General features: G+C 46.7%; 1 protein-coding gene across 2 annotated transcripts; it reads right to left on the bottom strand.

The window, feature by feature from the left end:
• Positions 1 to 20,978: 20,978 nt before the first annotated feature.
• On the bottom strand, positions 20,979 to 59,114 carry U2AF1 (U2 small nuclear RNA auxiliary factor 1). 2 transcript variants are annotated; one of them, XM_073617626.1, is made up of 9 exons: positions 58,958 to 59,114; positions 50,986 to 51,073; positions 42,992 to 43,058; positions 41,527 to 41,579; positions 40,440 to 40,538; positions 39,279 to 39,412; positions 27,261 to 27,353; positions 25,369 to 25,401; positions 20,979 to 21,255 (listed from the first exon to the last, which is right to left on the bottom strand). In XM_073617626.1, exons 1-9 carry the CDS (start codon positions 58,999 to 59,001, stop codon positions 21,132 to 21,134), a joined length of 735 nt encoding a protein of 244 aa, XP_073473727.1. In that variant the 5' UTR covers positions 59,002 to 59,114; the 3' UTR covers positions 20,979 to 21,131. The 2 variants fall into 2 exon arrangements, with proteins under 2 accessions (XP_073473727.1, XP_073473729.1); XM_073617628.1 differs by lacking the exon at positions 25,369 to 25,401.
• Positions 59,115 to 72,089: the final 12,975 nt, after the last annotated feature.

Here is a 72,089-nt window from a genome sequence, read left to right as displayed (position 1 = left end):
GAGGAGAACTTTGTAAAAAATGGTTCAATTGAACGGATAACAATGCGCAGTAAAAGGTGGCTTGGCAAGCGTAAATAACCCTACGCGTTTCGTCTGCAAAGACTTTGACTGGGGTCATTAGAATTAGCACTTGCTGAACGGTCATTAGAAGCTGCTGAATGGGAATGAGCACTTACTGCACGGGAATGAGTACTTACTGCACAGGAATGAGCACCTACTACACGAGTTCTCTGACATTGCCCCCTCCTCAAGGACAGCTTCTGGGTGCCCAATCGAGCCGTTTTCAGGGTGAGCGCGGTGAAAAGCTTGTAAAAGTCTCTGAGCATGAAGGTTTGATTCGGGCTTCCAAGAATTCTCCTGGGGGCCAAATTCTTTCCACCTAATTAGGTATTGATGAAAATAAACGATGTTGCGCCAACATTTCAGATAACAATATATTCAACAGGGCATCAGCAGCCAGCACAATATTGAAGAAAATCAATAAAAAAGTATATATAATAAAAGTGCAGCGCATTCAGGAACCATGAATCAAACCGAGACAGAAGTATAGTTAAATCACACGTGTTTAATAATAATAATAAGGTAAACAGAGTAAGCATAGTCAAAACAAGCCAGAATACCCGGATCGGGTAGTCAGCCAAGCAAATGTCAGAGAGCCAGAGATAAACGTAGTAGTACAGCAAGCAGGATCAGGAGCCAGAAGGGAGGTCAGCCGAGCGAGTCTTCAACAGGAACGCAGGAGAAAGTCTCTAAGATGTGACCAAAGGCGAAGGCAGAGATGAAGTGAGCTGGATGGCTTTAAGTAGGCAGGACTGACGAGCAGATCATCAACAGCTAAATCAATGTGGAGAGAAAGGAGCTGGCAATTAGCCGAAAGCTGAGTGGCCAGCTCAGAGAAGGAAGGGCTGAGCCTAGTCCTGACAGTACCCCCCTCCCCAACGACCCCTCCCCTTCGGAGGACCACCGGGCTTGAGGGGAACTTCTATGGAAATCACGGAGGAGGACAGGGGCATGTACGTCCGAGAATGAGACTCAAGAGCGTTCCTCTGGACCATACCCTTTCCAATGCACCAGGTACTGCATGCACCCACGGAAGCTACGGGAGTCAACAATGGATTGTACTTCATACTCCTCATGGTTCTCAACCTGTACAGGGTGAGGATGAGGCACCAGGGTGGTAAAGCGATTGCAGACCAAAGGTTTCAATAAGGAGACATGAAACACATTAGAGATGCGCATACTAGGAGGAAGGTCCAAGGCGTAAGCCACTGGGTTAATCCTGCGAAGGATACAGAAAGGCCCGATAAAACGAGGTGCGAACTTCAAAGAAGGAACACAAAGTCTGAGGTTAAAAGACAACAGCCAGACTCTGTCCCCAATCTGGTATATAGGCGCAGGCAGGTGTCTGCGGTCAGCATGGAGTCTGTACCTATCGTTAGCATGTCGCAAAGCCTCCTGAACTTGTGCCTAAGTGGAACGAAGACCACGGAGATGCTCCTCTAACACAGGAATATTCTGTGGAACAAACGAGGCAGGCAACACAGAAGGTTGGAAACCATAATTCGCCATAAACGTGGACAAATGGGAAGCTGAATTCAAGGCACTATTGTGAGCAAACTCTGCCCATGGTAATAGGTCTGACCAGTTGTTATGATGGTCAGAAATATAGCAATGTAGGAATTGTTCCAAAGACTGATTGGCTCGTTCTGCGGCCCTATTAGACTTTGGGTGATACGCAGAGGAGAAAGCAAGCTGAATTCGCAACTGTGCACAAAAGGCTCACCAGAACCGGGACACAAACTGACTACCCCTGTCTGAGACAATCACCTTGGGTAGCCCATGTAAGCGGAAGATCTCCCAAGCAAAAATAGAAGCCAGTTCCTTAGAAGTAGGCAACTTCTTGAGTGGAATACAATGCAACATTTTCAAGAACCGGTCAACCACCATAAGGATAACTCTGTTGCCCTGGGAGTTGGGTAACTCCACAATGAAATCCAAAGACAGGTGGGTCCTGGGCCTCTCTCCATTGGGTATGGGTTGTAGGAGGCCCACTGGAAGGTGTCGTGGAGTCTTACTCTGAGCACACACGGAACAGACAGCTATGAAGGCAGTTACATCAGCACGTAGACTAGGTCACCAGAATTGTGAGGAAATGGCCCAAAAGAGTTGATTCTTCCGAGGGTGGCCAGCAGCCTTGGGAGAATGGAAAGTCTGCAGCACAGCAGTGCGGAGACTCTCGGGAACAAAGCAGCGGTCACAAGGTTTCTCAGGAGGAGCATGGACCTGAGCAGCAAGAATTTTGTCACCCAAAGGAGAAGTAAGACTGGTGCGAACCGTAGCCAGAATACGATCAGGAGAAATCGCAGGAACCGGAACTGACTCCAACTTGGAAGTGGAGGAAAATTGTCGTGACAAGGCGTCAGCCCTTACATTCTTAGTACCGGGTAAGAATGAGACAATGTAATTGAAACTAGACAAGAAAGAGCCCTTCGCACCCTTCTGGGAGAGAGGCGTTTAGCCTCAGACAAGAATGTGAGATTCTTATGGTCAGTAAGAATGAGAACCGGCACAGTGGTACCTTCAAGGAGATGTCTCCATTCTTTCAGGGCTAAAATGATCGCCAACAGCTCTCTGTCACCAATCTCGTAAATGCACTCTGCCGGTGATAATTTCTTGGAAAAGTAGCCACACGGATGCATAGTGCTCTCAGAGTTAGGACGTTGAGACAGAAGGACTTCTAGAATAAAAGGCAAAGTAGGATCAGGATGTGCCAACACGAGCAGAAACAAAGGCAGCCTTGAGACTCTCAAAGGCCTTAATGGACTCCGGAGACCAACTCTGTGGGTTGCCGTCTTTCCGGGTCATATCAGTCAGGGGCTTGACCAGAGATGAGAAGTTACGAATAAACTTCCGATAATAGTTGGCAAAGCCAAGAAAACGCTGCAGAGGACATAAACCCACAGGGTCGAGGCCACTGTAGGACTGCTGAAAGTTTCTCTGGGTCCATCGAAAAACCAGCATTGGAAATGACATAGCCCAGGAATTTCACCTGTTCACAATGGAATTCGCACTTTCCCAATTTACAAATAGAGATTGTTTTCTCGCAGTCTCTGAAGCACACGACAGACATCTGTGTGGTGGCTCTCCAGGGACTTGGAAAATATGAGGATATCATCGAGATATACCACCACACATAACTGCAACAAATCTCGGAGGACATTGTTAATAAATTCCTGGAAAACTGCTGGGGCATTACAAAGGCCAAAAGGCATTACAAGATACTCATATAGACCTGATCTGGTATTAAATGCAGTTTTCCACTCGTCGTCCTCCTTAATCCTGACGAGATGTATGCCCCTCTCAAATCAAGCTTCGTGAAAACCTTTGCTCCCTTGAGGCAGTCAAATAACTCCGTAATTAACGGAATGAGATAGGCTTTCTTAATCGTGAAACGATTGACACCCCTATAATCGATACAAGGTCTCAGTTCCCCACTCTTCTTCTTCACAAAAAAAAAAAAACAGCACCCGCAGGAGACAAGGATTTGCGGATGAAACCTCGAGCAAGTGCGTCTGCAACATACTCCTCCATGGCCTTATCTTCCAAGACCGACAAAGGGTAAACCCGGCCATGAGGGGGTTTGGCACCAGGTTGAAGGTCAATTGCGCAATCTTACGACCGGTGTGTGGGGGCAAATTACCAGCTTGACCTTTGTCAAAGACATCGCTAAAATCGCGGTACTCCTCTGGCAGGGAGGAGAGTGAAGAGGTGCACAGGAACTTGACTACCTTCTGGAAGCATCTCTCACTGCACTGTGGTGACCAGGACAGAACCTCAGCACGGAGCCAATCAAAAGAAGGGTTGTGCCCCTGTAACCAAAGATAACCAATAACCAGCGGAAACTTAGGTAAGGAAATAACTTGGAATTGGATTATCTCATGGTGAAGGGCCCCTACGGCCATGGATAACAGAACCGTCTCATAAGTCACATGGGAAGGCTGTAGAGGTCTCCCGTCAAGAGCCTCAATGGCAAGTGGAGTGTCACGCAGCTGCAGCAGGATCGAGTGCTTTGATACAAAGGCAGCATCAATGAACAGGCCTGCAGCCCCAGAGTCGATTAGAGCCTGTATCTCGATAGACGACTCAGCCCAAGAAAGGGTGACCGAAACCAGGGGCTTATCCTTCTGGATAACTGAGGACGAAACAACGCACCTAAGGTCTGTCCATGACAGGACCTCAAGGTTCGGGCGTTTCCTGGACGGGTAGGACAAGACTTCAAAAAGTGACCTGCCTGGCCACACTAAAGGCACAATCTCTCCCTCATCCTAAAGGCTCTCTCATCCGCAGAGAGACGCGTGAAACCCAAGTGCAAGGGCTCATCTTCACTGACCGACTCGGTACCAGGATGCATGGGAGGTCAGGGAGGCACGGGTGGGACTGCAAAGCTTGGAGACAAACGTACAGGAGGCTTCCGCAAGTGCTCCTTAAAACAGAGTCTTTCTCTGAGTCTGTCGTCCCAGAGGAGGGGCTACATCAGAAGGAGAGACATATGATCAAAAGGTGAGATGCATTTATATCATTAGACGAAATTGTTATTATTATGAGAAACAGGAGATTTGGCTGTGTGCTCTGCGTACAACCAAATTTCCATAACAGTCTGGCGTCAATGAGGATGGCAAATGTGATCAACCTCTCCAGTTCAGTGGGTATATCTCAGGATGCTATCTCATCCTTGATGTTATCCGAGAGACCATGAGAGAAGGCAGCCACGAGGGCCTCATTGTTCCAAGCAACCTCTGCTGCCAGAGCACGGAATTGAATGGCGTAGTCGGCAAGAGTTCTCGTACTCTGATGGACACGAGGCTCTTGGCAGCAGAAGCGGAGCGTGCGGGAACGTCAAATACCCTTTTGAAGGAAGCCACAAATTCTGGGTAACTCAGGACAACAGGTTTTTGCGTCTCCCATAGAGGGTTTGCCCAGGCCAAGGCTCTCTCAGAAACCAAACATATCACGAACCCTACTTTGCTTCTGTCCGTGGGAAATGCCTGGGGCAGCATCTCAAAGTATAGCTTAACCTGGTTGAGAAACCCTCTGCATTGAATGGGATCACCCCAAATCGCTGGGGAAGCGGAGCGGAACCAGACATACCACTTATAGAGGTAATACTCGAGGCGGGTGCCTGCACAGAGACAGCGGCAGGGACGGCCTGCAACACAGGTTGTACCGGAGCAGCCACAGTGGGAGATTCCAGGTGAGCCGTGCGACTCAGGAGTGTTTGTATCGCCTTGGCAAACTGATCCATGCGGTGATCCTGGTCATCCAATCTGGAAAAAATATTACCAACAAGTGGATTGACTGCATCTTCTGAATTCATGGCCTTTGCCTACTGTCAGAAACCATGAATCAGACCGAGGCAGAAGTACAGTTAATCACACTTGTTTAATAATAATAAAAAGGTAAACAGAGTAAGCGTAGTCAAAACAAGCCAGTTCAGTAACCAGATCGGGTAGTCAGCCAATGTCAATGTCAGAGAGCCAGAGATTAACGTAGTAGTACAGAGCAAGCAGGATCAGGAGCCAGAAGGGACAACAGCCGAGCAAGTCTTCAACAGGAACGCAGGAGAAAGTCTCTGAGATGTGACCAAAGGCGAAGGCAGAGATTAAGTGAGCTGGATGGCTTTAAGCAGCCAGGACTGACGAGCAGATCATCAACATCTGAGTCACTGTGGAGAGATAGGAGCTGGCAATTAACCAATAGCTGAGCGGCCAGCTAAGAGAAGGAAGGGCTGAGCCCAGCCCTGACATACATACAGTATACATAAAAATGCATAGTGGAGAGTTCGTCAAAACTAAAAACGGTGCTAGGAACGTGCACCGAGTATGCCTAAGGGGGGGTTTGTGGGAGGCATGGAGGGGCCCCCGGGGTCCCGGGCTGCACGGGTCAGGATATAGGTAGGAACAAAATAACCTGTCATGGGAAAAGAGGTTATGAACAATAAAATAGAACACATAAAACAGAACATAGCATGGGGGGAACGGAGATGTAGTATGCTCTTGCCAGGAGGGCATTCACGCATTATGAACAAGTGCGTGTATCCCTGGGAATCAAAAGTTAGAGTCCAATGTGCAAAACAGTGAGCAATAATGATGGGGTTCACAGGGGAATTGATATCAGGATAAAAGAAAAAGGAGAAAAAAAAAAGGGGGGGGGGGGGGGGGCGGATGTAGGGGACAGGACTGTTGAACAGCGGTAAGTTAACTTCGGGGTATTGTGAGTTAGTCATTCCAGTCCTGAACTGTGAGACCTGGCGTCTTCTGTGGAAGAGTCCCAACGTGGGTATGTGGTAAAGTCCTTCCATATAAAAATAACCGCTAACAGTAGCAACCTTATGGAAGGTATTCAATAAAGAGAACAGCAGGTGAATCATTTGAGGGTTAGACTCTGAGAATCCTGAGCCAATGCAGGCGGTAGTCCTGCACTGAAAAAGAGGAGGAACAAACGACGAGCCGGCCTAGTGGACATCAATCATTGGGATCTTTGTGAGAGGAGGATCCGGGTTGCCGTTTGCGGCTTTGTTTGTGCCACTGAGGAAGATATGGCAGTCCTGGGGTGGTGGGTGTGAAGGGCCAATTTGGGATAGAGACATGAGGCAAGTCCAGTGTGCTTAGAAATGTGGGGAGGTCTGCAAGAGTGCGGAAAATGTCAGTCTTGCCATCGTGGTGAACCTACAGCTGGAAGGGGAAGCGCCATTGGTACTTTAAATGGCGAGATTGCAGCAGTTGTGTGAGGGGCTTCAGAGCTTTCTGCATGGTTAAAGTTTGGCGTGAGAGGTCAGGTAGAATCATCACAGGGGTGGTGTTGAAGAGAATAAAGTCCTGAGTGCTGGCAGCACACATAATGGATTCTTTGATGTTATAGAAGTGCACTCTGCACAGGGTATCACACACAAATGAAGGGTCAGGTTTCCTGGGGCCAGAGGTCCTGTGGACCTGGTCAAGTTCAAGGGGGTTATCTTTGGGTAATTGCAACAGCTGTCACTGCCGCCTGCAAATCTTTGGGTTCCAGGGATTCCGCGCGCGCGGATATTGTTCCGACGGTTTCTGTTCTCAATGTCATCTTGCTGGTAAGCTAGTTGTTGCAGCATGACTGTGTGGGTATTAAGTATTTCCTCATGTGACTGCACAGTGGCATGAAGGCCTTCAGTGGTGTTTTCTATATCCTCAAAACAGGCCCCAATGTCCTTTTTAAGCTCACTGATCTCCTGCTTGTATGTTTTTCAATGCATTTAACACATTGTTCAAAGTCAGCCTTTGTGGGGAGAGCACATGTAACTGTGCAGGGATCTCATTTGGGATTCCAAGTCCCATCCATCCTCTGATCCCAGGGATGTGTTTGAGTGGCTCCTGGAGAGTCTAGAGGGGGGGTCCTGTGTCCCAGGGGTAGAATGGCATGCCTGGGAGCTAGTAAGGGAGTCCAGGGCTGACTCAGAGCGGGCCGGTGCCGGAGGTGCCGGTGCCATCTTGGATTCCAGGCCGGCGCTTTGCTGCAGCCGAAGAACAGGTGAAAAATGCCCTAAATCACCCCCAGGACGGGATTCCCCCTGTTCCCTTCTGCACTTTGTACTTATCTTTCCCCATTTGGTCTGTTTAAGCGGCAATCTGCGTTGTGGAGAAGCCCTGTAGAGCCGAGGGATCTGCGAGCTGAGACACTACACATCTGCCAGCTCCATGCGTCAAGCCACGCCGCAGAGGAGGAATATTTAGAGGAGACAACCGAATGCTCTCCAGAGGAATATGACTTTGGTGGCCCTGGATTGCTGTGGGAGAGCCTTTCAGATTGTTTTGTGTTTGGCGATGAAGGGGAACCTACCCTTGAAGACCTGCGAGAATACAGAGAGGCTATGCTCGGTCTTGCAGGGGTCCCAGAGCTCAAACCTGACCTGGACTATCTGCTAAGGAAGGAACAGTATCTGGAAAGGGCATACAGGAAACGGCTAGAACACGTTCAGCAGCATGCCAGAGAATCGGCAGTGGAAACTTAGGAGATTGCCATCTCCAAAGCTGAAGCGCTGACAACTGGACAGAGGGTCCGAGATCTCTGCCCTACACCTGCGGCGGTTCCGGGAGGCCCAGGGTGAGAAGGAGATGGTACCCCAGAATGATGCCACCAACCCAGCAGGGGAGCTGGCATCAAGGCCAGACATCACTGAGCTCTACCCAACACCAGTAACCTCTTCTTCGCTCTACGGACATTAGATGGTGAATCGCTATCCCCAGACACCAGTTATAGAGATTGGAGATGTGATAGGCTGTTCTCCTGAAGAACAACCTGGTGAGCCTCCAGCAGAAGAGCTGGTATTAGGACCAAACTTCTCTGAGCTCTGCCCAGCACTAGGGATGAGCCGAACACCCACCGGTTCGGTTCGCAGCAGAACTTGTGAACAGGCAAAAAATTTCTGCGAACACCGTTAAAGTCTATGGGACACGAACGTGAATAATCAAAAGTGCTCATTTTAAAGGCTTATATGCAAGTTATTGTCATAAAAAGTGTTTGGGGACCCGGGTCCTGCCCCAGGGGACATGGATCAATGCAAAAAGAAGTTTTAAAAAACGTCCGTTTTTTCGGGAGCAGTGATTTTAATAATGCTTAAAGTCAAACAATAAAAGTGTAATATCCCTTTAAATTTCGTAGCTGGGGGGTATTTATAGTATGCCTGTAAAGGGGCGCATGTTTCCCGTGTTTAGAACAGTCTGACAGCAAAATGACATTTCGAAGGAAAAAAAGTCATTTAAAACTACTTGCGGCTATTAATGAATTGCCGGTCCGACAATACACATAAAAGTTCATTGATGAAAACGGCATGGGAATTCCCCACAGGGGGACCCTGAACCAAAATTAAAAAAAAACGCATGGGGGTCCCCCTAAATTCCATACCAGGCCCTTCAGATCTGGTATGGATTTTAGGGGTAACCCCGCGCCATAATTAAAAAAAAATGGCATGGGGTCCCCCCAAAAGTCCATACCAGACCCTTATCTGAGCACGCAACCTGGCAGGCCGCAGGAAAAGAGGAGGGGATGAGAGAGCGCCCCCCCCCTGAACTGTACCAGGCCACATGCCCTCAACATTGGGAGGGTGCTTTGAGGTAGCCCCCCAAAGCACCTTGTCCCCATGTTGATGGCCGGTGGTTGTGGGGGTCTGCGGGTGGGGGGCTTATCAGAATCTGAAAGCCCCTTTAACAAGGGGACTCCCAGATCCTGCCCCCCCCCTGTGTGAATTGGTAATGGGGTACAAATGTACCCCTACCATTTCACAAAAAAAGTGTCAAAAAGGTTAAAAAATACAAGAGACGGTTTTTGACAAGTCCTTTATTAATCTCTTCTTCTTTCTTCTGGTCTTCTTCATCTTCCTCCAGGCATCTTCTCCGCTCCGTCCGCACGATCCACCTCAGTGGAAGTCTTCTGCCGTGTGACGCTTCCATTCTTCTGATACTTCTTATATAACAGAGGGCGGGGCCACCCGGTGACCCCGCCCTCCTCTGACGCACGGGGAAAGTCACGTGGAAGTCCCCGTGCGTCAGAGGAGGGAGGGGTCACCGGGTGGCCCCGCCCTTCTTTATATAAGAAATGTCAGAAGAAGCGAATCGCCACGCGGCGGAAGACTCCCACTGAGGCAGATCGTGCGGCCAGAGCGGAGAAGATGCCTGGAGGAAGAGGCGGGACGAGAAGAGCGGAGGAAGAAGAAGATGGAGAAGAAGAAGATGAAGAAGAAGATGAAGAAGAAGATGGAGGAAGAAGAACACCGAAGGAAGACCAGAAGAAAGAAGATGAAAGAAGAAGAAATTAATAAAAGAATGGTCAAAAACCGTCTCTTGTGTTTTTTAACCTTTTTGACACTTTTTTTGTGAAATGGTAGGGGTACATTTGTACCCCATTACCAATTCCCCAAGGGGGGGCAGGATCTGGGGGTCCCCTTGTTAAAGGGGGGATCCAGTTTCCGATAAGCCCCCCACCCACAGACCCCCACAACCATCGGCCAAGGGTTGTGGGGATGAGGCCCTTCTCCCCATCAACATGGGGAAAAGGAGCTTTGGGGGGCTACCTCAAAGCACCCTCCCAATGTTGAGGGCATGTGGCCTGGTACAGTTTAGGAGGGGCGCTCTCTCGTCCCCCCCTCTTTTCCTGCGGTCTTCCAGGTTGCGTGCTCGGATAGATAAGGGTCTGGTATGGATTTTTGGGGGGATCCCACTCCATTTTAAAAAAAATTTTGGTGTGGGGTTCCCCTTAATATCCAAACCAGACCTGAAGGGCCTGGTATGGAATTTAAAGGGACCCCCACGCATTTTTTTAAATTTTGGTTCGGGGTTCCCCTGTGGGGAAATCCCACGCCGTATTTATCAATGAACTTTTATGTGTATTGTCGGACCGACAATTAATTAATAGCCGCGAGTAGTTTTAAATGACTTTTTTTCCTTTGAAATGTCATTTTGCTGTCAGACTGTTCTAAACACGGGAAACATGCGCCCCTTTACAGGCATACTATAGACACCCCCCAGCTACGAAATTTAAAGGGATATTACACTTTTATTGTTTCACTTTAAGCATTATTAAAATGACTGCTTCCGAAAAAAACATCAGTTTTTACAACTTTTTTTGCATTAATCCATGTCCCCTGGGGCAGGACCCGGGTCCCCAAACACTTTTAATGACAATAACTTGCATATAAGCCTTTAAAATTAGCACTTTTGATTTCTCCCATAGACTTTTAAAGGGTGTTCCACAGCTTTCGAATTTGCCGTGAACACCCCAAATTGTTCGCTATTCAGCGAACTGGCGAACAGCCAATGTTCGAGTCGAACTCATGTTCGACCCGAACATAAAGCCCATCCTTACCCAGCACCAACAGCCGAATCTGTGGAGTTGCCAGAGACTTCCCCAGCTGAAGTGCTAGCTACCGGACAGAGGGTCCAATACCTCTGCCCCACACCTGCAGCAGTGCCAGGGGCCCATGGTAAGAAGGTGACGGTCACTCCCCAACAGTTAGCCGGAGTAGATGATGTGGAGTGCCCAGCAGAAGTGCTGGCAACAGGGCGTGGTCCTGGAGGTGAGCATGAGAGGAGGTAACAAGGAAAGTAGAGATCAGAAGGTCTTGGGAGGAGAGGAGGATTTGGGCAATATCTGCAAATGTGGTTGGGTTATAGCTGGGGGCAATGTTGTGGATGGCTTGGTTGGTTGTGGTTAGTATTTTGAATTGTATACGTTGGGCTAGGGGAAGCCAGTGGAGGGATTGGCAGAGAGGGATGGAGGACACTGAATGGAGATGAGTGGAGGGATTGGTAGAGAGGGGTGGAGAACACTGAATGGAGACCAGTGCAGGGATTGGCAGAGAGGGGTGGAGGACACTGAATGAAGACCAGTGGAGGGATTGGAGGAGAGGGATGGAGGACACTGAATGGAGACCAGTGGAGAGATTGGTAGAGAGGGGTGGAGGACACTGAATGGAGACCAGTGGAGAGATTGGTAGAGAGGGGTGGAGGACACTGAATGGAGACCAGTGGAGAGATTGGTAGAGAGGGGTGGAGGACACTGAATGGAGACCAGTGGAGAGATTGGTAGAGAGGGGTGGAGGACACTGAATGGAGGCCAGTGGAGGGATTGGTAGAGAGGGTTGGGGGACACTGAATGGAGGCCAGTGAAGGGATTGGTAGAGAGGGGTGGAGGACACTGAATGGAGACCAGTGTAGGGATTGAAGGAGAGGGGTGGAGGACACTGAATGGAGACCAGTGTAGGGATTGGAGGAGAGGGGTGGAGGACACTGAATGGAGACCAGTGGAGGGATTGGTAGAGAGGGGTGGAGGACACTGAATGGAGGTCAGTGGAGGGATTGGTAGAGAGGGGTGGAGGACACTGAATGGAGGTCAGTGGAGGGATTGGTAGAGAGGGGTGAAGGACACTGAATGGAGATCAGTAGAGGGATTAGCAGAAAGGGGTGGAGGACACTGTATGGAAGCCAGTGGAGGGATTGGCAGAGAGGGGTGGAGGGATTGGAAGAGAGGGGTGGAGGACAATGAATGGAGGTCAGTGGAGGGATTGGCAGTGTCCTCCACCCCTCTCTGCCAATCGCTCCACTGGTCTCCATTCAGTTTCCTCCATCCCTGTCTGCCAATCCCTCCAATGGCTTCCCCTAGCCCAACGCATACAATTCAAAATACTAACCACAACATACCAAGCCATCCACATCGCCCCCAGCTATAACCCTAACCACATTTGCAGATATCGCCCAAATCCTCCTCTCCTCCCAAGACCTTCTGGTCTCTACCTTCCTTGTTACCTCCTCTCATGCTCACCTCCAGGACCTTCTCCAGAGCCTCTCCCATCCTCTGGAACTCCCTTCCCCAGGGTGTCCAGTCAGCCCCTACTCTGTCCGCCTTTAGGCGATCCTTGAAAACCCATTTATTCAGGTAAGCCTACCCCACCTAAGAACTATACCCGAGTCACCTCCATCAGATTGTCCACCGCATCGATTACCTTTTGTACCACCTCCCCCTCCCTTTATTGTAAGCTCCATGAGCAGGGCCCTCCCATTCCTTCTGTACTGAAATGTATTCTACTGTCCCCCTTTGTATTGTAAAGCGTTGCATAAACTTTTGGCGCAATATAAATCCTGTATTATAAAAATATGCGTTGTTCATATTTCATACCTGAGCTTTACAAACACTTTAAATAAAAGGCCAACGCTAACTTTGGTAAAAAGGACCAACATGGGCAAAACACTTTTTTTCAATGCAGCTTCCTTACAGGACAGTGTGAACCAGTCCAGACAATGTGGGAGCTGAAGCAATAGCCACCAGGAAGGGGATCTTCTGAGAAATGGTCAGGAAGGAAATTCCCCAATCTTCTTAAAATGGAGGCATTTGAAGAGTCAACAAAACCAAAGCTTGAGTTCCATAGATTAAACATCAGTGGAAGAACCGCGTAACACCCTGTATGAGAGTACAATCCAGGTGGTGAGGAGCCAGTGGAAGTTTAAAAAAGCACAACCAAGGCATCAACCTGACCCTTAACAGTACACCGGGCCAGCTGCTAGTCCACCCCCCCCCCCCCCCCCACCATTGGAGGAAGACCAATATCCAAACCACCAGGTGACATAGGCCTTCCAGGTGTGATAATAGATAAACTGGGACCTGGACTTACACTTTTGTAGCATTGTGAAGATTACAGCAAGAGAAAGATCCTCATCCTTCAACACCAAGCTCTCAACAGCCATGCCATAAAGCCAACAACGGTAAAGCAGGATGGAAGTTCAAACCCCGTGATAGATGTGGACGTAATGGAAGGCACCCATGGACATCCACAACCAGACTAGTAAAGTCTGTGTACCAGGCCTAGCAATGCCACTCCGGTGGATGCTCTCCAGCTCTATCCTTCACAACAACTGGCAAGAGTTTCAGAACAGGAAAGGCATAAAATCAGAGAGCCGACACCAAAATAAAAAGGAGGAGGGTGCGGCATCAAACTCTGATAGGTCAGGATTATGCGGTCAGCCTTTGAGTGCGCACGCAGGGAAATGGCTCGTCTCAACTCCATAGAAGTCAATGAGGAAAAAAAAAAAGAGTCCCAAGAGTCGCACATCACCCTCATGTAATGAGTAGAAGCAGCTTCAGCCTCGACTCCATCCAGGCCACACCCCTGACACGTTACATCCCACCCACGATACAAAAAAGGCCAAATGAAAAAAGTCCTAAGTGCTAACCAAAAACTGAGCTGTGTGTTGCAGATGGGGGGTTGGGGCACCAGGATGAGCCTCTCCTGGGCTGTTCTTTAGAGGGGACACTAGAAGACATTGATCAAGATCTAAAGATTTTTATTAATTTCCCCTGCCCTACACATACATACATACATACGTATATACATACATACATACATACATACATACACACATACATACATACATACATACACACATACATACATACATACATACGTATATACATACATACATACATACATACATACGTATATACATACATACATACATACATACATACACACATACATACATACATACATACACACATACATACATACATACATACACACATACATACATACATACGTATATACATACATACATACATACATACATACATACATACACACATACATACATACATACGTATATACATACATACATACATACATACATACATACATACGTATATACATACATACATACATACATACATACATACATACATACATACGTATATACATACATACATACATACATACACACATACATACATACATACATACACACATACATACATACATACATACACACATACATACATACATACGTATATACATACATACATACATACATACATACATACATACGTATATACATACATACATACATACATACATACGTATATACATACATACATACATACATACATACACACATACATACATACATACATACACACATACATACATACATACATACATACGTATATACATACATACATACATACATACACACATACACACATACATACACACATACATACATACACACATACATACATACATACATACATACATACATACATACATACACACATACATACATACATACATACATACGTATATACATACATACATACATACATACATACACACATACATACATACATACATACACACATACATACATACATACATACATACATACGTATATACATACATACATACATACATACATACATACATACATACATACACACACCTGGCAGAAGGTCATTAGGCGTGCTGTTAATATTAGTTGCACCCGGGGTCCTTCTGTAGGTGGCGGCATCATACCCATCCGTTATGAATTAAGCCACGTCCTTCAATGAAAAATGGAGAATGAAAGATTTTTTACCCCACAAACACAAACCACAGAAGGTCATTAACATTCCATTTCATAGACCAGGTAAGGGATGAGGGGCAACCCCAGAAATCTCACATCAAGGTACGGGGAGGGGGAGGGCAGGACTACAATCATAGAAATCTCACATCAAGGTACGGGGGGGAGGGGGAGGGCAGGACTACAATCATAGAAATCTCACATCAAGGTACGGGGGGGGGGGGGGGGGGGAGGGCAGGACTACAATCATAGAAATCTCACATCAAGGTACGGGGGGGGGGGGGGGGGGAGGGCAGGACTACAATCATAGAAATCTCACATCAAGGTACGGGGGGGGAGGGCAGGACTACAATCATAGAAATCTCACATCAAGGTACGGGGGGGGGGAGGGGGAGGGCAGGACTACAATCATAGAAATCTCACATCAAGGTACAGGGGGGGGGGGAGGGCAGGACTACAATCATAGAAATCTCACATCAAGGTACGGGGGGGAGGGCAGGACTACAATCATAGAAATCTCACATCAAGGTACGGGGGGGGGGGGGAGGGCAGGACTACAATCATAGAAATCTCACATCAAGGTACGGGGGGGGGGGGAGGGCAGGACTACAATCATAGAAATCTCACATCAAGGTACGGGGGGGGGGGGAGGGCAGGACTACAATCATAGAAATCTCACATCAAGGTACGGGGGTGGGGGGAGGGCAGGACTACAATCATAGAAATCTCACATCAAGGTACGGGGGGGGGAGGGAGGGCAGGACTACAATCATAGAAATCTCACATCAAGGTACGGGGGGGAGGGGGGAGGGCAGGACTACAATCATAGAAATCTCACATCAAGGTAAGTCGGGGCTCAAAATCCTTTTGTCAGACCATTCACTGTTGGCACCATGTGCAGGGATGCACAATTCCTATGGCCTGACGTCTGGGACATGTAATTCATAACACCGGGCAGTTTACTTGTTGGATGGAAGTATTCGGGCCTATGCTGGGGTCACCAGTCCGGTATTTGTATATTGTGGGGTCACCAGTCCGGTATTTATATATTGTGGGGTCACCAGTCCGGTATTTATATATTGTGGGGTCACCAGTACAGTATTTGTATATTGTGGGGTCACCAGTCCGGTATTTGTATATTGTGGGGTCACCAGTCCGGTATTTATATATTGTGGGGTCACCAGTCCGGTATTTATATATTGTGGGGTCACCAGTCCGGTATTTATATATTGTGGGGTCACCAGTCGGGTATTTGTATATTGTGGGGTCACCAGTCCGGTATTTATATATTGTGGGGTCACCAGTACAGTATTTGTATATTGTGGGGTCACCAGTCCGGTATTTGTATATTGTGGGGTCACCAGTCCGGTATTTATATATTGTGGGGTCACCAGTCCGGTATTTATATATTGTGGGGTCACCAGTCTGGTATTTGTATATTGTGGGGTCACCAGTCCGGTATTTATATATTGTGGGGTCACCAGTCCGGTATTTATATATTGTGGGGTCACCAGTCCGGTATTTGTATATTGTGGGGTCACCAGTCCGGTATTTATATATTGTGGGGTCACCAGTCCGGTATTTATATATTGTGGGGTCACCAGTCCGGTATTTGTATATTGTGGGGTCACCAGTCTGGTATTTGTATATTGTGGGGTCACCAGTCCGGTATTTGTATATTGTGGGGTCACCAGTCCGGTATTTATATAATGAAATCATATCCCCTCTCAAGCGTCTCTTCTCCAGAGAGAATGAGTTCAGAGCTCACAACCTTTCCTCATAACTAAGATCCTCCAGACCCTTTATTAGCTTTGTTGCCCTTCTTTGTACTCGCTCCATTTCCAGTACATCCTTCCTGAGGACTGGTGCCCAGAACTGGACAGCATACTCCAGGTGCGGCCGGACCAGAGTCTTGTAGAGCGGGAGAATTATCGTTTTATCTCTGGAGTTGATCCCTTTTTAATGCCAATATTCTGTTTGCTTTGTTAGCAGCAGCTTGGCATTGCATGTCATTGCTGAGCCTATCATCTACTAGGACCCCCAGGTCCTTTTCCATCCTAGATCCCCCCAGAGGTTCTCCCCCCAGTCTATAGATTGCATTCAGATTTTTACCACCCAAATGCATTATTTTACATTTTTCTACATTGAACCTCATTTGTCATGTAGTTGTCCATCCCCCACTTTTATTTTATTGAGGTCTTCTTGCAAGGTTTCCACATCTTGCTGTGAAGTTATTGTCCTGCTTAGCTTAGTATCGTCTGCAAACAGATTTAGTCATCTATCCCCTGCTCTATATCATTTATCAATATATTAAACAGAATTGGTCCGGGATAGATCCTTGGGGGACCCCACTTACCACTCCAGACCATTCTGAGTACTCCCCATTTATTACCACCCTTGGAACACTCCCCTTGTAACCAGTTCTCTATCCAGGTACTCACCCTACAGTCCATGCCTACAGCCCTCTGTAAAGTAAATATTTATGGGGAACTGTATCAAATGCCTTTGCAAGATACAGAGACACCACGTCTACGGGGCTTCCTTTATCTAGATCGGGGTCTCCAAACTTTTTAGCCTGAGGGCCACATTGTAGATTTTTCAAGCCGAAAAAATTTGTTTCTTATAAATAAATGAAAAAAATAATATCATAGCCTTTTCACTGGTCTGTGTCCCCGTCAGTCTCCTTGCACATCTGTGTCCTCCATCAGAGTCTCATCATCAGTGTCCCCAGCAGAGTCTATCAGTGTGTCCCCAGCATCATGTTTTCCTTCAGTGTCCCCAGCATCAAATTCACCATCAATATTCCCGGCAGAGTGTCCTCATTTGCCTCTAGCAGACTTCAGCTCTCCTGCTACACACGTGGAATGATTTTGAATACAAACAGCGGGCGGGAAGCCAGGAGGTGCCGCACTGACGTCACTGGTTGCTAGGACATCGGCACTCCCAGCAGCATGGGAGGGGGAGGGGGGAGCGGATTTGTTGTTGACCTGCCAGACATACTGCCGATAACAGCAGCTGCTTTTAAAAGGCAGCAGATTGGCAATGCTATGTTGGCAGAGTCTGGGTGAGCTGCGGGCCGGACAGAATGCACAAGCGGGCCGGGGTTTGGAGACCCCTGATCTAGAAGGCAGCTCACTTCCTCACAGAATGTAAACAGATCCGGCCAGAACGATCCTTCATGAATCCATGCTAATTACTACTAATGATAGTTTTCATCAGCAAAATCTTGTATATAGTCCCTTATCATCCTCCAATAGCTTACATACTATTGATGTTAGACTGACTGGCCTGTAGTTTCCAGGGATAGAGCTCGGCCCTTTTCTAAATATTGGTACCATGTTGGCTTTTCTCCAATTAGCTGGTACCATTTCATCGAGTAAACCGTACATTAAAACTAGGAACAAAAGTACTACCTATCACCTGAGTTTAAGGACTCTCGGGCTATGATCACCTAAATATCACACCAGGTATGAGAGGACGACAGGATAACAAATCTGACATCAGGTTATGGGAAGAGGACAGGACTACAATCATAGAAACCACACATTAGGTATGGGAAGAGGACAGGACTCTCATATCAAGGTATGGAATGAGGGAAGGACTACAAAAATAGAGATCTCCCATCAGGTACAATACGAGGGAAGGACTAAAATAGAAGCCTCACATTAGGTGTGAGAAGAGGACAGGACTACAATCATCCAAATCTGACATCAGGCATGAAATGAGGACAGGACTACAATCATCCAAATCTGACATCAGGTATGAAATGAGGACAGGACTACAATCATCCAAATCTGACATCAGGCATGAAATGAGGACAGGACTACAATCATCCAAATCTGACATCAGGCATGAAATGAGGACAGGACTACAATCATCCAAATCTGACATCAGGTATGGAATAAGGACAGGACTACAATCATCCAAATCTGACATCAGGCATGGAATGAGGACAGGACTACAATCATAGGAACCTCACATTAGGTATGGGAAGAGGACAGGACTCTCATATCAAGGTATGGAATGAGGGAAGGACTACAATCATAGGAACCTCACATTAGGTATGGGAAGAGGACAGGACTCTCATATCAAGGTATGGAATGAGGGAAGGACTACAAAAATAGAGATCTCCCATCAGGTACAATACGAGGGAAGGACTAAAATAGAAGCCTCACATTAGGTGTGAGAAGAGGACAGGACTACAATCATCCAAATCTGACATCAGGCATGAAATGAGGACAGGACTACAATCATCCAAAATCTGACATCAGGCATGGAATGAGGACAGAACTACAAATCATCCAAATCTGACATCAGGCATGGAATGAGGAAAGGACTACAATCATCTAAATCTGACATCAGGCATGGAATGAGGACAGGACTACAATCATCCAAATCTGACATCAGGCATGAAATGAGGACAGGACTACAATCATCCAAAATCTGACATCAGGCATGGAATGAGGACAGGACTACAAATCATCCAAATCTGACATCAGGCATGAAATGAGGACAGGACTACAATCATCCAAATCTGACATCAGGTATGGAATAAGGACAGGACTACAATCATCCAAATCTGACATCAGGCATGGAATGAGGACAGGACTACAATCATAGGAACCTCACATTAGGTATGGGAAGAGGACAGGACTCTCATATCAAGGTATGGAATGAGGGAAGGACTACAATCATAGGAACCTCACATTAGGTATGGGAAGAGGACAGGACTCTCATATCAAGGTATGGAATGAGGGAAGGACTACAAAAATAGAGATCTCCCATCAGGTACAATACGAGGGAAGGACTAAAATAGAAGCCTCACATTAGGTGTGAGAAGAGGACAGGACTACAATCATCCAAATCTGACATCAGGCATGAAATGAGGACAGGACTACAATCATCCAAATCTGACATCAGGTATGAAATGAGGACAGGACTACAATCATCCAAATCTGACATCAGGCATGAAATGAGGACAGGACTACAATCATCCAAAATCTGACATCAGGCATGGAATGAGGACAGGACTACAAATCATCCAAATCTGACATCAGGTATGGAATGAGGACAGGACTACAATCATCCAAATCTGACATCAGGCATGGAATGAGGACAGGATTACAATCATCCAAATCTGACATCAGGCATGAAATGAGGACAGGACTACAATCATCCAAATCTGACATCAGGTATGGAATAAGGACAGGACTACAATCATCCAAATCTGACATCAGGCATGAAATGAGGACAGGACTACAATCATCCAAATCTGTCATCAGGTATGGAATAAGGACAGGACTACAATCATAGGAACCTCACATTAGGTATGGGAGGAGGACAGGTTCTCTCACATCAAGGTATGGAATGAGGGAAGGACTACAATCATAGGAACCTCACATTAGGTATGGGAAGAGGACAGGTTCTCTCACATCAAGGTATGGAATGAGGGAAGGACTACAATAATAGGAACCTCACATTAGGTATGGGAAGAGGACAGGTTCTCTCACATCAAGGTATGGAATGAGGGAAGGACTACAATCATAGGAACCTCACATTAGGTATGGGAAGAGGACAGGTTCTCTCACATCAAGGTATGGAATGAGGGAAGGACTACAATAATAGGAACCTCACATTAGGTATGGGAGGAGGACAGGTTCTCTCACATCAAGGTATGGAATGAGGGAAGGACTACAATCATAGGAACCTCACATTAGGTATGGGAAGAGGACAGGACTCTCATATCAAGGTATGGAATGAGGGAAGGACTACAATCATAGGAACCTCACATTAGGTATGGGAAGAGGACAGGTTCTCTCACATCAAGGTATGGAATGAGGGAAGGACTACAATCATAGGAACCTCACATTAGGTATGGGAAGAGGACAGGTTCTCTCACATCAAGGTATGGAATGAGGGAAGGACTACAATAATAGAGATCTCACATCAGGTATGATACGAGGTGTATGATCATAGGATGGGGACAGGACTCAGATCTCATCTGGCATCAGGTACAAGATGGGGGCAAGACTACAATCATAGAAATCTCACACCAGGAAGCAAGGATTTTACTCCATCACTACAAATGTTTAATTGGAATCCCAGAATAAAAAAAAACATTGAAAAAGACCCCCCCGTCCCCCATGTCTGAGTGCGAAGCACCCTCTCCATTCAGAAACTTCCACGTCCATCCACAACACGGAATTAAAATGTGCCTCCTCAGAAACGGCCCGACCTCTCGCGGTCTCTTGACCTCCGTCGATCTCTTTCCCGGCCTCCATCCCGACCTCCTTCCCGGCCCCTTTGGCCGCGGTCTCTGGAACGGGATCGTCGCTCTCGTGACCTGGAATGAGATCGATTCCCATAAGAAAATAAACACATCACATTTTGAGCACAAAGGCAAAAAAGGAGAGGACCTGAAAGGCTTGTAAACCAAAGATGGAAGGGAACCTTAGAAGGGAACCCGCCTTGTGTCTCTAGAAGTTTGTACACCCTGAACTTGTCTTGAGAAGGAAAGCATTGAACATCCTTCAGGACTTTCCTGACTTCATGTTATTCCCCACAAGTGGATCAAGAAGAGTAATGAATGTACATGCTAAATGGAGGAGGGGGGCTACCATCTAGCAAAAAAGGTCCTAACCATGTTGGTAGGGGAGATGCCTGGGGGCCCCTGAAGGGAGCGATGGATTTGTATTTCTGCAGCTGAAGTAGAGCGGCATGCAAATTTCTTGAGGTAAATGACCAGTCTCCCTGACCCCTCCCCCCTTCATGCAGTGCCTGAGAGCCACTGCCATCTTATCTACTGTGTCCTTCCTTCCCATGTCAGGGAAATGGAGAACCCGGATCCCCGAGCAACAGGTTCCAGGGGCAGATGGACTGCAGAGCAGCAGGGTCAATGGCAGGATAAATGCAGGATGTAGTGCAAAAACTCTGCTACATGCGTCCAATCATGGGGGGTGGACGACACTATTACCAAAAGTATTGGGACGCCTGGGTTTCCATCTGGGCTCTGTGCAGGCCGGTCAAGTTCCTCCACCCCAAACTCGCTCATCCATGTCTTTATGGACCTTGCTTTGTGCACTGGTGGGCAGTCATGTTGGAACAGGAAGGGGCCGTCCCCAAACTGTTCCCACAACGTTGGGAGCATGAAATCGTCCAAAATGTCTTGGTATTCTGACGCCTTAAGAGTTCCCTTCACTGGAACTATTGCCTCGTTTCCACCGAGCGGATCAGGTCGGGTCGGTTTGGATGGCCTAGAATGGTCCGGCCTATTCAGGTGAGCGTTTCCACTGCAAGTCGGACCGACAGGGCCATACGTGGGTTTAGAAAAAATGGCGTCTTGGCGTGACACGTCCACCAATCAGTGTAATGTATCGTAGCTCCGCCCTAACCGAACCGTTCCATTTTCTATGGCCCCACATCTGAAGCAGGACCCTGAATGGAACGGTTCGGTTGCATGGGCCGCTTTCATAATGGAAACACCCAAAATAGCGTACCGTACCGAACCAAACCCGAACCGATCCGCTCAGTGGAAACGAGGCATAAGAGGCCAAGCCCAACCCCTGAAAAACACCCCCACACCATAATCCCCCCTCCACACCATAATCCCCCCTCCACACCATAATCCCCCCTTACCCCTCACACCATAATCCCCCCTCCACACCATAATCCCCTCTTACCCCTCACACCATAATCCCCCCTCCACACACAATGACCCCCCCCCCTTACCCCTCACACCATAATCCCCCCCTCCACACACAATGACCCCCCCTTACCCCTCACACCATAATCCCCCCTCCACACCATAATCCCCCCTTACCCCTCACACCATAATCCCCCCTCCACACCATAATCCCCCCTTACCCCTCACACCATAATCCCCCCTTACCCCTCACACCATAATCCCCCCTCCACACCATAATCCCCCCTCCACACCATAATCCCCCCTTACCCCTCACACCATAATCCCCCCTCCACACCATAATCCCCTCTTACCCCTCACACCATAATCCCCCCTCCACACACAATGACCCCCCCCCCCTACCCCTCACACCATAATCCCCCCTCCACACACAATGACCCCCCCTTACCCCTCACACCATAATCCCCCCTCCACACCATAATCCCCCCTTACCCCTCACACAATAATCCCCCCTCCACACACAATGATCCCCCCTTACCCCTCACACCATAATCCCCCCTCCACACCATAATCCCCCCTTACCCCTCACACCATAATCCCCCCTCCACACACAATGACCCCCCCTTACCCCTCACACCATAATCCCCCCTCCACACCATAATCCCCCCTTACCCCTCACACCATAATCCCCCCTCCACACCATAATCCCCCCTTACCCCTCACACCATAATCCCCCCTCCACACCATAATCCCCCCCTTACCCCTCACACCATAATCCCCCCTCCACACCGTAAACCCCCCTTACCCCTCACACAATAATCCCCCCTCCACACACAATGATCCCCCCTTACCCCTCACACCATAATCCCCCCTCCACACCATAATCCCCCCTTACCCCTCACACCATAATCCCCCCTCCACACCATAATCCCCCCTTACCCCTCACACCATAATCCCCCCTCCACACACAATGACCCCCCCTTACCCCTCACACCATAATCCCCCCTTACCCCTCACACCATAATCCCCCCTCCACACCATAATCCCCCCTTACCCCTCACACCATAATCCCCCCTCCACACACAATGACCCCCCCTTACCCCCTCACACCATAATCCCCCCCTCCACACCATAATCCCCCCTTACCCCTCACACCATAATCCCCCCTCCACACACAATGACCCCCCCTTACCCCTCACACCATAATCCCCCCCTCCACACACAATGATCCCCCCTCCACCAAATGGTTTGGACCAGTGCACAAAACAAGGTCTATAAAGACATGGATGAGCGAGTTTGGGGTGGAGGAACTTGACTGGCCTGCACAGAGTCCTGACCTCAACCCGATAGAACACCTTTGGGATGAGACTGTGAGCCAGGCCTTCTCATCCAACATCAGTGCCTGACCTCACAAATGCTCTTCTGGAAGAATGGTCAAACATTCCCATAGACACCCTCCTAAACCTTGTGGACGGCCTTTCCAGAAGAGGTGAAGCTGTTATAGCTGCAAAGGGCGGAGCCAACTCAATATTGAACCCTCCGGACTAAGACTGGGAGGTCATTAAAGGTCATGTGTGTGTAAAGGCAGGCGTCCCACTTTTGGTGATATAGCGTGTATATTACACACACACAGTCATGGCCGGTCATATTGCCCCTCTAACAGAAAATAGTTGCAATGACAAACATTTTGGCATTCTCGGGGTTATTTTTAAAAAAATCTGACATTCTACACCAAACTCCAATCATGGACTGGACACAATTATTGGCACCTTCTGAAAAATTGTAAGAAATCATTGCATTCCAAGTCTCTGATCCTCCTGTCATTAAACTCACCTGTATCCATTACCGGGTGCCGACAATATAGAAATCAACAATATAGAAAAATGGACTCAACCTTTCTGTTGTGAGTCTCTGTGTGGAGTATGGAGAAGAGGAAGAGCAGCAAAGAATCGTCGGAGGATGAGAACCAAAATTGTGGAGAATAATGGACAATCTCAGGGTTAGAGAGATCTTAAAAAGGAGACGTACGGGGGTGGGGGTGGGGGTACGGGACGGGACGCTCGATTTGGCTGTACTTCTCCTGAGGATTTGTTCGTTCTGCACTCCTGTGACCAGTTGTCATCACAGAGCTGGTCCAGGCTCGGGGAAAGATCGGGACAATGGAGTTGGGATCCACTCACATGCTTGGACTGGCAGCCGACTCAGCGAGCCACTGAGGGTCCGAGTTGCCCCCTCCCGCCCGCTCCACAGCCCAGCGCTCCAATGAGCATGTGGGGGGGGGGGGGGCGACAGGCTCAGGCTCTACCGGTCCAAGCATGTGGGTGGATCCAGACTCCATTGTCACGATCTTGACCAAGCCTGGACCGGCTCTGTGACGTCAGCAGACAGCGGGCTTCAGCCACCAGCTCTCTGCTCAGGGAGCCCTGAGAACCGAGCGATCGGCGGCGTTAGATCGCTCAGTTCTCAGTGTTAGAGCCGGCGGGGGAGCGGTGCTGCATCCACCTAGGAAAGTATAAATCTGCAATAAAAACAAAAAGTCCATACTTGTCTTTTAATGTTTCGTTGTCCACTGAGTGGAACATGATCACTAATGTACAGTCGGTGGTCTCTCTCTCGAGGGATGTGGACCAAAGAGAAACATTCAAAGATTACAACGAAGGAATGTTGGATAAAGAACCTCGATCAACCTCCAGACACATTCCAGCTGACTTCCAGGCACCGTCACCATCTGACTGAAAAGGGGGCGCTGGGGTAGGAGATCCAGGAGGACCCCACTGCTGACACACAAACATAAAAAAAAAAGCCAAAACTCACCTGACGACGTCAAAGTCCTTCTGAGGGAATGTGCTGTGGACAGACGAAACAAAAATTATAGTTTTTTTATGGTAAATCCCATCATTCTACTGTTTTCAGAAAAAGAAACGAGGCCTTCAAAGAAAAGAACACAGTCATATATGGTTGGGGGGGGGGGGGGGGGGGGTCACTGATGTTTTGGGGTCACATTGCTGCTCCAGGCACTGGATGATCATGGCATTATGAAATCTGACAACTAAGAATTGTGGGGTGCAATTGTCATAAAGTTGGGTCAGAGGTCATGGTTCTTACAGCAGGACAATGACCCCCAAATCACACGTCAAAAAAGCCCCCAGAAATTGTTTAAGGCAAAGCCCTGGAGAGTCCTGACCAGCAATGAGCCCAGAACTAAATCCCATAGAGCTCCTGTGAAGAGACCTCAGGAACCTCTTCTAAGGACCTGGGCAGTGGGCAAAGAGTGGGCCAACATACCAGTAGAGAGGTGGAAGGAACTCCTTGGATGGTTACAGGAAGCCACTGATTTCAGTTATTTGTTTTCCAAGGGGTGAGCTACCAAATATTACATTGGAGGGTGCCAATAATTTTGTCCATGTTTGGAGTTTTTGAGTGGAATGTGTCAGATTTGGCTTTTTGTTTCTCCACTTTGTGTTATTTCAATACAAAAACACAAGAAAAACATGAGAATGCCGAAACATTTATAATTGCAACAAATTTCTGGGGGAAGGGGGCATGCGGGGGAGGGGGAAGGGGGGGCATGCGGGGGAGGGGGAAGGGGGGGCATGCGGGGGAGGGGGAAGGGGGGCATGCGGGGGAGGGGGGCATAAGACTACTTAAAGAGCGGAAAATCCTGATTGTCTCCCCTGTAGATGGTGTAAGTTTTGCCCCCTTACATAGAAATGAAGGGTCTATAATTTTTATCATAGGTGTATTTTATATGATAGAGACAGAATATCAACCAAAAATCCAGAAAAATCACACAATACAAATGTTATAAATGGAGTAAAAGAAGTATTTGATCCCCTTAGTAGTTGGTGGAGAAACCCTTGTTGGTGATCACAGAGGTCAGATGTTTCTTGGAGTTGGTGATCAGTTTCCACACATAAAGGTTCAGGCCGACTTTGCCTCATTGAGGGTCCAATGGACGGGGCCATGTATTGTAAAATCTTGGAGGAGAACCTTCTTCCCTCATCCAGAACACTGAAGATGGGTCATGGATGGGTCTTCCAGCATGATAATGACCCAAAACATATCACCAAGGCAACAAAGGAGGGGCTCAAGAAGAAGTACATGAAGGTCATGGAGTGGCCTATCCAGTCTCCAGACCTTAATCCTATAGAAAATGTATGGAGGAGATGAAACTTCGAGTTGCCAAGAGACCTTCAGGATTTAGAGAAGATCTGTAAAGAAGACAAAATCCCTCCTGAGATGTGTGGAAACTGATCACCACCTACAAGAAACGTCTGACCTCTGTGATCACCAACAAGGGTTTCTCCACCAACTACTAAGGGGATCAAATACTTATTTTACTCCATTTATAACATTTGTATTGTGTGATTTTTCTGGATTTTTGGTTGATATTCTGTCTCTATCATATAAAATACACCTATGATAAAAATTATAGACCCTTCATTTCTATGTAAGGGGGCAAAACTTACACCATCTGCAGGGGAGACGATCGTTATTTTCCCCTCTGTATATGAGGGTCTCAGAAGATCTATTGGGAAGGAGAGCGCTGTGACTTGGGTGACTCCAGTGTGTAGATATTCATGTCATGTTGAGTACAGGGAGGAGTTCCTTGTATGTAGTCGGCGTGTCCCTCCCATCTATTTCCAGGTAAACATGGATGACAATACATATTCTATGTACACCAAACACAACACGGGTGTACTTACTTCTTCCTGCGACGGCCGTACAGCTCCCGGCGCAGCTCCCGCGAGATCGGTTTAAGATGCATGAAGTTACAGAAGCCGCCACGTGTGCATTCCCTGCGGAGAGAGAGATTTCATTATTCTACGACTACAAAGATTGCAATAAGAAGTATAAGAGAGCGACCAGGACACCAAAACCAACAGAGGAGACAAAAGAGAGCGACCAGGACACCGAAACCAACAGAGGAGACAAAAGAGAGCGACCAGGACACCGAAACCAACAGAGGAGACAAACGAGAGCGACCAGGACACCGAAACCAACAGAGGAGACAAAAGAGAGCGAGACCAGGACACCGAAACCAACAGAGGAGACAAAAGAGAGCGACCAGGACACCGAAACCAACAGAGGAGACAAAAGAGAGCGACCAGGACACCGAAACCAACAGAGGAGACAAAAGAGAGCGACCAGGACACCGAAACCAACAGAGGAGACAAAAGAGAACGAGACCAGGACACCGAAACCAACAGAGGAGACAAAAGAGAGCGACCAGGACACCGAAACCAACAGAGGAGACAAAAGAGAACGAGACCAGGACACCGAAACCAACAGAGGAGACAAAAGAGAGCGACCAGGACACCGAAACCAACAGAGGAGACAAAAGAGAACGAGACCAGGACACCGAAACCAACAGAGGAGACAAAAGAGAGCGACCAGGACACCGAAACCAACAGAGGAGACAAAAGAGAACGAGACCAGGACACCGAAACCAACAGAGGAGACAAAAGAGAGCGACCAGGACACCGAAACCAACAGAGGAGACAAAAGAGAGCGACCAGGACACCGAAACCAACAGAGGAGACAAAAGAGAACGAGACCAGGACACCGAAACCAACAGAGGAGACAAAAGAGAACGAGACCAGGACACCGAAACCAACAGAGGAGACAAAAGAGAGCGACCAGGACACCGAAACCAACAGAGGAGACAAAAGAGAGCGACCAGGACACCGAAACCAACAGAGGAGACAAAAGAGAGCGAGACCAGGACACCGAAACCAACAGAGGAGACAAAAGAGAGCGACCAGGACACCGAAACCAACAGAGGAGACAAAAGAGAGCGACCAGGACACCGAAACCAAGAGAGGAGACAAAAGAGAGTGACCAGGACACCGAAACCAACAGAGGAGACAAAAGAGAGCGACCAGGACACCGAAACCAACAGAGGAGACAAAAGAGAGCGACCAGGACACCGAAACCAACAGAGGAGACAAAAGAGAACGAGACCAGGACACCGAAACCAACAGAGGAGACAAAAGAGAGCGAGACCAGGACACAACAAAACCAACAGAGGAGACAAAAGAGAGCGACCAAGACACCGAAACCAACAGAGGAGACAAAAGAGAGCGACCAGGACACCGAAACCAACAGAGGAGACAAAAGAGAACGAGACCAGGACACCGAAACCAACAGAGGAGACAAAAGAGAACGAGACCAGGACACCGAAACCAACAGAGGAGACAAAAGAGAGCGACCAGGACACCGAAACCAACAGAGGAGACAAAAGAGAGCGAGACCAGGACACCGAAACCAACAGAGGAGACAAAAGAGAACGAGACCAGGACACCGAAACCAACAGAGGAGACAAAAGAGAACGAGACCAGGACACCGAAACCAACAGAGGAGACAAAAGAGAGCGACCAGGACACCGAAACCAACAGAGGAGACAAAAGAGAGCGACCAGGACACCGAAACCAACAGAGGAGACAAAAGAGAACGAGACCAGGACACCGAAACCAACAGAGGAGACAAAAGAGAACGAGACCAGGACACCGAAACCAACAGAGGAGACAAAAGAGAACGAGACCAGGACACCGAAACCAACAGAGGAGACAAAAGAGAACGAGACCAGGACACCGAAACCAACAGAGGAGACAAAAGAGAACGAGACCAGGACACCGAAAACAACAGAGGAGACAAAAGAGAACGAGACCAGGACACCGAAACCAACAGAGGAGACAAAAGAGAACGAGACCAGGACACCGAAACCAAGAGAGGAGACAAAAGAGAACGAGACCAGGACACCGAAACCAAGAGAGGAGACAAAAGAGAGCGACCAGGACACCGAAACCAACAGAGGAGACAAAAGAGAGCGACCAGGACACCGAAACCAACAGAGGAGACAAAAGAGAACGAGACCAGGACACCGAAACCAAGAGAGGAGACAAAAGAGAGCGACCAGGACACCGAAACCAACAGAGGAGACAAAAGAGAGCGACCAGGACACCGAAACCAACAGAGGAGACAAAAGAGAACGAGACCAGGACACCGAAACCAAGAGAGGAGACAAAAGAGAGCGACCAGGACACCGAAACCAACAGAGGAGACAAAAGAGAGCGACCAGGACACCGAAACCAACAGAGGAGACAAAAGAGAGCGACCAGGACACCGAAACCAACAGAGGAGACAAAAGAGAGCGACCAGGACACCGAAACCAACAGAGGAGACAAAAGAGAGCGACCAGGACACCGAAACCAACAGAGGAGACAAAAGAGAGCGACCAGGACACCGAAACCAACAGAGGAGACAAAAGAGAGCGACCAGGACACCGAAACCAACAGAGGAGACAAAAGAGAGCGACCAGGACACCGAAACCAACAGAGGAGACAAAAGAGAGCGACCAGGACACAACGAAACCAACAGAGGAGACAAAAGAGAGCGACCAGGACACCGAAACCAACAGAGGAGACAAAAGAGAACGAGACCAGGACACCGAAACCAACAGAGGAGACAAAAGAGAGCGACCAGGACACCGAAACCAACAGAGGAGACAAAAGAGAGCGACCAGGACACCGAAACCAACAGAGGAGAAAAAAGAGAGCGACCAGGACACCGAAACCAACAGAGGAGACAAAAGAGAGCGACCAGGACACCGAAACCAACAGAGGAGACAAAAGAGAGCGACCAGGACACCGAAACCAACAGAGGAGACAAAAGAGAGCGAGACCAGGACACCGAAACCAACAGAGGAGACAAAAGAGAGCGAGACCAGGACACCGAAACCAACAGAGGAGAAAAAAGAGAGCGAGACCAGGACACCGAAACCAACAGAGGAGACAAAAGAGAGCGACCAGGACACCGAAACCAACAGAGGAGACAAAAGAGAGCGACCAGGACACCGAAACCAACAGAGGAGACAAAAGAGAGCGAAACCAGGACACCGAAACCAACAGAGGAGACAAAAGAGAGCGACCAGGACACCGAAACCAACAGAGGAGACAAAAGAGAGCGACCAGGACACCGAAACCAACAGAGGAGACAAAAGAGAGCGACCAGGACACCGAAACCATTAGAGGAGACAAAAGAGAGCGAGACCAGGACACAACAAAACCAACAGAGGAGACAAAAGAGAGCGAAACCAGGACACCGAAACCAACAGAGGAGACAAAAGAGAGCGACCAGGACACCGAAACCAACAGAGGAGACAAAAGAGAGCGACCAGGACACCGAAACCAACAGAGGAGACAAAAGAGAGCGAGACCAGGACACCGAAACCAACAGAGGAGACAAAAGAGAGCGACCAGGACACCGAAACCAACAGAGGAGACAAAAGAGAGCAACCAGGACACCGAAACCAACAGAGGAGACAAAAGAGAGCGAGACCAGGACACCGAAACCAACAGAGGAGACAAAAGAGAGCGACCAGGACACCGAAACCAACAGAGGAGAAAAAAGAGAGCGACCAGGACACCGAAACCAACAGAGGAGACAAAAGAGAGCGACCAGGACACCGAAACCAACAGAGGAGACAAAAGAGAGCGACCAGGACACCGAAACCAACAGAGGAGACAAAAGAGAGCGACCAGGACACCGAAACCAACAGAGGAGACAAAAGAGAGCGACCAGGACACCGAAACCAACAGAGGAGACAAAAGAGAGCGACCAGGACACCGAAACCAACAGAGGAGACAAAAGAGAGCGACCAGGACACCGAAACCAACAGAGGAGACAAAAGAGAGCGACCAGGACACCGAAACCAACAGAGGAGACAAAAGAGAGCGAGACCAGGACACCGAAAACAACAGAGGAGACAAAAGAGAGCGACCAGGACACCGAAACCAACAGAGGAGACAAAAGAGAGCGACCAGGACACCGAAACCAACAGAGGAGACAAAAGAGAGCGACCAGGACACCGAAACCAACAGAGGAGACAAAAGAGAGCGACCAGGACACCGAAACCAACAGAGGAGACAAAAGAGAGTGACCAGGACACCGAAACCAACAGAGGAGACAAAAGAGAGCGACCAGGACACCGAAACCAACAGAGGAGACAAAAGAGAGCGACCAGGACACCGAAACCAACAGAGGAGACAAAAGAGAACGAGACCAGGACACCGAAACCAACAGAGGAGACAAAAGAGAGCGAGACCAGGACACAACAAAACCAACAGAGGAGACAAAAGAGAGCGACCAGGACACCGAAACCAACAGAGGAGACAAAAGAGAGCGACCAGGACACCGAAACCAACAGAGGAGACAAAAGAGAACGAGACCAGGACACCGAAACCAACAGAGGAGACAAAAGAGAACGAGACCAGGACACCGAAACCAACAGAGGAGACAAAAGAGAGCGACCAGGACACCGAAACCAACAGAGGAGACAAAAGAGAGCGAGACCAGGACACCGAAACCAACAGAGGAGACAAAAGAGAACGAGACCAGGACACCGAAACCAACAGAGGAGACAAAAGAGAACGAGACCAGGACACCGAAACCAACAGAGGAGACAAAAGAGAGCGACCAGGACACCGAAACCAACAGAGGAGACAAAAGAGAGCGACCAGGACACCGAAACCAACAGAGGAGACAAAAGAGAACGAGACCAGGACACCGAAACCAACAGAGGAGACAAAAGAGAACGAGACCAGGACACCGAAACCAACAGAGGAGAAAAAAGAGAGCGAGACCAGGACACCGAAACCAACAGAGGAGACAAAAGAGAGCGAGACCAGGACACCGAAACCAACAGAGGAGAAAAAAGAGAGCGAGACCAGGACACCGAAACCAACAGAGGAGACAAAAGAGAGCGAGACCAGGACACCGAAACCAACAGAGGAGAAAAAAGAGAGCGAGACCAGGACACCGAAACCAACAGAGGAGACAAAAGAGAGCGACCAGGACACCGAAACCAACAGAGGAGACAAAAGAGAGCGAGACCAGGACACCGAAACCAACAGAGGAGAAAAAAGAGAGCGAGACCAGGACACCGAAACCAACAGAGGAGACAAAAGAGAGCGACCAGGACACCGAAACCAACAGAGGAGACAAAAGAGAGCGACCAGGACACCGAAACCAACAGAGGAGACAAAAGAGAGCGAGACCAGGACACCGAAACCAACAGAGGAGACAAAAGAGAGCGAGACCAGGACACCGAAACCAACAGAGGAGAAAAAAGAGAGCGAGACCAGGACACCGAAACCAACAGAGGAGACAAAAGAGAGCGACCAGGACACCGAAACCAACAGAGGAGACAAAAGAGAGCGACCAGGACACCGAAACCAACAGAGGAGACAAAAGAGAGCGAAACCAGGACACCGAAACCAACAGAGGAGACAAAAGAGAGCGACCAGGACACCGAAACCAACAGAGGAGACAAAAGAGAGCGACCAGGACACCGAAACCAACAGAGGAGACAAAAGAGAGCGACCAGGACACCGAAACCATTAGAGGAGACAAAAGAGAGCGAGACCAGGACACAACAAAACCAACAGAGGAGACAAAAGAGAGCGAGACCAGGACACCGAAACCAACAGAGGAGACAAAAGAGAGCGACCAGGACACCGAAACCAACAGAGGAGACAAAAGAGAGCGACCAGGACACCGAAACCAACAGAGGAGACAAAAGAGAGCGAGACCAGGACACCGAAACCAACAGAGGAGACAAAAGAGAGCGACCAGGACACCGAAACCAACAGAGGAGACAAAAGAGAGCGACCAGGACACCGAAACCAACAGAGGAGACAAAAGAGAGCAACCAGGACACCGAAACCAACAGAGGAGACAAAAGAGAGCGACCAGGACACCGAAACCAACAGAGGAGACAAAATAATCTATTAACCACTCAGGCTCGGTTCACACAGGGGCGGCACGACTTGCAGGTCACTTCACCGAGGCAACACCTGCACACGACATCCACGGTGACTTGCAAAACGACTTCTGTATAGAAGTCTATGCAAGTCGCCTCAAGTCGCCCCAAAAGTAGTACAGGAACCTTTTTCTAAGTCGGAGCGACTTGCGTTGCTCCTATTAGAACGGTTCCATAGCACAGAACGGGAGGAGACTTGTCAGGCGACTAGGTCACCTGACAAGTCACCCCCGTGTGAACTGGCACTTAAAGGACCCCACCTTTTCTGGAACTTTCTGTTTACAAGTTTAAATCTGTATTTTTTGATAGAACCCCCAAAACACACAGAGAAAAGGAAGCGGGATCACTGCACAAAGAGAATATTTATTAAAAAAAAAAAAATAAAAAAATAGTATAAAAAGTATGCATGGAAAGTATGAGAACAGTATTTAGAAACAGTTACCATCCCCCTCCCAGGATATGGAAAGATTACAACTTTTTAAAAAATGTTTTAATAAATATTCTATTTGTGCAGCGATGCGGCTTCCTGTATATATAACCTGCGGGAAGGTCTGACGGCTCGTACCTTACCGTCATACACCTCACCCCTTTCAGTATGAGAGAAAATAAATATACACTACCGTTCAAAAGTTTGGGGTCACCCAAACAATTTTGTGTTTTCCATGAAAAGTCACACTTATTCACCACCATACGTTGTGAAATGAATAGAAAATAGAGTCAAGACATTGACAAGGTTAGAAATAATGATTTGTATTTGAAATAACATTGTTTTTACATCAAACTTTGCTTTTATCAAAGAATCCTCCTTTTGCAGCAATTACAGCATTGCACACCTTTGGCATTCTAGCTGTTAATTTATTGAGGTAAGCTGGAGAAATTGCACCCCACGCTTCTAGAAGCAGCTCCCACAAGTTGGATTGGTTGGATGGGCACTTCTGGCGTACCATACGGTCAAGCTGCTCCCACAACAGCTCAATGGGGTTCAGATCTGGTGACTGTGCTGGCCACTCCATTACCGATAGAATACCAGCTGCCTGCTTCTGCTGTAAATAGTTCTTGCACAATTTGGAGGTGTGTTTAGGGTCATTGTCCTGTTGTAGGAAGAAATTGGCTCCAATCAAGCGCTGTCCACTGGGTATGGCATGGCGTTGCAAAATGGAGTGATAGCCTTCCTTATTCAGAATTCCTTTTACCCTGTACAAAGCTCCCACCTTACCAGCACCAAAGCAACCCCAGACCATCACATTACCTCCACCATGCTTAACAGATGGCGTCAGGCATTCTTCCAGCATCTTTTCATTTGTTCTGCGTCTCACAAACGTTCTTCTTTGTGATCCAAACACCTCAAACTTGGATTCATCCGTCCACAACACTTTTTTCCAGTCTTCCTCTGTCCAATGTCTGTGTTCTTTTGCCCATCTTAATCTTTTTCTTTTATTGGCCAGTCTCAGATATGGCTTTTTCTTTGCCACTCTGCCCTGAAGCCCAAAATCCCGCAGCCGCCTCTTCACTGTAGATGTTGACACTGGTGTTTTGCGGGTACTATTTAATGAAGATGCCAGTTGGGGACCTGTGAGGCGTCTGTTTCTCAAACTAGAGACTCTAATGTGCTTATCTTCTTGCTTAGTTGTGCAACGCGGCCTCCCACTTCTTTTTCTACTCTGGTTAGAGCCTGTTTGTGCTGTCCTCTGAAGGGAGTAGTACACACCGTTGTAGGAAATCTTCAATTTCTTTGCAATTTCTCGCATGGAATAGCCTTCATTTCTAAGAACAAGAATAGACTGTCGAGTTTCAGATGAAAGTTCTCTTTTTCTGGCCATTTTGAGCGTTTAATTGACCCCACAAATGTGATGCTCCAGAAACTCAATCTGCTCACAGGAAGGTCAGTTTTGTAGCTTCTGGAAGGAGCTAGACTGTTTTTACATGTGTGAACATGATTGCACAAGGGTTTGCTAATCATCAATTAGCCTTCTGAGCCAATGAGCAAACACATTGTACCATTAGAACACTGGAGTGATAGTTGCTGGAAATGGGCCTCTATACACCTATGTAGATATTGCACCAAAAACTAGACATTTGCAGTTAGAATAGTCATTTACCACATTAGCAATGTATAGAGTATATTTGTTTAAAGTTAGGACTAGTTTAAAGTTAGCTTCATTTAAAAGTACAGTGCTTTTCCTTCAAAAATAAGGACATTTCAATGTGACCCCAAACTTTTGAACGGTAGTGTATATTACACACACACACACACACACACACACAGATCCTAGGGAATAAAATGGCGTTCATTGCAATTTTTGTACATCACACAATACCTGCGCAGCGGTTTTGCAAACAATTTTTTTGGAGGGAAAAAAAAAAAAAAACACACTTTAAAATTGAAAAAAAAAAAAAAAAAAACCCACAAAACTCAATATTTACCCAAATTTTTCCATAAAATGTGAAAGATGATGTTACGCCGAGTAAATAGATACCCAACATGTCATGCTTTAAAATCTCGCACGCCCGTGGAATGGTGACAAACTACAGTACTATAAAATCGCCACAGGCGACACTTTAACCACTTACGGAGCACCCGCCCGCCGTCGTTTAACGTCGCTACTTTGAAGAGGGACACCGTTGTTATGGTAACATGTAGCTACCATCACCCCAAAACGTCACTTCCATCCAATGCTCTTAAAGAGACATTTTTTATGATTGTATTTTAGTGTAAATATGAGCAGATTTGAGGTCTTTTTGACCCCCGGATCTCATATATAAGAGGACCTGTCATACTTTATTCTATCACAGGAGATGTTTACATTCCTTATAATGGGAATAAAAGTGATCCAATTTTTTATTTTTTTTTAAAGAACAGTGTAAAAATAAAAAGGTAAAATAAGAATTTTTTTTTTTTTTTTAAACACGCCCCGTCCCACCGAGCTCACGTGCAGAAACGCTCGCATATAAAAACAGTGTTCAGGCCACACATGTGACGTATCGCCGCTATCGGTAGAGTAAGAGCAATAATTCTACCCCCAGACCTTCTCTGTAATGCAAAACATGCAACCTGTAGAATTTTTTAAATGTCACCTATGGAGATTTTTAAGGGTAAAAGTTTGTCACCCTTCCACGAGCGGGCGCAATTTTAAAAGTGTGACATGTTGGGTATCAATTTACTCGGCGTAACATCATCTTTCACAATATAAATTAAAAAAAAAAAAAAAAATTGGGCTAACTTTACTGTGGTCTAATTTTTTTTATTCAATAAAGTGAAATTTTTTCCAAAAAAAGTGCACTTGTAAGATCGCTGCGCAAAAACGGTGAGACAAAAAGTATCGCAACAACTGCCATTTTATTCTCTAGGGTGTGGGAAGAGGAGGATCGGGGCTGCTCTGTGCAAAACCATTACAGGAGGAAAGTAGAACATGTTTTGTTTTTTTTTTTTAAATAACAAACACGAGACTTTAGTATAACTTTAAAATCGATCGCAGCACATGAGGTGTCGCTGTGAATGTCAGAGCGAGAGTAATAATTCTAGCACCGGACCTCCTGTGTAAAGGCAGGTGTACAGACAATAAGAGAATCAGGTGATCGATCGTTTGATTGTCTTCAATGCTTCACAGCAAGTCAGAACCGAGGATAGAAACAATGTATGAGAATTCTCCTATGAGAAAAGCTTTGTGTTGTGGTTTCGATCACACAGGTCTTTCATATCGGACTTTTCCCGTACACGTTTATTGAAAATCGTTCGTTCTCGATGACATACCAGAAAACTTTTGGGGTTTGTCCCCCCAGAAATCTTTGTTTGGAAAGTGTGAATGGGATGTGGAAAGTTGTGTAGACGGACGGTACAGAAATGGAACGATCGTAGGGGATTCTGTGATTGTGTGTACCCAGGTTAGGTCTCAGTTCACACCTCAGCGCCCGGCTGTTATCGCTCACGCTCCGCTTGCTTTTAACCACAAAGAAGGGGTGAAATGCGCCAGGGTTGCAACGCTGCCGACGCGCTTTTCAGGCACCGCCCATTCATTTCAATGGGAAGGTGCGATTCGGGAGCGCCATTTCCCCACCCCAACTTTCCCCAACGTCCTGCAATTGCCCCGCCCCGGGGTGTGAAGTCACACTCGCAGAAATGGGAGGCGGTTTTTAGGCGCTATTTAAAGGCCATTTCTAGCGCTCAAATACCTGAAAACCGCGTCCGTGGGAGGAGTCTTAGAGCTCAGTACACGCCCACACACAGCTCGCTTTTCATAGATTCTGCCGCTTTTTGCCCAATTTGTTGGACAGATTAAAAAACACAAAATCAAATTGTGGCAAAAAACGCACTGCGAGCTTTTCTACAAATATTAAAAATAAATCAATCAATTAAAAGGGCAACCTGAAAGGGTGTTTAACCGCTTCTGAACCGATAGAGAACATATATGAGGCCCTTCAGTGCAAAAACCTGTACGCCATTCTGTTTCCTGGGTCTGGGGCGCACACGCCGCCGACAACCAGCTCACAATGTGATTGGACAAAGCGGGAGCCAATCAGTGGGGTCCACCAGGACCCACCGATCGTTCCTGAGACAGACAGAACAGCGATCTGCAGATGTACACAAGGCAGATCACCGTTCTCTGACAGGAGAAGACACAGATCTTGTGTTTTCTGCTAAGCAAGAACACGGATCTCCGTCTTCCTACAGTAACAAGCACCTCCCCCCACACAGTTAAAAAGCACCTCCTAGGGACACATCTAACCCTTTGATTTCACCCTGATGTTAAGCCCTTCCCAGCCAGTGTCATTAGTACAGTGACAGTGCATATTATTTAGCTCTGATCTCAGTAATAGTGTCGCTGGTCCCCAAAAAAAAGTGTCAGATTTGTCCGCTGTAATATCGCAGCCCCGCCACAAGTCGCTGATCACCGCCATTAATAGTAAAAAAAAAAAAAAAAAGTCCACAAATCTATCCCATAGTTTGTAGATGTGATAACTTTCTGCACAAACCAATCAATATACGATTATTGGGATTTTTTTTTTTTTTTTTAAATGGAGCAGAATACAGATTGGCCTAAAATGATGAAGAAATTAGATTTTTTTTTATTGGATGTTTTATAGCAAAAAGTAAAAAATAGTTTGTTTTTCAAAATTGTCGCTCCTTTTTTTGTTTATAGCGTAAAAAATAAAAACCGCAGAGGTGATCAAATACCACCAAAAGAAATCTATTTGTGGGGGAAAAAAACATCAGTTTTATTTGGGTACAGCATCGCACGACCGCGCAATTGTCAGTTACAGTAGCTGGATGCAAATCCAAAGTGCGACATGTTGGAAAAAATACAATTGCTGCGCAAATACCATGCAATATAAAAAAAAAAAAAAATGGCAACACCCACCATTTTATTCTCTAGGGCAGGGGGTCTAAAACTGGTGGCTCAGCCAACTGTTGTGAACAGAAAGATTTTTACCTTCATACATTCTAAAAAAGAAAACCTTGTGACTTTACAATCACTATAAGGAAAGCTGACTGAGCGGAATGGTGCCGGTGAATTGGCATAAAGACAGAATGTTACCAATAAGAATGGATGGAGAGATATACCTGGAAAACTACAAACCAGTCAGCCCCCCCCCCCCCCACTATTCAGGTGACTCAGGGAGAGACGGGGCCACTGAGAAACAGTTTAACCTGAAATGGTGCCGGAGGCTCCTCACTGTCAAAACAATAAGGAAGTGGAACTCCCTTCCACAATTGGTGGTTTCAGCAGGAAGCCTCACTAATTTATAAAAACTCTTAGATAGGAATCTTAGAGAATGTAATATACAGGGATATGGCAGAGATGATCACACACAGGCCGAACTGGTGTCTTCATTCAACCTCACCAACTAGGAGGTACTATACAGATCACATGAATACAGCAAGCCCCTCCCCCCCGGTACTCACCCCATCTCATATTGGCGGCAGCACGCCTCCCGGAAGTCGGTGACTGGAGACAGTTCTGCGTGGATGGGCTGACCGTTGAACCAGCGATTGTTTAAATCCTTCACTGCCTTCTCTGCGTCTTCTTCCCGACGGAACTGTGACAGAGAATACAGCGTTACCGGACTGACCGCCAATATGGCTTCTACCCCGACCATAGGTGGTCAAAACATTCAGGAGCCAGGTACTCCCTCAAATACCCGTGTATGGATATTCAACCCCACCCTCGTGTATGGATATTCACTCCTACCCCCCCGTGTATAGATATTTACTCCTACCCCCACCCCTCCCAAGCCCGTGTACAGACGGCCACCCGTCACCACCGACCCGCCCGTGTACGGACGGCCACCCGCCCCCCCCCCCCCGACCCGCCCGTGTACGGACGGCCACCCGTCCCCCCCGTGTACGTACACGGGCAGCCACCTGTCCCCCCCGACCCGCCCGTGTACGGACGGCCACCCGCTCCCCCGACCCGCCCGTGTACGGACGGCCACCCGCTCCCCCCCGACCCGCCCGTGTACGTACACGGGCAGCCACCTGTCCCCCCCGACCCGCCTGTGTACGGACGGCCACCCGCTCCCCCCGACCCGCCCGTGTACGGACGGCCACCCGCTCCCCCCCGTCCACGTACACGGGCAGCCACCTGTCCCCCCCGACCCGCCCGTGTACGGACGGCCACCCGCTCCCCCGACCCGCCCGTGTACGGACGGCCACCCGCTCCCCCCCCGACCCGCCCATGTACGTACACGGGCAGCCACCTGTCCCCCCCCGACCCGCCCGTGTACGGACGGCCACCCGCTCCCCCGACCCGCCCGTGTACGGACGGCCACCCGCTCCCCCCGTCCCCCCCGTGTACGTACACGGGCAGCCACCTGTCCCCCCCGACCCGCCCGTGTACGGACGGCCACCCGCTCCCCCGACCCGCCCGTGTACGGACGGCCACCCGCTCCCCCCGACCCGCCCGTGTACGGACGGCCACCCCGCTCCCCCGACCCGCCCGTGTACAGACGGCCACCCGCTCCCCCGACCCGCCCGTGTACGGACGGCCACCCGCCCCCCCAGCTATGGATGGAAGAGGTCGATCTTGTATTTCCTGACACTAGGGCGTATCCTTCAGATCCTCACCTTGACGTAGACATTTCCCACAAGATGATCTCCTAAATTATCGCACACATTCATCTCCTCCACCTCCCCGTACTTCTCCTCCATCTCAGTGAAGACTTCCTGTGGGAACAAAGGCCAGGGTAAGAAGATATCGATCTGTGTCACCCTCCCACGAGCACACCCCCATAAAAAAAGAAAGCACAGCACTGTCTCTGAGCTCCAGAGTCAGTACAGGGCACACAGAATACAATGTATACTCAGCACTGTCTCTGAGCCCCGGAGTCAGTACAGGGCACACAGAATACATTGTATTCTCAGCACTGTCTCTGAGCTCCAGAGTCAGTACAGGACACATAGAATACATTGTATACTCAGCACTGTCTCTGAGCCCCGGAGTCAGTACAGGGCACACAGAATACAATGTATACTCAGCACTGTCTCTGAGCCCCGGAGTCAGTACAGGGCACACAGAATACATTGTATTCTCAGCACTGTCTCTGAGCTCCAGAGTAAGTATAGGGCACACAGAATACAATGTATACTCAGCACTGTCTCTGAGCTCCAGAGTCAGTACAGGACACACAGAATACATTGTATACTCAGCACTGTCTCTGAGCCCCGGAGTCAGTACAGGGCACACAGAATACAATGTATACTCAGCACTGTCTCTGAGCCCCGGAGTCAGTACAGGACACATAGAATACATTGTATACTCAGCACTGTCTCTGAGCCCCGGAGTCAGTACAGGGCACACAGAATACAATGTATACTCAGCACTGTCTCTGAGCCCCGGAGTCAGTACAGGGCACACAAAATACAATGTATACTCAGCACTGTCTCTGAGCCCCGGAGTCAGTACAGGGCACACAGAATACATACTATAGTCAGCACTTTCTCTGAGCCCCGGAGTCAGTACAGGACACACAGAATACATTGTATGTCCAGCACTGTCTCTGAGCTCCAGAGCCAGTACAGGACACACAGAATACATTGTATACTCAGCACTGTCTCTGAGCTCCGGAGTCAGGAGACAACAGGGTGGCGCTCCTGTGCCCCTCATTATAATCTCAGTGATCAGATGTATGGACATCGGCAATCGTTCTCTTACCTCAAAAAACTCGTCATAATGTTCCTGCATTTCCACATCGCTCACTGCACCTGCTGGATAAACAACACCGGCATCACCCCCCATGTCATATACAACCAGGGAAGACCCCGCCATACAGGACAGACGCTGGGTACACACAGGGGGGACAGACGCTGGGTACACACAGGGGGGACAGACGCTGGGTACACACAGGGGGGACAGACGCTGGGTACACACAGGGGGGACAGACGCTGGGTACACACAGGGGGGACAGACGCTGGGTACACACAGGGGGGACAGACGCTGGGTACACACAGGGGGGACAGACGCTGGGTACACACAGGGGGGACAGACGCTGGGTACACACAGGGGGGACAGACGCTGGGTACACACAGGGGGGACAGACGCTGGGTACACACAGGGGGGACAGACGCTGGGTACACACAGGGGGGACAGACGCTGGGTACACACAGGGGGGACAGACGCTGGGTACACACAGGGGGGACAGACGCTGGGTACACACAGGGGGGACAGACGCTGGGTACACACAGGGGGGACAGACGCTGGGTACACACAGGGGGGACAGACGCTGGGTACACACAGGGGGGACAGACGCTGGGTACACACAGGGGGGACAGACGCTGGGTACACACAGGGGGGACAGACGCTGGGTACACACAGGGGGGACAGACGCTGGGTACACACAGGGGGGACAGACGCTGGGTACACACAGGGGGGACAGACGCTGGGTACACACAGGGGGGACAGACGCTGGGTACACACAGGGGGGACAGACGCTGGGTACACACAGGGGGGACAGACGCTGGGTACACACAGGGGGGACAGACGCTGGGTACACACAGGGGGGACAGACGCTGGGTACACACAGGGGGGACAGACGCTGGGTACACACAGGGGGGACAGACGCTGGGTACACACAGGGGGGACAGACGCTGGGTACACACAGGGGGGACAGACGCTGGGTACACACAGGGGGGACAGACGCTGGGTACACACAGGGGGGACAGACGCTGGGTACACACAGGGGGGACAGACGCTGGGTACACACAGGGGGGACAGACGCTGGGTACACACAGGGGGGACAGACGCTGGGTACACACAGGGGGGACAGACGCTGGGTACACACAGGGGGGACAGACGCTGGGTACACACAGGGGGGACAGACGCTGGGTACACACAGGGGGGACAGACGCTGGGTACACACAGGGGGGACAGACGCTGGGTACACACAGGGGGGACAGACGCTGGGTACACAAAGGGGGGACAGACGCTGGGTACACAAAGGGGGAGGGGGTGTCAGGGGACAGACGCTGGGGGTACACACAGGGGGGAGGGGGTGTCAGGGGACAGATGCCGGGTACACGGGGGGGGTATGTGTTGGTAGGAGCTGGAGAGTCAAGTATACTGCATCCATCAGGCATGCTCAGGAGGGGGGGGGGGGGGGGGGGGGGGAGAAGATACTTACAACGCATCCCATCTGCTGACTGGGAGGAGTTCTGTGGGTTGCGGTAAATATTAAGCAGAGCGATCGTCTGGAAGAGAAAAGATGATAATTAGAGGGGTGAAGAGGTACCCACAAAATCTAGAATGCTCAGCGCTACATTCTGATCAATGAGAATCATTCCGTCCTCTAATAATGCGATGATCACAATGTAACACAATCTCTCAGGGCCTCTTCACACCATAGAAATGCAGTTCGGATGCGTTGTGCTTTTCTGCATTTCGGTGCATTTAGTCTCCCTCTTTTCTTAATCTCAAAAAAGGTCATGTGGACATCGCACCAAACCCCAGCCCTCCCACACCCAATTCCCAACGCCAAGCTTGGCCATCTACCTCCTCCAACAGTAGTCGTAACTTCAACCTTCTCATCCCAATTCCCACTCGGTCTTCAACAAACTAGTTTCTGTCAATGACCTTTTCCTCTCCAAATCCTTTAATCTATTTGCTATAACTGAAACCTGGCTCCAGGAATCTGACACTACCTCTCCAGCTGCCCTGTCCCACAGTGGCCTCTTCTGGACTCCACCAGACTCAGTAGACGAGAAGGAGGTGGCATCAGACTTCTCTCCCCACAATACACCTTCCAGGTTCCTCCCACATCTCCCTCTATTTCCCCCTGCTCTTTCGAAGTGCACTGCATTCCTCTTCTCTCTCCAGCTTGTCTGAGGGTCGCAGTCATTTATCGGCCTCCTGGACCAGTGTCACACTTTCTGGATGACTTCTCTGCATGGCTACCCTACTTTCTCTCCTCTGAAGTGCCTGCCATCATCCTAAGTGACTTTAACATTCCAATCATTGTTAATACTGCAACCACTTCTAAACTACTCAACCTAACCTCTTTAACACAATGGACACAAACCACCACTCACTCAACAGTAATACTCCCGACCTCGTATTCTCCCATCGCTGCACTCCCTGCAACCTCTCTAACACCCCCTTTCCTCTCTCTGATCACAAACTTATCCATTTGACAATCTCCTTGTCTCCTATCTCCCATGCTGCCAACCCACAAACCACTACCCGCAGAGACCTTCGCAACCTCAAACCTTCCTTTCTTCACTCTGCTACTGATGGCCTTTATGAGAAAATCGCACCCCTGTCCTGCCCAGACCTAACCACTTCCATCTACACCACGTTGTCATCCTCCCTAGATGTACTTGCTCCTCTTTCTACACGCACAACTAGGCCCCATCTGCACAACCCTGGCAAACTGACGAGACGTGCTCTTCAGCGAGCATGGCATAAATCTAAGTCCCTGCAAGATTTTACCCTCTACAAATCTGCCCTTCTCAAATACAACTCCTGTCTTCACACTGCTAAACAAACCTATTACAACACTCTCATCAAAACCTTGTCAACTCTTTTCTACCCTTAATTCCTTACTTCACCCCCCACTGCCCCCACCCACCAACTTGCTTACCGCTCAACAGATTGCCAACCACTTCAATAGCAAAATCGACACAATTCGCAAGGAGATATCCAGCATTCAACGTCCTCCCCTACCCAACACATCAGGTTCAACAGAACACTCAATACTCTCCTCCTCCTCCCCTGTTACCACAGATGAAGTTGATAAACTCCTCTCCATGGCCCACCTCACTACCTGTCTCCTCACAATTACTGCGACCACCTTCCCACTCTATCCTCAACTCCCTAACCCACATCTTCAACCTCTCCCTCTCCTCCGACACCTTTCCTTCTGCTTTCGCTCAAACATGCACTGGATTTCCCCATACTCAAAAAACCTTCACTAGACCCCACCTGTTTGAATAACTTAAGACCCATCTCCCTTCTCCCGTTTACCTCCAAGCTCATCGAACGCCTTGTCCATGACCAAATGAGTCGCTACCTTACGGACAACAACGTTCTCGACCCCCTACAGTCCGGCTTCCGCCCACAACATTCCACTGAAACTGCCCTACTAAAACTCACCAATGACCTACTAACTGCGTAAACCAATGGCCATTACTCCATATTCATACTCTTAGACCTCTCTGCTGCCTTCGACACAGTGCTCCTCCTCAGCAAACTCCACTCCCTTGGCCTCCGTGATTCTGCTTTATCCTGGTTCTCCTCCTACCTATCTCTGCGCACTTCCAGTGTCACTTACAACTCCATCTCCTCCGCTCCCCTTCCTCCCTCTGTTAGGGTACCCCAAGGCTCTGTCCTTGAGCCCCTCCTGTTCTCTCTCTATACCTCTTCCCTGGGCCAGTTGATAACCTCCCATGGCTTCCAATACCACCTCTATGCCGACGACACCCAGATCTATCTCTCCACTCCTTAACTCACCCCTTATCTCCTCACGGATCTCAAACTTACTGAGTGACATATCGATATGGATGTCACACCACTTCCTCAAACTCAATCTTTCTAAAACTGAGCTTGTTATATTTCCTCCTTCACGGTCCCCCTCCTGTGACTTCACCATTAAGATCAACACAACCATTGGTCCCTCCACACATGCCAGGGTCCTGGGTGTAATCCTTGACTAGGACCTCTCCTTCAGCCCCCATATCCAATCACTGGCTAAATCCTGCCACCTTAACCTCCGCAACATCTCCAGAATTCCACCCTTTCTGACCAATGATACCACAAAGCAACTTCTTCACTCCTTGATTATTTCCCGCCTCGACTACGGCAACTCTCTCCTTAATGGCCGACCCTTACACAGGCTCCTCCCCCTTTAGTCTATTATGAATGCTGCTGCTAGACTTATACACCTCACTAATCGATCCGTGACTGCTGCTCCTCTCTGCCAATCCCTTCACTGGCTTCCCCTCCCCCACCGTATAAAATTCAAAATACTAACCACAACATACAAGGCCATTCACAACATCGCCCCCATCTACATCACCAACCTCATCTGCAGATATCGCCCAAATCATCCTCTCCGCTCCTCCCAGGACCTCCTGCTCTCTAGCTCCCTTGTTACCTCCTCTCATGCTTTTCTACAGGACTTCTCCAGAGCCTCTCCCATCCTCTGGAACTCCCTGTCCCGGTATATCCGATCAGCCCCTAACCTGTCCACCTTCAGGACTTCCTCCAGAGCCTCTCCCATCCTCTGGAACTCCCTTCCCGGTATATCTGATCAGCCCCTAACCTGTCCACCTTCAGGACTTCTCCAGAGCCTCTCCCATCCTCTGGAACTCCCTACCCCAGTATATTCGATCAGCCCCTAACCTGTCCACCTCCAGGACTTCTCCAGAGCCTCTCCTATCCTCTGGAACTCCCTTCCCCGGTATATCTGATCAGCCCCTAACCTGTCCACCTTCAGGACTTCTCCAGAGCCTCTCCCATCCTCTGGAACTCCCTACCCCCGTATATCCGATCAGCCCCTAACCTGTCCACCTCCAGGACTTCTCCAGAGCCTCTCTCATCCTCTGGAACTCCCTTCCCCGGTATATCTGATCAGCCCCTAACTTGTCCACCTTTAGGAGATTCCTGAAAACTCATTTATTCAGGGAAGCCTATCCCACACCCACCTATCAACTGTCCCTGAGCCACCCCCATCACATCACCCCCCACATCTATTACCTTTTGTACCACCGCCCCCACCCTTTAGAATGTAAGCTCTACGAGCCGGGCCCTCCTGTCCCTTCTGTATTGTATTGTAATTGTGCTGTCCCCCCTATACATTGTAAAGCACTGTGTAAACTGTTGGCACTATATAAATCGTGTATAATAATAACAATGATAATAATAATGTGTGTTCCGGTGCGTTTTACGGCGTTCCAGTCCAGTGCAAGAAAAATGCAGCATGTTTTACTGCAAGCACTGGTGTGAACTACGCCACTGAAAACCATATAATACACTTTCCATGCGTTTGTGATGCAAAAAAAAAAATAAAATAAAACGCAGCGGTCTGGATGTGGTGTGAAGTGGCCCTCCAGGTGTTACATGTTATCCCCTTGCTCCCCTTCCAAATACAGAAAGGTTTCTTCACAGTAAGAGCTGTGAAAATGTGGAATAGACTCTCTCCAGAGGTGGATCTGGTCGGCTCAGTAGATTGCTATATATCCTGGATACTTTCCTCAATGTACAGAATATAACTGGGTACTGACATTTATAGGTAAAGGTGATCCAGGGAAAATTTAAATGGATAAACTCGGCCCTGAAATACCTTGGCACACATATCCCCCCCAAAATTTCTCAGCTTTTCCTCCTGAATTTCCCCCCTCTGCTGGCAGATGTTTGAGCTCTGCTTGCCAAACAGGGCTACATTCGTGGTTTGGGAGATATCTTTAAGATGTGCATTCTTCCTAAATTCCTCTATCTTCTCCAAGCCCTCCCGATCCCCTCCAGTTACTTTGACCAGACCAGAGCCCTATTCTTCCACTTCATATGGGCTCATAAAAGGCCTAGACTCAACAGAAGACAGCTTACGTTGCCCAAGCAGTATGGGGGACTGGCAGTACCAGATCTCCGCAAATATCACCAAGCGACTCATCTAACCAGACTTATTGACTGGAACAGTCACCAGACCCAATGTGACATACCCCTCAACAGGGCCCCTTGGTGCCATAACTCACTGCCAAGAGACATGAAGAACCACCTCCTGATAGGTAAAACCACACAAATATGCTCGACTCTCTTTACATGCTCTTTCCTTGTGTCACTAAACTCCCCACTTCACCCGATACTGGGAACCCCAGAGTTTGTTCCGGGTCACACGGACCCCCATCTTCTGCTCCCGGAGAATGGCGAGATATTTCCAAGCCGCCCATTTTCTTGTTAATGGAAAGTGGCCATCCATGACAGATCTTACAAATCCAGACGGTCCTTTTCACTTCGATTATTGGAGGGCTCTTCAACTCTGTCATTTCCTTAAATCAATACCCCTACCCAGTAGCTAAGACCAAACTCTAACCACCCTAGAGACCTATTGCTGGGAGGAAGGTGCTATGCCCCACACCTTATCGGCCATCTATCAATTGTTGACCACGCCACCAGATGGTCATCACCTACGTTGCCTAGATGTGTGGGGAAGGGATTTGCAGTGCACCTTCACGACGCATCAAAAACAAGATATCCTTCACTTCACATATAAATCCTCAATTTGCTGGAAGACGAAAGAGACCAACTATAAAATAGTTACCAGATGGTACAATAACCCTACAAAGCTACAAAAGATCTTCCCCTCTGCCTTGGACCGTTGCTGGAGATGTCAGAGAGAAAGAAGAACGATCTTCCACATCTTCTGGACCTGTCCCATTATGGAGAGGTTCTGGAAGACCATCCAGCATATGGTGCAGAAGTTCACTGAATACCCCATTCTAGAAGACCCGGCCCTTTTCCTGCTCCATGCTTCTAACAACCCTCATAAAGCCTACAAAAAAATCACTAATAACTCACCTACTAGACGCGGCTAAAGGCCTGCATTCCCTTATATTGGAAGTCCACACAATCTCCACCTATTAGTCTATGGCTTAGAAGGGTAGAGGAAATTAAAAAAATGGAGGACTTAATCCTCACGGCCCGCCATCTCGTTCATGTCACGTTATGTCGCTCAGTTCATTTTACACGATCGTATCTTTTCCATATATGACTTCGAGATGTTGTATTTCGTGTGTCTTTGCCCATCTTATAAAGATTTGAAAAAAAAAAAAGTTGATCCAGGGAAAATCTGATTGCCTCTTGGGGGATCAGGAAGGAATTTTTTCTCCTGCTGTAGCAAATTGGATGATGCTTTTCTGGGTTTTTTTTCCTTCCTCTGGATCAACTGAGGGTATAGAATTGGGTATCTTGGATTGTACGATATATTTTTTTTTTTTTTATGGTTGAACTGGATGAACTTGTGTCTTTTTTCAACCTAACTATATAACTATGATCAGCTGTGTCCAATCACAGCTGATCACACATAAACAAGGAAATGCCGGTTATCGGCACTCCTCTCCTCACACTGACAGCATGAGAGGAGAGCCCATCAGCGGCATTTCCTCACAGGGGAGATTTGTACAGGTAATCAGGATACTGATCAGCCCCGCAACGCCAGTCTCTGGCCCAGCCCCGCAACGCCAGTCTCTGGCCCAGCCCCGCAACCCCAGTCTCTGGCCCAGCCCCGCAACCCCAGTCTCTGGCCCAGCCCCGCAACCCCAGTCTCTGGCCCAGCCCCGCAACGCCAGTCTCTGGCCCAGCCCCGCAACGCCAGTCTCTGGCCCAGCCCCGCAACGCCAGTCTCTGGCCCAGCCCCGCAACGCCAGTCTCTGGCCCAGCCCCGCAACGCCAGTCTCTGGCCCAGCCCCGCAACGCCAGTCTCTGGCCCAGCCCCGCAACGCCAGTCTCTGGCCCAGCCCCGCAACGCCAGTCTCTGGCCCAGCCCCGCAACGCCAGTCTCTGGCCCAGCCCCGCAACGCCAGTCTCTGGCCCAGCCGTGAAGGAGAAAAGGAACTTAATTTACCAAATTAGATAAGAAAAACTGAATTTTTTTTTTATTTTCATTTTTTTTTTTCTTTTTTAGCAAAAATAAACCCCCCCAGAGGTGATTAAATGCCACCAAAAGAAATCTCCATTTGTGTGAAATAAATACTAAATATGTCCTATGTGTACAGTGTCACATGACCGCGCAATTCTCATTCAAAGTGTGACAGCGCTGAAAGCTGACAATTGGCCTGGGCAGGAAGGGGGGTGATAGTGCCCGGTATTGAAGGGGTTAATCACCACTGGGTTTTTTTTTTTTTTTTTTTTTTATTCTTTGCTAAACGAAAGAAAAAAAAAAAAAGACATAAAATTTTGGCAGCAGGTAATTTTTCTCCTTCACTGATGGTGGGGCACTCCCTGGACAACACCGATTATCAGTACCGATGTCCCTTTAACACAAGCCAGTTACCGACTCTCCTCAGGCCGTCAGTGTGAGGAAAGGAATGCAGATAATCGGCTTCTGTTTAGTTCCGTGGTCAGCGGTCATTGGGCACAGCTCATCACGTGGTAAAGGGCCGCTGTGATTGGCCCTTTACCCCGATCTGTGATCAGTCCGATCACACAATGTCCATGTACGCCCTCCCGCCAAATTAAGCCACGTGCTGTTCGCCATCTTTTGGTTATAGAGCGGGCGGGAAGTGAGTAAAAAATAAATAAAAAAAAAATCACATATATACACACACACACACACACATATATATATATATATATATATATATAAAATGCTGGGGTTATAGCAGCTAGCTGGTGCCATAACGCCGGTATGTAATGTCAAAGTAATTACGTATTTTTTACTATGGGCCGGTTGGCAAGTGGTTAAAAGCAAATAAACCAAAAAACACAACTAGTTTACTACCAGCCAGGACAGGAAGTGATGTCATGACTTCATTCTGGTCCACCAGGGCCATAGAGGCGATCAGAGATGATCTGGTCTCTGTCCACCTTTGTGACCAGCTGGCCTCACCGTGGGCTCGTTTCTCGAGTGAACCGGTGGAAATGGTGGGCCTGAGAAACACTGGGAGCGTTCCAGGGGTTCATGAATAAGTCGGCCGCCGGCTGAAGAAAACTTTACAGGGATTATGGTAGATAGGTTCATCCATAACCCACAATATTATATATTTTGCAGTCGGCCAGTGGCATAGAAGCCAATCAACCCACTCCCCCGGTAGGAGAGAGAAGGGTTCCCATTTACTCCTGCATTACAGTAGAAGAGAGGGGTCCCCAATACCTCCTCATAGGAGAAAGAAGGGTCCCCCAAGTAAAAGAGAGAAGGGTCCCTAAAAGCAAACCAACCCCCAGGAGAGAGAGAGAGAGAGAGAGAGAGAGAGAGAGAGAGAGAGAGAGAGAGAGAGAGAGAGAGAGAGAGAGAGAGAGAGAGAGAGAAACCCCTCCCCCCCCAGTGGAAAGGGGCATAGAGCCCCCATTCCCTTGCAGAGGAGAGAAGTGCCCCTCCATGTAGCTGAACTCAATGTCTGGAAGGGATCAGCGGTATGTGGATGAAGTGAAGGTGGGTGGGGCAGATGGAATGCTGGGAAGACATACCTGGCTGAAGGTGGGTTTGTTATGAAGTCTTGAGCAGCGGTCTCCATGACGACAAGCCCCGATTTTGAAATAAAAGGAACAGTTCACCCTGAAAGAGAACAAAGTGCTATGAGAACACTGCAAACCAAGGACCACCTCCATGCACCATAGACCACACCCCCTTTATGAAGAGTACCACCTCCATGTACCACAGGACACGCCTCCTGGATGGAGGACCGCCTCTGTATACACAACAGACCACACACACCCAATGAAGAGGGGACAGCCTCTGTATACCAGAAGGGGACCTCTATATACCATAGACCACTCCCCCCTTGATTGAAGAGGATCCCCTCTATATACCATAGACCACACCCACCCTGAAGAGGATCCCCTCTATATACCATAGACCACACCCACCCTGAAGAGGATCCCCTCTATATACCATAGACCACACCCACCCTCTCGAATGAAGAGGCTCCCCATTATATACCATAGACCACACCCACCCTCTCGAATGAAGAGGCTCCCCTCTATATACAGTGAGGGGAAAAAAGCATTTGATCGGCTGCTGTTTTTGTACATTTGCCCACTGACGAAGAAATGATCAGTCTCTTATTTTATTGGTTGGTTTATTATAACAGTGAGAACAAAAACAACAAGAAAAACGCATTTCAAAAAAGTTATAAATTGATTTGCATTTTAATGAGTAAAATAAGTATTTGATTCCCGATCAATCAGCAAGATTTCTGGCTCCCAGGTGTCTTCTATACAGGTAATGAGTTGAGATTAGGAGCACTCTTCTCTCTCTCTCTTAAGGGGAGCACTCCTAATCTCAGCTTGTTACCTGTACAAAAGACACCTGTCCACAGAAGTAATCAGATTCCAATCTCTCCACCATGGCCAAGTCCAAAGATCTGTCCAAGGATGTCGGGGAGAAGATTGTAGACCTACACAAGGCTGGAATGGGCTACAAGACCATCGCCAAGCAGCTTGGTGAGAGGGTGACAACAGTTGGTGGGATTATTCACAAATGGAAGGAACACAAAATAACGATCGATCTCCCTCAGTCTGGGGCTCCATACAAGATCTCACCTCGTGGAGGTTCAATGATCATGAGAACAGTGAGGAATCAGCCCAGAACTACACGGGAGAATCTTGTCAATGATCTCAGCTGGGACCATAGTCACCAAGAAAACAATCGGTAACACACTACACCGTGAAGGACTGAAATCCTGCAGCCCCCGCAAGGTCCTCCTGCTCAGGAAATCACATGTACAGGTCCGTCTGAAGATTACTAATGAAGATCTGAATGATTCAGAGGAGAACTGGGGGAAAGTGTTGTGGTCAGAGGAGACCAAAATCGAGATCTTTGGCATCAACTCAACGTATTTGGAGGAGGAGGAATGCTGCCTATGACCCCAAGAACACCATCCCCCACCGTCATACATGGAGGTCCTATGACCCCAAGAACACCATCCCCACCGTCATACATGGAGGTCCTATGATCCCAAGAACACCATCCCCCACCGTCATACATGGAGGTCCTATGACCCCAAGAACACCATCCCCCACCGTCATACATGGAGGTCCTATGACCCCAAGAACACCATCCCCCACCGTCATACATGGAGGTCCTATGACCCCAAGAACACCATCCCCCACCGTCATACATGGAGGTCCTATGACCCCAAGAACACCATCCCCCACCGTCATACATGGAGGTCCTATGACTCCAAGAACACCATCCCCCACCGTCATACATGGAGGTCCTATGACCCCAAGAACACCATCCCCCACCGTCATACATGGAGGTCCTATGACCCCAAGAACACCATCCCCACCGCCCTACATGGGAAGTCCTATGACCCCAAGAACACCATCCCCCACCGTCATACATGTGAGGTCCTATGACCTCAAGAACACCATCCCCCACCGTCATACATGGAGGTCCTATGACCTCAAGAACACCATCCCCCACCGTCATACATGGAGGTCCTATGACCTCAAGAACACCATCCCCCACCGTCATACATGGAGGTCCTATGACCTCAAGAACACCATCCCCCACCGTCATACATGGAGGTCCTATGACCCCAAGAACACCATCCCCCACCTACATACATGGAGGTCCTATGACCCCAAGAACACCATCCCCCACCGTCATACATGGAGGTCCTATGACCTCAAGAACACCATCCCCCACCGTCATACATGGAGGTCCTATGACCTCAAGAACACCATCCCCCACCGTCATACATGGAGGTCCTATGACCCCAAGAACACCATCCCCCACCTACATACATGGAGGTCCTATGACCCCAAGAACACCATCCCCCACCGTCATACATGGAGGTCCTATGATCCCCAAGAACACCATCATACATGGAGGTCCTATGACCCCAAGAACACCATCCCCCACCGTCATACATGAGGTCCTATGACCCCAAGAATACCATCCCCCACCGTCATACATGGAGGTGGAAACATTATGTTTTAGGGGTGTTTTTCTACTAAGGGGACAGGACAACTTCACTGCATCAAAGGGACGATGGAGGGGGCCATGTACCATCAAATATTGGGTGAGAACCTCCTTCCCTCAGCCAGGGCATCGTGGATGGGTATTCCAGCATGACAATAACCAAAACACATGGCCAAGGCAACAAAGGAGTGGCTCAAGAAGAAGCACAGTAAGGTCATGGAGTGACCTGGCCAGTCTCCAGACCTTAATCCCATAGAAAATATGTGGAGGGAGCTGAAGGTTCGAGTTACCAAACGTCATCATGGAAACCTTAATGACTTGGAGAGATCTGCAGAGGACAAAATCCCTCCTGAGATGTGAGCAAACCTGGAGGCCAACTCCAAGAAACGTCTGACCTCTGATCGCCAACAAGGGTTTCTCCACCAACTACTAAGTCATGATTTGTGAAGGGTTCACATACTTATTTCATTCATTAAAATGCAAATCCATTTATAACGTTTTAGAAATGAGTTTTTCTGGAAATTTTTGTTGTTATTCTCTCACTGTTATAATAACCCGACCAATAAAATTATAGACTGATCGTTTCTTTGTCAGTGGGCAAATGTACAAAATCAGCAGCCGATCAAATACCCCCCCCCCCTTCACTGTATCATAGACCACGCCCCTTCGAATGAAGAGGACCTCCTCTATATACCATAGACTACACCCCCACCGCAAATCTAAAGGATCTCCTCTATATACCCAGAGTGAAAAAGAACTCCCCTATAGGCCACACCGCTGGAATGAAGAGGACCTTCTCTAGACCTCTATATACCATAAACACCCCCTCCCCAAATGAAAAGGCTCTAATCCATAGACATGCCCCCTCCAGAATGAAGAAGACCTTCTCTATACACCATTGACCACTCCCCATGTATGAAGACCTCTATCGACCATAGACTGTCCCTGCATATGAAGAGAACCTGCCTGAACCATGATCTCGTCTACATGCTACAAGACCATCTTCCCTGAATGAAGGGGGACCTGCCTGACCCGTGATCTCCTCCACATACTACAAGACCATCTTCCCTGAATGAAGGAGGACCTGCCTGACCCGTGATCTCCTCTACATACTACAAGACCATCTTCCCTGAATGAAGGGGACTTGCCTGACCCGTGATCTCCTCTACATACCACAAGACCATCTTCCCTGAATGAAGGGGACCTGCCTAACCCGTGATCTCCTCTACATACTACAAGGCCATCTTCCCTGAATGAAGGGGGACCTGCCTGACCCGTGATCTCCTCTACATACTACAAGACCATCTTCCCTGAATGAAGGGGACCTGCCTGACCCGTGATCTCCTCTACATACTACAAGACCATCTTCCCTGAATGAAGGGGACCTGCCTGACCTGTGACCTCCTCTACATACTACAAGGCCATCTTCCCTGAATGAAGGGGACCTGCCTGACCTGTGATCTCCTCTACATACTACAAGACCATCTTCCCTGAATGAAGGGGACCTGCCTGACCTGTGACCTCCTCTACATACTACAAGGCCATCTTCCCTGAATGAAGGGGACCTGCCTGACCCATGATCTCCTCTACATACTACAAGACCATCTTCCCTGAATGAAGGGGACCTGCCTGACCCGTGATCTCCTCTACATACTACAAGACCATCTTCCCTGAATGAAGGGGGGCTTGTCTGACCCCCTCCACACACCACAGACCATCTTCCCTGAATGAAGAACACCTGTCTGACCTCCTCTACACACCACAGACTGTCTCCTGAATTACACAACGAGATGTTGGTGAAAAAGGTCTCACCCCGGGCATTGCTGCACACAATTCTGAGGGAACCCTCCAGAGAAATCCACAGGAGGCATGTACTGCTCAGGAACCAGCAATCTCCACAATTAAACTCACAGATATGGAGACAGAAAGCTGTACTAATATGACGGCAGATCTTCTGAAAATGCTGGTCTCCTGGCCATATCGCTGCCCTAAAACAGCTCCAACTTCACAGGATGTATACTTGTTCCAAGTCCTTGCCACAAAGAATTAAAGCCAGAGGCAGCCAGGAAAGTAGCATTCCTTCCCAGACAGGCCAAAAAAGCAGCTTCCATATGTCAATCAGCATAGAAGGCTTTCCGCAACAAATGTGAAGAGAAATCTCGTACCTCTAGGAGGCCACCTACGGAAGGCCCTCCGTCCCGCCCTTCTAGTGGGCCACCTACGGAAGGCCCTCCGTCCCGCCCTTCTAGTGGGCCACCTACGGAAGGCCCTCCGTCCCGCCCTTCTAGTGGGCCACCTACGGAAGGCCCTCCGTCCCGCCCTTCTAGTGGGCCACATACGGAAGGCCCTCCGTCCCGCCCTTCTAGTGGGCCACCTACGGAAGGCCCTCCGTCCCGCCCTTCTAGTGGGCCACATACGGAAGGCCCTCCGTCCCGCCCTTCTAGTGGGCCACATACGGAAGGCCCTCCGTCCCGCCCTTCTAGTGGGCCACCTACGGAATATCCTTAAGTGCTGCACTTTCCATACAGATGCTTACTGGGATGAGCTCAGTGGTCAGTTTGGGCAACATCAGGAAGGAGGTCAGTCCGGTAGTAGAGATGAGGAAGGGGTGGGTATTGGTAGTAGAGATGAGCAAGGGGTGGGTATTGGTAGTAGAGATGAGCAAGGGGTGGGTAATGGTAGTAGAGATGAGCAAGGGGTGGGTATTGGTAGTAGAGATGAGCAAGGGGTGGGTATTGGTAGTAGAGATGAGCAAGAGGTGGGTATTGGTAGTAGAGATGAGCAAGAGGTGGGTATTGGTAGTAGAGATGAGCAAGAGGTGGGTATTGGTAGTAGAGATGAGCAAGAGGTGGGTATTGGTAGTAGAGATGAGCAAGAGGTGGGTATTGGTAGTAGAGATGAGCAAGAGGTGGGTATTGGTAGTAGAGATGAGCAAGAGGTGGGTATTGGTAGTAGAGATGAGCAAGAGGTGGGTATTGGTAGTAGAGATGAGCAAGAGGTGGGTATTGGTAGTAGAGATGAGCAAGAGGTGGGTATTGGTAGTAGAGATGAGCAAGAGGTGGGTATTGGTAGTAGAGATGAGCAAGAGGTGGGTATTGGTAGTAGAGATGAGCAAGAGGTGGGTATTGGTAGTAGAGATGAGCAAGAGGTGGGTATTGGTAGTAGAGATGAGCAAGAGGTGGGTATTGGTAGTAGAGATGAGCAAGAGGTGGGTATTGGTAGTAGAGATGAGCAAGAGGTGGGTATTGGTAGTAGAGATGAGCAAGAGGTGGGTATTGGTAGTAGAGATGAGCAAGAGGTGGGTATTGGTAGTAGAGATGAGCAAGAGGTGGGTATTGGTAGTAGAGATGAGCAAGAGGTGGGTATTGGTAGTAGAGATGAGCAAGAGGTGGGTATTGGTAGTAGAGATGAGCAAGAGGTGGGTATTGGTAGTAGAGATGAGCAAGAGGTGGGTATTGGTAGTAGAGATGAGCAAGAGGTGGGTATTGGTAGTAGAGATGAGCAAGAGGTGGGTATTGGTAGTAGAGATGAGCAAGAGGTGGGTATTGGTAGTAGAGATGAGCAAGGGGTGGGTATTGGTAGTAGAGATGAGCAAGAGGTGGGTATTGGTAGTAGAGATGAGCAAGAGGTGGGTATTGGTAGTAGAGATGAGCAAGAGGTGGGTACTGGTAGTAGAGATGAGCAAGAGGTGGGTATTGGTAGTAGAGATGAGCAAGAGGTGGGTATTGGTAGTAGAGATGAGGAAGAGGTGGGAATTGGTAGTAGAGATGAGGAAGGGGTGGGTGTTGGTAGTAGAGATGAGGAAGAGGTGGGTATTGGTAGTAGAGATGAGGAAGGGGTGGGAATTGGTAGTAGAGATGAGGAAGGGGTGGGTATTGGTAGTAGAGATGAGGAAGAGGTGGGAATTGGTAGTAGAGATGAGGAAGGGGTGGGTATTGGTAGTAGAGATGAGGAAGAGGTGGGTATTGGTAGTAGAGATGAGGAATAGGTGGGTGTTGGTAGTAGAGATGAGGAAGAGGTGGGTATTGGTAGTAGAGATGAGGAATAGGTGGGTATTGGTAGTAGAGATGAGGAAGGGGTGGGTATTGGTAGTAGAGATGAGGAGGAGGTCAGTCTGGAGATCATAGAGAGGAGTCTGGAGTCAGAGATGAGGAGGTCAGTCTGGAGATCATAGAGAGGAGTCAGAGATGAGGAGAGGGCCGGTTTGGGGATCATAGAGAGGAGTCAGAGATGAGGAGGAGGTCAGTCTGGAGATCATAGAGACATCTCTGGAGTCACAGATGAGGAAAGGGCCGGTTTGGGGATCATAGAGAGGAGTCAGAGATGAGGAGAGGGCCCGTTTGGAGATCATAGAGAGGAGTCTGGAGTCAGAGATGAGGAAAGGGCCAGTTTGGGGATCATAGAGAGGTGTCTGGAGTCAGAGATGAGGAGGAGGTCAGTCTGGAGATCATAGAGACGTCTCTGGAGTCACAGATGAGGAAAGGGCCAGTTTGGGGATCATAGAGAGGAGTCTGGAGTCAGAGATGAGGAGGAGGTCAGTCTGGAGATCATAGAGAGGAGTCTGGAGTCAGAGATGAGGAAAGGGCCAGTTTGGGGATCATAGAGACATCTCTGGAGTCAGAGATAAGGAGGAGGTCAGTCTGGAGATCATAGAGACGTCTCTGGAGTCACAGATGAGGAAAGGGCCGGTTTGGGGATCATAGAGAAGTCTCTGGAGTCACAGATCAGTAAAAGGACCGGTTTGGGGATCATAGAGAGGTGTCTGGAGTCAGAGATGAGGAGAGGACTGGTTTGGGGATCATAGATACGTCTCTGGAGTCAGAGATGAGGAGAGGGCCGGTTTGGAGGTATCATAGAGAGGTGTCTGGAGTCACAGATCAGGAAAGTGCCGATTTGGGGATCATAGAGACGTCTCTGGAGTCACAGATCAGGAGAGGGCCGGTTTGGGGATCATCGACAGGAGTCTGGAGTCAGAGATGAGGAGGAGGTCAGTCTGGAGAGCATAGAGAGGAGTCTGGAGTCAGAGATGAGGAAAGGACCGGTTTGGGGATCATAGAGACGTCTCTGGTGTCAGAGATGAGGAGGAGGTCAGTCTGGAGATCATAGAGAGGAGTCTGGAGTCAGATGAGGAAAGGGCCGATTTGGGGATCATAGAGACGTCTCTGGAGTCAGAGATGAGGAGGTGGTCAGTCTGGAGATCATAGAGAGGAGTCTGGAGTCAGAGATGAGGAGGTCAGTCTGGGGATCATAGAGAGGAGTCAGAGATGAGGAGGAGGTCAGTCTGGAGATCATAGAGAGGAGTCTGGAGTCAGAGATGAGGAGGAGGTCAGTCTGGAGATCATAGAGAGGAGTCTGGAGTCAGAGATCAGGAAAGGGCCGGTTTGGGCCTAGTCCTCCAATGAATGGCGGCGGTGTGATGTGTAAGGAGAATGGCGGGCTCGGACCCCTCAGTGATGGGGGAAGACCCCCTCAGTCCGCACTTCCCACCCCCCACCGTCCCATCATACGTACTTATCCTTCTCTGTGCCGAAGATTGAAGCTAAATATTCCGCCATCTTCCCTCCTCACCGCGCCGCTCCTCTCCTCACCGACCCGCGCCACGGAACTTCGTCATCACCCGGCGACCATAGAGGGGGGCGGCACCACCCAACCAGGAGAGGGAAGGGGAGGGGGGAACCGCCCAGGGGCGGGACGGCACCACAAAGGAGGCCGTGCAATCACGGGCGGGCTTTTCTCAAAGAGGCGGGTTGAATGACGTCAGCTCTGTTCTTCGCTTTGATTGGTTATTGTTGTATAGGGCGGTGATGGAGGTTGCGGAAGAGGGCGGAGTATGGTAATGAGGGTGTGTGCGGACCAATCACAGCGTGTGTTTAGTACATCTCATTGAATGGGAAGATGATTGTTACATTGTATACAGTGAGAGATCCCTGGTGTGTCTTTGTCCTGTGATATGGATACATTGTACGAATCTCACACCCCAATATTTTCTATATATTCTGTATACTCTATATACTCCATATACTCCATATACTCTATATACTCCATATACTCTATATACTCTATATACTCCATATACTCCATATACTCTATATACTCCATATACTCCATATACTCTATATACTCTATATACTCCATATACTCCATATACTCTATATACTCCATATACTCTATATACTCCATATACTGTATATACTCCATATACTCTATATACTCCATATACTCTATATACTGTATATACTCCATATACTCCATATACTCTATATACTCCATATACTCCATATACTCTATATACTCTATATACTCCATATACTCCATATACTCTATATACTCCATATACTCTATATACTCCATATACTCTATATACTCCATATACTGTATATACTCCATATACTCTATATACTCTATATACTCCATATACTCCATATACTCTATATACTCCATATACTCCATATACTCTATATACTCTATATACTCCATATACTCCATATACTCTATATACTCCATATACTCTATATACTCCATATACTCTATATACTCCATATACTGTATATACTCCATATACTCTATATACTCCATATACTCTATATACTGTATATAATATATATACTCCATATACTCTATATACTCCATATAATGTATATACTCCATATACTCCATATACTCTATATACTCCATATACTCCATATACTCCATATAATGTATATACTCCATATACTCCATATACTCTATATACTCCATATACTCCATATACTCCATATACTGTATATACTCCATATACTCTATATACTCCATATACTCTATATACTCCATATACTCTATATACTGTATATAATATATATACTCCATATACTCTATATACTCCATATAATGTATATACTCCATATACTCCATATACTCTATATACTCCATATACTCCATATACTCCATATAATGTATATACTCCATATACTCCATATACTCTATATACTCCATATACTCCATATACTCCATATAATGTATATACTCCATATACTGTATATACTCCATATAATGTATATACTCCATATACTGTATATACTCCATATACTCCATATACTCTATATACTGTATATACTCCATATACTCCATATACTCTATATACTCCATATACTCCATATACTCTATATACAGTATATACTCTATATACTCCATATACTCCATATACTCTATATACTCTATATACTCTATATACTCCATATACTCTATATACTCCATATACTCTATATACTCCATATACTGTATATACTCCATATACTCCATATACTCCATATACTCTATATACTCCATATACTCTATATACTCCATATACTCCATATACTCTATATACTCCATATACTGTATATACTCCATATACTCCATATACTCTATATACTCCATATACTGTATATACTCCATATACTCTATATACTCTATATACTCCATATACTCCATATACTCTATATACTCTATATACTCCATATACTCCATATAATGTATATACTCCATATACTCCATATACTCTATATACTCTATATACTCCATATACTCCATATACTCTATATACTCCATATACTGTATATACTCCATATACTCCATATACTCTATATACTGTATATACTCTATATACTCCATATACTCCATATACTCCACATACTCTATATACTCTATATACTGTATATACTCTATATACTCCATATACTCCATATACTCCACATACTCTATATACTCTATATACTCTATATACTCTATATACTCCATATACTCCATATACTGTATATACTCCATATACTCCATATACTCCATATACTCTATATACTCCATATACTCTATATACTCCATATACTCCATATACTCTATATACTCCATATACTGTATATACTCCATATACTCTATATACTCTATATACTCTATATACTCTATATACTCCATATACTCCATATACTCTATATACTCCATATACTGTATATACTCCATATACTCCATATACTCTATATACTGTATATACTCTATATACTCCATATACTCCATATACTCCACATACTCTATATACTCTATATACTGTATATACTCTATATACTCCATATACTCCATATACTCCACATACTCTATATACTCTATATACTCCATATACTCTATATACTCCATATACTCCATATACTCTATATACTCCATATACTCCATATACTCCATATACTCCATATACTCTATATACTCCATATACTCCATATACTCCACATACTCCATATACTCTATATACTCTATATACTCTATATACTCCATATACTCTATATACTCTATATACTCCATATACTCCATATACTCTATATACTCTATATACTCCATATACTGTATATACTCTATATACTCCATATACTCCATATACTCTATATACTCCATATACTCTATATAACTCTATATACTCCATATACTCTATATACTCCATATACTCTATATACTCCGTATACTCTATATACTTCATATACTCCATATACTCCATATACTCTATATACTCCATATACTCTATATACTCTATATACTCTATATACTCCATATACTCTATATACTCCATATACTCTATATAACTCTATATACTCCATATACTCTATATACTTCATATACTCCATATACTCCATATACTCTATATACTCCATATACTCTATATACTCTATATACTCTATATACTCCATATACTCTATATACTCCATATACTCTATATAACTCTATATACTCCATATACTCTATATACTCCATATACTCTATATACTCCGTATACTCTATATACTTCATATACTCCATATACTCCATATACTCTATATACTCCATATACTCCATATACTCTATATACTCTATATACTCTATATACTCCATATACTCCATATACTCTATATACTCCATATACTCCATATACTGTATATACTCCATATACTCTATATACTGTATATACTCCATATACTCTATATACTCTATATACTCCATATACTCTATATACTCTATATACTCCATATACTCCATATACTCTATATACTCCATATACTCTATATACTGTATATACTCCATATACTCCATATACTTTTTATACTCTATATACTCCATATACTGTATATACTCCATATACTCTATATACTCTATATACTCTATATACTCCATATACTGTATATACTCCATATACTCTATATACTCCATATACTCCATATACTCTATATACTCCATATACTCTATATACGCTATATACTCCATATACTCTATATACTGTATATACTCCATATACTCCATATATTCTATATACTCTATATACGCCATATACTCTATATAACTCTATATACTCCATATACTCTATATACTCCATATACTCTATATACTCTATATACTCCATATACTCTATATACTCCATATACTCTATATACTCTATATACTCCATATACTCCATACACTCTATATACTCCATATACTCTATATACTCTATATACCCCATATACTCTATATACTCCATATACTCCATATACTCTATATACTCCATATACTCTATATACTCCATATACTCCATATACTCTATATACTCTATATACTCCATATACTCCATATACTCTATATACTCCATATACTCCATATACTCCATATACTCCATATACTCTATATACTCCATATACTCCATATACTCCATATACTCCATATACTCTATATACTCTATATACTCCATATACTCTATATACTCTATATACTCCATATACTCCATATACTCTATATACTCCATATACTCTATATACTCCATATACTCCATATACTCTATATACTCCATATACTCCATATACTCTATATACTCTATATACTCCATATACTCTATATACTCTATATACTCTATATACTCCATATACTCCATATACTCTATATACTCTATATACTCCATATACTCTATATACTCTATATACTCCATATACTCCATATACTCTATATACTCCATATACTCTATATACTCCATATACTCCATATACTCTATATACTCCATATACTCCATATACTCCATATACTCTATATACTCTATATACTCCATATACTCTATATACTCTATATACTCCATATACTCTATATACTCCATATACTCCATATACTCCATATACTCTATATACTCCATATACTCTATATACTGTATATACTCCATATACTCTATATACTCCATATACTCTATATACTCTATATACTCCATATACTCTATATACTCCATATACTCTATATACTCTATATACTCCATATACTCCATACACTCTATATACTCTATATACTCTATATACCCCATATACTCTATATACTCCATATACTCCATATACTCTATATACTCCATATACTCTATATACTCCATATACTCTATATACTCTATATACTCCATATACTCCATATACTCTATATACTCCATATACTCTATATACTCCATATACTCCATATACTCTATATACTCCATATACTCCATATACTCCATATACTCCATATACTCTATATACTCCATATACTCTATATACTCTATATACTCCATATACTCCATATACTCTATATACTCCATATACTCTATATACTCCATATACTCCATATACTCTATATACTCCATATACTCCATATACTCTATATACTCTATATACTCCATATACTCTATATACTCTATATACTCCATATACTCCATATACTCCATATACTCTATATACTCCATATACTCCATATACTCTATATACTCCATATACTCTATATACTCCATATACTCCATATACTCTATATACTCCATATACTCCATATACTCTATATACTCTATATACTCCATATACTCTATATACTCTATATACTCCATATACTCTATATACTCCATATACTCCATATACTCTATATACTCCATATACTCTATATACTGTATATACTCCATATACTCTATATACTCCATATACTCTATATACTCTATATACGCCATATACTCTATATAACTCTATATACTCCATATACTCTATATACTCCATATACTCTATATACTCTATATACTCCATATACTCTATATACTCCATATACTCTATATACTCTATATACTCCATATACTCCATATACTCTATATACTCCATATACTCTATATACTCTATATACCCCATATACTCTATATACTCCATATACTCCATATACTCTATATACTCCATATACTCTATATACTCCATATACTCCATATACTCTATATACTCTATATACTCCATATACTCCATATACTCTATATACCCCATATACTCTATATACTCCATATACTCCATATACTCTATATACTCCATATACTCTATATACTCCATATACTCCATATACTCTATATACTCCATATACTCCATATACTCCATATACTCTATATACTCCATATACTCTATATACTCTATATACTCCATATACTCTATATACTCCATATACTCCATATACTCCATATACTGTATATACTCCATATACTCTATATACTCCATATACTCTATATACTCTATATACTGTATATACTCCATATACTCCATACACTGTATATACTCTATATACTCCATATACTCTATATACTCCATATACTCTATATACTGTATATACTCCATATACTCCATATACTCTATATACTCTATATACTCCATATACTCTATATACTCCATATACTGTATATACTCCATATACTCTATATACTCTATATACTCCATATACTCTATATACTCCATATACTCCATATACTGTATATACTCCATATACTCTATATACTCCATATACTCCATATACTCTATATACTCTATATACTCCATATACTCTATATACTCCATATACTCCATATACTGTATATACTCCATATACTCTATATACTCCATATACTCTATATACGCTATATACTCCATATACTCTATATACTGTATATACTCCATATACTCCATATACTGTATATACTCTATATACTCCATATACTCCCTATATACTATATACTCCATATACTCCATATACTCTATATACTCCATATACTCCATATACTCTATATACACTATATACACTATATACTCCATATACTCCATATACTCTATATACTCTATATACTCCATATACTCCATATACTCTATATACTCCTCCATATACTCCATATACTCTATATACTGTATATACTCTATATACTCCATATACTCTATATACTCTATATACTCCATATACTCCATACACTCTATATACTGTATGTACTCCATATACTCCATATACTCCATATACTCCATATACTCTATAGACTGTATATACTCCATATACTCTATATACCGTATATACTTAGCAGAGACCCTCGAGAATAAAATGGCGGCCGTTGCAATACTTTATGTCACGCGGTATTAGCGAAGTACACTTACAAACGCAATAGTTTTTGGGAAAAAAATACACTTTTTTCCAATAAAAAAAATAAGAAAACAGTAAAGTTCATCCAATATTTTTGTTTATTATGACAGATGACGTTACGCCGAGTGAAGAGATACCCGACACGTCACACTTCAGAATTGCGCACGCTTGTGGAATGGCGACAAACTACGGTACTTAAAAATCTCCTTAGGTGACGCTTTAAATTTGTTTTATAGGTTACCAGATTAGAGTTACGGAGGAGGTCTGGGGATAGAATTATTGCTCTCATTCTGACGATCGCGGCGATACCTCACATGTGGGGTTTGTACGTCGTTTACATATGTGGGCGCGATTTGCGTATGCGTTCACTTCTGCGTGCAAGCTCGGAGGGGCGGGGCGCTTTGATTTTGTTTTGTTTTTTAATATTTATTTATGTATTAATTTATTTTTTACACTGCGCCTTTAAAAAAAAAAAAGATCACTTTTCTTCCTATTACAAGGAATGTAAACATCTCATAGGAATAGTGACAGGTCCTCTTTAATGTCAGATCTCCGGTGATAAAGACCTCAAACCTCACATTTACATTTAAAAAGCACAAAAAAAAATTTTTAATTTTATTTTTACAGATAAAAAAAATGGGCCCTTTAAGACTGGAAGGCGGAAGTGACATGTGACGTCGCTCCGGTCCTCCAAGGGCATAGAGTCAGGTGGGGACATCTTACCCTCACTTCCTGCCCGTCACTCATTGGATCGGATTGATTCCACCGCTGCTGATCTCTCTGGTAAGCAGCAGAAATGACTGGGAAGTGGCGGGAGGGGGAGGGGGGGGCACCTATCCCGCTGCTGGAACCACGCCCACTGTGTGAACATATACCGGGGTTATGGTAGCTATCTGTTGCCGTAACAACGGTATATACCATCAAAGTAACAACGTATATACACTGTGGGCGGTCCATAACTGGTTAGGGTGTGCACAGGCACACCTGGCACACCCTGTGCACACACATGTGGATTAGTATCACAATATCCCCTCACCGGCCACTTTATTAGGTCCCCCTTGCACCGTTCTCCATTCCTCTATTATCACCGTCCTCCATTCTTCTATTATCACCGTCCTCCATTCCTCTATTATCACTGTCCTCCATTCCTCTATTATCACCGTCCTCCATTCTTCTATTATCACCGTCCTCCATTATCACCATCCTCCATTCCTCTATTATCACCGTCCTCCATTCCTCTATTATCACCGTCCTCCATTCCTCTATTATCACCGTCCTCCATTCCTCTATTATCACCGTCCTCCATTCCTCTATTATCACCGTCCTCCATTCCTCTATTATCACCGTCCTCCATTCTTCTATTATCACCGTCCTCCATTCCTCTATTATCACTGTCCTCCATTCTTCTATTATCACCGTCCTCCGTTCCTCTATTATCACCGTCCTCCGTTCCTCTATTATCACCGTCCTCCATTCCTCTATTATCACCGTCCTCCATTCCTCTATTATCACCGTCCTCCATTCCTCCATTATCACCGTCCTCCATTCTTCCATTATCACCGTCCTCCATTCCTCTATTATCACCGTCCTCCATTCCTCTATTATCACCGTCCTCCATTCCTCTATTATCACCGTCCTCCATTCTTCTATTATCACCGTCCTCCATTCCTCCATTATCACCGTCCTCCATTCCTCCATTATCACCGTCCTCCATTCCTCTATTATCACCGTCCTCCATTCCTCTATTATCACCGTCCTCCATTCCTCTATTATCACTGTCCTCCATTCCTCTATTATCACCGTCCTCCATTCTTCTATTATCACCGTCCTCCGTTCCTCTATTATCACCGTCCTCCATTCCTCTATTATCACCGTCCTCCATTATCACCATCCTCCATTCCTCTATTATCACCGTCCTCCATTCTTCCATTATCACCGTCCTCCATTCCTCTATTATCACCGTCCTCCATTCCTCTATTATCACCGTCCTCCATTCCTCTATTATCACCGTCCTCCATTCTTCTATTATCACCGTCCTCCATTCCTCTATTATCACCGTCCTCCATTCCTCTATTATCACCGTCCTCCATTCCTCTATTATCACCGTCCTCCATTCCTCTATTATCACTGTCCTCCATTCCTCTATTATCACCGTCCTCCATTCTTCTATTATCACCGTCCTCCGTTCCTCTATTATCACCGTCCTCCATTCCTCTATTATCACCGTCCTCCATTATCACCATCCTCCATTCCTCTATTATCACCGTCCTCCATTCTTCCATTATCACCGTCCTCCATTCCTCTATTATCACCGTCCTCCATTCCTCTATTATCACCGTCCTCCATTCCTCTATTATCACCGTCCTCCATTCCTCTATTATCACCGTCCTCCATTCCTCTATTATCACCGTCCTCCATTCTTCTATTATCACCGTCCTCCATTCCTCTATTATCACCGTCCTCCATTATCACCATCCTCCATTCCTCTATTATCACCGTCCTCCATTCTTCCATTATCACCATCCTCCATTCCTCTATTATCACCGTCCTCCATTCCTCTATTATCACCGTCCTCCATTCCTCTATTATCACCGTCCTCCATTCCTCTATTATCACCGTCCTCCATTCCTCTATTATCACCGTCCTCCATTCTTCTATTATCACCGTCCTCCATTCCTCCATTATCACCGTCCTCCATTCCTCCATTATCACCGTCCTCCATTCCTCCATTATCACCGTCCTCCATTCCTCTATTATCACTGTCCTCCATTCTTCTATTATCACCGTCCTCCGTTCCTCTATTATCACCGTCCTCCGTTCCTCTATTATCACCGTCCTCCATTCCTCTATTATCACCGTCCTCCATTATCACCATCCTCCATTCCTCTATTATCACCGTCCTCCATTCCTCCATTATCACCGTCCTCCATTCTTCCATTATCACCGTCCTCCATTCCTCTATTATCACCGTCCTCCATTCCTCTATTATCACCGTCCTCCATTCCTCTATTATCACCGTCCTCCATTCCTCTATTATCACCGTCCTCCATTCCTCTATTATCACCGTCCTCCATTATCACCATCCTCCATTCCTCTATTATCACCGTCCTCCATTCTTCCATTATCACCGTCCTCCATTCCTCTATTATCACCGTCCTCCATTCCTCTATTATCACCGTCCTCCATTCTTCTATTATCACCGTCCTCCATTCCTCCATTATCACCGTCCTCCATTCCTCTATTATCACCGTCCTCCATTCCTCTATTATCACCGTCCTCCATTCTTCTATTATCACCGTCCTCCATTCCTCCATTATCACCGTCCTCCATTCCTCCATTATCACCGTTCTCCATTCCTCTATTATCACCATCCTCCATTCCTCTATTATCACCGTCCTCCATTCCTCCATTATCACCGTCCTCCATTCTTCTATTATCACCGTCCTCCATTCCTCTATTATCACCGTCCTCCATTCCTCTATTATCACCGTCCTCCATTCCTCTATTATCACCGTCCTCCATTCCTCTATTATCACCGTCCTCCATTCTTCTATTATCACCGTCCTCCATTCCTCTATTATCACCGTCCTCCATTATCACCATCCTCCATTCCTCTATTATCACCGTCCTCCATTCTTCCATTATCACCGTCCTCCATTCCTCTATTATCACCGTCCTCCATTCCTCTATTATCACCGTCCTCCATTCCTCTATTATCACCGTCCTCCATTCCTCTATTATCACCGTCCTCCATTCTTCTATTATCACCGTCCTCCATTCCTCCATTATCACCGTCCTCCATTCCTCCATTAACACCGTCCTCCATTCTTCTATTATCACCGTCCTCCATTCTTCTATTATCACCGTCCTCCATTCCTCTATTATCACCGTCCTCCATTCCTCTATTATCACCGTCCTCCATTCCTCTATTATCACCGTCCTCCATTCCTCTATTATCACTGTCCTCCATTCCTCTATTATCACCGTCCTCCATTCTTCTATTATCACCGTCCTCCGTTCCTCTATTATCACCGTCCTCCATTCCTCTATTATCACCGTCCTCCATTATCACCATCCTCCATTCCTCTATTATCACCGTCCTCCATTCTTCCATTATCACCGTCCTCCATTCCTCTATTATCACCGTCCTCCATTCCTCTATTATCACCGTCCTCCATTCCTCTATTATCACCGTCCTCCATTCTTCTATTATCACCGTCCTCCATTCCTCTATTATCACCGTCCTCCATTCCTCTATTATCACCGTCCTCCATTCCTCTATTATCACCGTCCTCCATTCCTCTATTATCACTGTCCTCCATTCCTCTATTATCACCGTCCTCCATTCTTCTATTATCACCGTCCTCCGTTCCTCTATTATCACCGTCCTCCATTCCTCTATTATCACCGTCCTCCATTATCACCATCCTCCATTCCTCTATTATCACCGTCCTCCATTCTTCCATTATCACCGTCCTCCATTCCTCTATTATCACCGTCCTCCATTCCTCTATTATCACCGTCCTCCATTCCTCTATTATCACCGTCCTCCATTCCTCTATTATCACCGTCCTCCATTCCTCTATTATCACCGTCCTCCATTCTTCTATTATCACCGTCCTCCATTCCTCTATTATCACCGTCCTCCATTATCACCATCCTCCATTCCTCTATTATCACCGTCCTCCATTCTTCCATTATCACCATCCTCCATTCCTCTATTATCACCGTCCTCCATTCCTCTATTATCACCGTCCTCCATTCCTCTATTATCACCGTCCTCCATTCCTCTATTATCACCGTCCTCCATTCCTCTATTATCACCGTCCTCCATTCTTCTATTATCACCGTCCTCCATTCCTCCATTATCACCGTCCTCCATTCCTCCATTATCACCGTCCTCCATTCCTCCATTATCACCGTCCTCCATTCCTCTATTATCACTGTCCTCCATTCTTCTATTATCACCGTCCTCCGTTCCTCTATTATCACCGTCCTCCGTTCCTCTATTATCACCGTCCTCCATTCCTCTATTATCACCGTCCTCCATTATCACCATCCTCCATTCCTCTATTATCACCGTCCTCCATTCCTCCATTATCACCGTCCTCCATTCTTCCATTATCACCGTCCTCCATTCCTCTATTATCACCGTCCTCCATTCCTCTATTATCACCGTCCTCCATTCCTCTATTATCACCGTCCTCCATTCTTCTATTATCACCGTCCTCCATTCCTCCATTATCACCGTCCTCCATTCCTCCATTATCACCGTTCTCCATTCCTCTATTATCACCGTCCTCCATTCCTCTATTATCACCGTCCTCCATTCCTCTATTATCACCGTCCTCCATTCCTCTATTATCACCGTCCTCCATTCTTCTATTATCACCGTCCTCCATTCTTCTATTATCACCGTCCTCCATTCCTCTATTATCACCGTCCTCCATTCTTCTATTATCACCGTCCTCCATTCTTCTATTATCACCGTCCTCCGTTCCTCTATTATCACCGTCCTCCATTCCTCTATTATCACCGTCCTCCATTATCACCATCCTCCATTCCTCTATTATCACCGTCCTCCATTCTTCCATTATCACCGTCCTCCATTCCTCTATTATCACCGTCCTCCATTCCTCTATTATCACCGTCCTCCATTCCTCTATTATCACCGTCCTCCATTCTTCTATTATCACCGTCCTCCATTCCTCTATTATCACCGTCCTCCATTCCTCTATTATCACCGTCCTCCATTCCTCTATTATCACTGTCCTCCATTCCTCTATTATCACCGTCCTCCATTCTTCTATTATCACCGTCCTCCGTTCCTCTATTATCACCGTCCTCCATTCCTCTATTATCACCGTCCTCCATTATCACCATCCTCCATTCCTCTATTATCACCGTCCTCCATTCTTCCATTATCACCGTCCTCCATTCCTCTATTATCACCGTCCTCCATTCCTCTATTATCACCGTCCTCCATTCCTCTATTATCACCGTCCTCCATTCCTCTATTATCACCGTCCTCCATTCCTCTATTATCACCGTCCTCCATTCTTCTATTATCACCGTCCTCCATTCCTCTATTATCACCGTCCTCCATTATCACCATCCTCCATTCCTCTATTATCACCGTCCTCCATTCTTCCATTATCACCGTCCTCCATTCCTCTATTATCACCGTCCTCCATTCCTCTATTATCACCGTCCTCCATTCCTCTATTATCACCGTCCTCCATTCCTCTATTATCACCGTCCTCCATTCTTCTATTATCACCGTCCTCCATTCCTC

This window comes from Aquarana catesbeiana, linkage group LG02, assembly GCF_042186555.1.
Source record: "Aquarana catesbeiana isolate 2022-GZ linkage group LG02, ASM4218655v1, whole genome shotgun sequence".
In the NCBI taxonomy this organism is placed as follows: domain Eukaryota; kingdom Metazoa; phylum Chordata; class Amphibia; order Anura; family Ranidae; genus Aquarana; species Aquarana catesbeiana.
Note: the sequence above shows the minus strand (reverse complement) of the source record. Positions and strands in the feature narration are given on the sequence as shown.

Excerpts from the sequence above, each read along its gene's own strand:
- U2AF1 (XM_073617626.1), bottom strand. The coding sequence starts at position 59,001 with ATGGCGGAATATTTAGCTTCAATCTTCGGCACAGAGAAGGATAA. Across the intron at positions 51,074-58,957 it reads TTCGGCACAGAGAAGGATAA|GGTGAACTGTTCCTTTTATT; the intron begins GTACGTATGATG and ends GTTCTCTTTCAG. Across the intron at positions 27,354-39,278 it reads TGCCGCCAATATGAGATGGG|GGAATGCACACGTGGCGGCT; the intron begins GTGAGTACCGGG and ends CTCTCTCCGCAG.